The 72,089-nt window shown below is 43.3% G+C and overlaps 1 protein-coding gene across 2 annotated transcripts in view; it reads right to left on the reverse strand.

The window, feature by feature from the left end:
* The window catches only part of OTX2 (orthodenticle homeobox 2), a gene marked incomplete at both ends in the record, with an annotated part of 2,600 nt that extends 1,179 nt beyond the window's left edge, over nucleotides 1–1,421 (reverse strand). The window contains 2 exons of one of the 2 annotated variants that reach the window (XM_080619169.1): nucleotides 779–930; nucleotides 1,325–1,421. In XM_080619169.1, coding sequence (XP_080475295.1) covers nucleotides 779–930; nucleotides 1,325–1,421 — 249 coding nt within the window. Of the gene's footprint in view, nucleotides 1–778; nucleotides 952–1,324 lie in introns of both variants that reach the window. The other variant, XM_080619168.1, reaches the window with a different exon arrangement.
* Nucleotides 1,422–72,089: the final 70,668 nt, after the last annotated feature.

Consider the following 72,089-nt stretch of genomic DNA (forward strand, 5'->3'; position numbering starts at 1 on the left):
TGTGGCATGGCACGATGCAGCTTCGGGAAGCCTGACAGGGAGACAAGCAGGAGGGATGGCTTTGGAGCTGCTCTGAACCAGCTGCAGGGGTGTCCTGGATCTGTGTTGGGGGCAAGGTGCTCCTGCCCTGGCAGCAGCACCTCCAAAATGCTATGTAGATTGGGCCCCTGCAGGCTGCTTGGAGAGGAGACACAGCCCAGCCCCAGGAAAGGGATCCCCTCCACCAAGGCTTCCCATCAAAGTCCTTTCAAAGGCAGAGTAAGCCGCCAGTCTGTACTGATGTGAAAGGGGATCACAGTCTGGCCCTACTCCAAGGATGTGGTGATCCATGGGGAAGGAGGAGATCCTTTATGGCTTCTGCAAGGATCCCAAGCTCCTGCAGGGCAGGCTGGGATTTGGCACCCGGGTCAAGGAACAGTGTGGGGGACTGGAGATGCTGGGGAGTCCTCTGCAGCTCAGTGGGGCCACGGGGTTGGGAGGGATGTAGAGGGATGCCTCAGGATCCGGGATCCAGGAGCTGCATGACTTCCCCTCAACACACAGGAAAGAAGGGAGGGTCACACTTCAGCCCTGGAGAAGCAAACTGACACTCTGCCCCCCACACTCCCTGAACCCTCATCTATGAGCCTCCTTCACCCCACAGGGGCCTGGTGTTGCTGCAGGACTGACCCCATCTCCTACAACAGTCCACTCACCTCCCTGCCAGGCACAGGACAGCCCAAACCCTCCCCACCGGGATGGAGGTGGGGGACAGCTCTGGTGCCACCCGGTTTCCTACCTGCACTCTGGACTCGGGCAGGTTGATTTTCAGGGCCACCTCCTCCCGCATGAAGATGTCGGGGTAGCGGGTCTTGGCGAAAAGTGCCTCCAGCACATCCAGCTGTGCCCGGGTGAAGGTCGTGCGCTCCCGTCGCTGCTTTCGGGGGGTGGCTGAGAAAGAAGCCAGAAGCCCTGGCTGTCACTCAGCAGCCCCTCAGCCCTGTGTGATCCCTGCAGCTCCCCTCTCCCGGGGGTATCCCAATTCCCCCCTCTCCTGCCCCTGGGCGATCCTACCCAGTCCTCAGCCACCACTGTGCAGCAACCCCACCTCCGATGTCTCTTCCCCATCTCCCCAGGATGGGCCTGAAGCATCTGCCCCACCTTCAGCAGATAGAACAGGGTCCTCTCTTTGCAGACCTTTTTCTGGATAAGAAGTTGACGGTGAGGTAGAAGGGAAAAAGGGGAATCCCACGCAACCCACCTACCCAATCTGATCCCTGGGCACGTCGTACCTCCTCCGTGGGGCAAAAAAAAAGGGGGTGGGGAGAAGAAAAGCGTGGCTTACCAGGATAACCGACGGACGGATGCAACAAATCCATGCCCGAGGTTGTGAGACTCAGGCCATTGACTGCATAAGGTGGTTGCTTAAGATAAGACATCATGCTAAAGTTGTGGCGGGGAGGAGAGTTGGCCGAAATCCGGGCGAGGGGGAGCCGCCCGAGAGAGCGCCCTGCCTGCCCCGGGCGGTGCTGGGGGACCGGGGGGGCAGCTGGGTCCTGCGGAGACGAAAGAGGAGGAGGGAGGGAAGTGGGGGGTGTCAGGCCAGCTCGCTGCTCCCCAGCTTTTGTCCCCGCTGCCTTTCCCCGACAATCCTTCAGTTCGTCGAGCCGGACCCCAGCCGGATTTGGGAGCTGGGAGAGACTGACTAGATAAACGCCTCTTCCCCCCCAAAAAGGGCCAGGAGAGGAGGGAAGGAGGGGGGCACATCCCAGCCAGTAATTATTACCCGAACAAAACCCCCCATGCCTTCAACTGCCCGCATTGTACGGCAGCAGGGGGCATTTGCATAGGATTCCCGGCCGGGCATCGGCTAATTGTCTCAAGCAAAACTTGATTGGGGCCATTGGCAGACACAAAGAACCCCTCGGCTAAATAAATAATGCAGATAACAAAGCCCAAGGGTGAGAAACAAAGAAACAATTCAAGAAACCTATCTCTCCCCTAGTCTCTTGCAAGGACTTTAATTATCCCAGGTTTGGGCAGTAGTCAAACCGCCCCCCTTTTCCCCTTCCCCCCGACGTTGCTGCATTTCAGAGCTCAAATGCCCGCTCTGGAAGAGACAAACTTTTCTGCTCTACCGCCATCAGCCCAAGTCTGCAGTAATTTCCACCGGCCATTTGCACCTAATTAGTACTCCGGGTAATTAGATTTGGAGGCAAGTAACAGATTTATTAGGCTTTTAAGAAACTCTTGATGACTGAGCTGAAGCTAAACAAACACCTCGGTGGTGGGGAACTGCCCTGGGGCGGACGGCTTCCCGGGCCCGGCTCCCCCAGTCCCCCCTTGCTGCCCCGGGCTCCCTGCAGCGATAGCGAGGGACACCCAAACAATCACTCCCCAAAGAAACGGCCGTCAAGGGGGCAACCCTGGGTTCTTGAAAAGGTTAAGACTGTTCTCCCATGAAAAATACATATTTGTGGGTTTGTTTATTTTTCTTTTGGGGCAAAATCTCGCCCTTGCCTTCATTCTCGGCAGCCGTCGGAAAAACGAACTCCAGCACAACTTTCTCCCCAGACAATCCCAAAATTCCGTTTTTCAGTTAATAAGTGCACACGGGAGAGGAGCCGCTGCCCCGGGAGGGCTGCACCCTGCTGAGGGGCTCCTGCGGGACTCCCGGTGCCCGCCCGGCCCAGCTGGTGCTGGGTATCCGCGGAGCGGAGTTTCTACTTTTCCCCTCGGTCAAGCGCGTCGCCGCCTTTAAATGCGCTGAGCGGGCGCGCATCGACCACGGGGAGAGCAGGGTCGGGCCCTGCTTTAAACATCGCTCCCCGAGGGGAAGCTGAAGAGGGACGGTTTTGCAGGGGGGCGAGCTTCGCTCCGCATCAAGGTCGAGGCGGCTTCTACCGCCAATTTTTTGCTGGCGCAAGATGCGCAGGAGAGGAAAGCTGTGTTAGCTGCCAGTTTAAAAAGGAGCAAACAAACAAACAAAAAATTACCACTAACACCCCTTAAAAAACAAAACAAAACAAACAAAAAAAAAACCCAACCCCACAAACAAACGAAAAACCCAAAAACAACAGCAACAAAACCCCCCAACCCTAAACCTCCACTTCGTTTAAACCGGCGGCATAACGCCGAGGCGCCAGCCCGGCGCGGCCGCCCGCGGAGCTGCTTGCCCGCGGCCGCGCATCCCGTGGCAGCCCCGCAGCCCGCGGAGCAACGGCTCCGCTCCGCAATCTGTCACCTTTCCCCCTCCTCCTCCCCCCCTCCCCGCTCCGCTCCGCAAAGATCCCGGCTACCAGTTGCTTTGCCCTCGCTCAATAATAATTACCCCGTCCGAGAATTAATTATAATAAATGTTTTCTTGATAAACTAACGAGATAATCCGGGCGGCACACGCTCCCTAATTACGGGCCACCGGCCCCGGCTCCACTGATCGCCGGGGCTGATTAATGTAAGGCGGCGATCCGCGGCCGAGCGCGCAGGCTGCGCCTCTGCCCTTGGCTGAGGGCGGCACGGGGGGGCTGCGCCTAGTCGCGGAGCAGAGCGGAGAGGCTCCGCGGAGGAGGGAAGGTACCGAGAAAGAAAAGGATATTTGGTTTGATTTATTTTTCAAACGACAGCTCGGTTTCCTGCTCGTTCCGGGCTCTGCCGCCCTTCTTGCATCTTTTTAATTCTAATTCTTTTTCCCTCTTGGAAGGAGGGTTTGGGTTGATATTTCCCAACACGGAATTTTCCCCCGGTGCGAAAGCTGTGGGGATAGACCCGTTACCGGCTCTGCAGCGCAGCCCCCTGCGCTTCGCCCTCGGAACCTGCGCCCAGCTCCGCGGCCGCCGACCCCGCTTCGCCTCGGGCAAACGGAGGGGCCGGCCAGGAGCGGTGGAAAGGGGTCGACCTCGGCCGCGGAGCCGCCTGACCTGTCTCGGCCTCCTCCCAGCCACCCGCCCGCGGATTTAACCACTCTTAAATTTTTTTCCTTTTTTTTTTTTTTTTTTTTTTTTAAACTAGAGTTACATGTTTTCAAAACAAATAAATAATAAAGCTCAACTTCTCAGGGGAGCCGAAATCTAAATAAAACTCTGCATCGAGGGAGGTTTTTAGCTCACAAGAAACTTGTGCCGGTGCACAAGGACTTTCCCGACTTTCTCTTTGTGCAATTTAGAGAAGAGAGGCCAAGGTGCGGAGCAGTGCGCGTTATGTGCAGTCGGCGTCTTTCGGAAGCGCTTTCCCACGGCTTAAAACTAATAATAATAAGGTAAAGGAGGTGGAAAACAGCTCCAACCCCTAGCCGACCTGGATGCCAATTCTTGCCATCCATTTCACCCACAGCGAGCCGTGAATCTCTGACCTCAAATCCTCGGAGGTTTCTCTCCCTGCTATATCCAGCTCGGTTCTCCCGCAGCCCGCGGGTGCTCAAAAACACCTTCGCAAAATTACTTTGCTGAGTCTCCGCATCGTGAGAAGAAGGAGGAAGAGGTGTCTCAGGCAGAAGCCGAGAGAGAGGGGAAATTTATTCCCGGTTATAGCTAATTTTAAAAGTCCACCTTGGCGTCAAGGAATAACTAAAGGCCAAAAGATCAGGCCGAGGAAAAATAAAAATAAATCAGGTACCAAACGAAATCGCTGTGCGGAACAGCCCCGGGACGGCCGGGGAGGCGGAGGACGCGTCTCCCGCTCCTCTGCTTTGGCCCTTTGCTCTTCACCGAGCAGCTCCCGGTCCCCGCCGAGGCCTGAGCGGTCCCGCCGGCCCGGGCTGCCCCCGGCCCGGGGCCGCCTCCTGCCTCCTCTCAGCCTTGCCAGGCCTCCCCGGGCAGCCTCCCGCTCCCCTCCGTCTCACAGCTACCGACATAGTGACCCCCGCACACTGCCTGCTTTAAAGAATAATAAAATAATACTACTATTAATAATATCATTAATTTTAATTCCCCTTCCCCCGTGTTTCCGCCCAGCCAGCGCCCCCAGGAGAGATGGAGAGAGCGGGTCGGACTTACCTGCGAGCCTCTCCGGAGCCGCGGGCAGGGTTGGGGCGAGGGGTGGGAGAGCCCCGGCTCCTCGCCAAGATCAGAGCTCGGGCAGAGCTGGGAGAGAAAGCACAAAGCGGGAGGTTAGAAAGCTGCCGCATGCACAAGCTCACGACTTCGGGGGGGAGGGATGGGGGGAGGAAAAAATGTTTAAAAAAGAAGAATAAATGGGGAGAAAGGGGAGGAGACGGTGCAGGAGAGGGATGAAGGGATGCTCAGGGTTTGGTTTCGGTACATACAGAGCTGGCCGGTGCTGAATCTGGTCGAGTGATTTTATTTTTAATAATAGTGGCAGGGTGCGTTAGAGCTGAGGTCTCTACCTCTCTCGGGAAGCTTTGCTGAGAAAGAGCCTCTCTGGCAACTTTTTGACGCAAACTCTCCAACCAATGGCAGGGAGAGAGTGATTGACACATCTAAGCCAGGGGGGAAATAATAAAAACACACAACAGGGGGAGGAAAAAACAGGCCGCTGCTGTACCGAGGGGACAATCAAGCGAGAAATAACAGCCACCGAAATGACACTAGAATATACATTAAAAGAACCTGCTCGGTTTAAAAATATACATTGTGGAGCAGAGAGGATGAAGTCATTGCAGAAATTAATGTGATGAGCAGCAGCGAGGGCGTTAACAGATTGCCCTGGGAAAGGAGGCTCAGCAAAAAAGCATAAAAACACCACCAAAAGATATTAAAATATATAAGTAAATATTTGGGGAGGGGAGGGTGCGGGGCCGGCCAGGAGCCTTGGCGGAGCAACGCAAAGCTGGGAGAGCAGAAACCCGCGGAAGCAAAGTGGTGTCACCCCCCAGGACAGAGGGAAATGGGGTGTGAGGGTTCCCCCAGCACAGAGGACCCCCTACAGCACCCGCTGAGGGGTCTGCGCCCCTCGTTCCACCTCCCAGGGGCAAAGCGTCCCCGAAGCGAGGGGAAGGGGCTTACCTGGGGGGTATCAATGTATTTTAAATTATTTTTAAAGATATGTACGGATGATGGTGCAGAACAGGACTTAGGCAGCGGCGCTGCCTCTCATTTTCGAATAGGGACGTGCACATATTTTCATGAAAATAAATTCGATGAAGGAAAGAGGGGGTGGTGTGTGTGTGCTCCCGCCCCCGAGCAGAGCCCGGCCGGGCGCACCGGGGACGGGCACCGCGGCGCGCCATCCGCATCTCCCGTCCCCGCTCAACTTCTCCCGGGTCAAAAAACCCGAAAATGAAGCTCTGGCAAAAGGCAGGAGGACGGAGGCGGCTGAGGTCGGAGGGAGAGAGCGCTCACACACTTTCCTCACTTCTGACAATGAGGAAAATCCGCGGCGGCTCGATCATTTTAAAGGGGTGACCTATGTTAATGAAGTTATAGCAATTAATTCGCCTCTTTGTGGCTCTCCCTGAGCTGGGCTGGTGCAGTCCGATCAGCTTGTCCTTGGGCTTTGGGGCGATCCCAGCGCTGTGGGTGCAGCCCCGGCTGGCGGCTGGCAGGAGCAGGTTTGGGGTGCTCGGCTGGGGGGTGCTGGGGTGTCGGCGTTGGGATGGGTGTTTTTCTTTCCTCTCGGAGAGGAGGAAGGAGGGGGCAGAAGGGAGGGAAGGAGAGGAGGGGAAATTAAACAAATAAACAAACAAACAAACTACCTAACCCCTCTCACAGAAGCAGCGCAGCCCTGTCCGCCGGAGCCGCTCCCACTTTGGCCCCTTTTGGTTTTCTTTTTTCGGAGAGATGACTTCGCGGAAAGTTGGTACCCGGGTATCCCCCGACCCCTGGAGCCCCTTGGGCCCTCTGCTCCTTGGAGCTCTGTTTTCGGTTCTTGTATATATATGTGTGTGTGTATATGTATATATATATATTTATATCACTCTTACACCCACACAACCCCCCCCTTCCCCCAAGCCGTGATCCTCTCTGGGGGGACTTCTTGTGGTTTTGCTTGTTTAGTTGAGAGGGGTTTTTTTTGTTTTGGATTTTTGACTTTCTTTTTTTTTTGGGAGGGGGGGGGATTACCGAGGGGCGGCTGCAAACACCCCACCCCACGCCCACCCCCCCATCCCTTTGCAGTATCCCCCATCCTCCCTCTACCCTTGCACAGAGATTCGAGCCGGGCAAATCCTTCCCTCTCACCTCCCCACATATCGCCCAGCCACACCACCCCTCAGCCTCCCCTTTTGCAGAGCACCAGTAATAAATATCCCGATTGAACCCTTCCCCCCCACCTCCGCCTTTGCCATCGTCTCCCGCCCCCACATATTATTTAATAACCTTAATCCACCTTGGAAGAATGAGAGAGATAATTCGTTCTTGTGTATCCTGACCAGGAGGGTATTTTCGAAATCGATTAAAAATAAAAGGAAAGACAAAAAATAAATAAAAGGAAGGAAGAAAGGGGTGTTTGGGGGCTAGAGGAAGCTGTGGCAGAGAAATAAAAATCAGTGCCTGAAGAAAGTAACCGGGAGAGCGGGTTTGGAAGCGCAGTTCTTGCCGCCCAGCCGGGCTGGCAACCCTGCCTGCAGCTGCCCGTGCTGCCTGCCCTGCCTGCAGCCTGCCAGGGGCAGCGGGGCCAGCTCAGCCTCTGCCCCCCCCCGGCCTGAGTTGCTGGGAATAATTCGCCCTGCCAATAAAACAAGAGGCAGAGGTGGACAGTGTTTCTTAAATAAACAAGGGTCTCTTTAAAATTCCCATCCACTTCAGATGTCTAAAGTAAGATTGTGATGATTTTGTCACGGTTTGGTAAATTTACCCCTTTAAGAGGCTTTCATAAATCCCAGAACACACCTTCAGCCAGATTTGAATATAGATTTAGGTTTTAAAACCCAGAAGCTGGGAACACCGCTTTATCAAAGAGAATTTCCCTTTAGCTTAGCGATGTGTCGGAATGGCTCTTGCAAAGATTGGATCTGAGAGGGGGAAAAAGGGGGAACGTTCTCTCCTGGAGCAATCCTGCGCACACTTTGCAGATGCTTCTGCCTTCAGCCTTCTGCAGCTCGGGGAAAAGTTGCAAAAAAAAAAAAAAAAAAAAAAATTGTTGCAGCTGTAAGAAGTTAGTGGGTTTTATTTATTATAATTTTGAACGATTTTTTTTTTTTTTTTTTTTTTTTTTTTAACTTTCCAATCTCTTCTGGTCCGTCTGGAAAGCGTTTCAGAGCAGGTACAGTAGTCCCAGAGAGCCAGCCTAGCACGGGGAATGAGTGGAGATGTGGAATTTTCTGCTCTCTAGGAACTTTGTGCTCAGAAAACCAAAATCTGCTTCTGGGATGAAAAGAAACTGTAACTTCTGCTTCTCAGTAAGTTCTCTAAGTTTCCGATGCCAATCGGGTTACAGAGCCATTTTTTCTCTGCATAGCTGTGTTTCTGCTCTTCTCTTTCTCCCTCTTTACTCCTCTTTACTTCTCCTTCCTCTGGCTTAATTTACGACTCTTTACTAACTGGACCGTTTCGCGAGTGGTTTTACCGCCGTGTGTGTCGCTCTCCGGGCGGCTGGCTCTGAGCTCTGCCCCGGTGTATCATGATCAAGGGGGAGGCGAGGGAAGGGAATAAAATATTATTTATTCAGGTCTGGTGAAAGTTAAGGGAGGAAGAAAAAAACCTCCCAAAATGAACCGATTTATAATTTGTCATCTTTGTAGCCCTGATAGGCTCTGGAAAGAGATGCATGCTCCTCACTTTTAAGCTTTTCCCTCATCGGATTTGTGCCTACTTAAAATATTCCAGACTTTCATTGAAGTTTATCTGCAATTCAATTGAGGGTTGTTAATTTTTTTCTCCTTTTTTTTATTTATAAATATATATATATAATAAATATATATATTTAGTTTAACACCTTCCCTCACCCCAAAATCTCCCTTTTTGGGGTGCAAAGCCAGGGACACTGGCAAAACTGTGTCACTTCCACAAAAGAGTCGGATTCGTTTTAAAATTCCGGAATGTGAAAAAAAAAAAAAAAAAAATCCCTCCTTATCCAAGGGTCTGAGAGGGGAATGGCAGAGCCCTCCCCACCTCTGGGGGGGGAAAATGTATATATTTTTATATATATGTTGCATATATATATAAAAATGCAGCATTTTTGCCTAAGTAAAACCTTAAGAGCCGAGTTTCATAATTGGGCTAGGGGCGCGGGTGGTGGTGGAGGTATTTAGGGGCGATCTGCAATTTGCTCAGCTCTGAGAGCCAAACAGATGCTAAAAAATGCTTCTCCAAGAGCAGAGAAAGTGAGCCGAGGGCTTGCACCTGAGGGAAGGTCTTATGGGCACAGGGGAGGGGGGAACGGTAACCCCCCATCCCAAAAAAGAAAAAAACCACAACACCTTAAATAGAGAAATAAATCAACCTCATTAAACAATAATAACAACAAAAAGTCTCTGGGGGAGGCTGTGCGGGGGGTGCACTCGTGGGGGAGTCTGGGGAAGGGCTGTGTGTGTCCGTGAGTCTGCGTGTCCGTGGGTGCTGTGGAAAGGCGCTAATACTGCCAGTTTACATAATTTTTCTCTCCAGGCCATGAAGTTACCTTGATGAGCAGCTTTCTGCAGCAATCAGATTATAGCTCCCAACCCAGATATTAAAATAACGGTTACGGTCCCAGATCTCGTGTGTTGGCAAACTCGGGAGGAATGAAGGGGTCGGAGGAGGTGTTGGGGGGGGGGGGGGGAGGCCCAGAAAGAGCCAGAAAAGGGGTTTTGTAAGAAAGAAGAAAAGAAAACCGCAGAGAAGCTTTAAACTAGTTTTTCGTTTGTAACCTTTTACAACCTTTATTTCCCGTATATGAAAAGCTCCTTTTATCAACACCCAGAAAGAACTTTTATTTATTTCCCCCCCCCTTTGGATTTTTAATTAGAGCCCATCAATTGCAGCTATATATGCAGGAATCGATATAAAGTAATCTGTGGAGATGGGCTAAGGTTTTAATTGAAAATCTTCTTTGCCATTCTTTACAGATCTTCTTCAGCCACTGGCTGGTGGAGAAACAAATGTTCATTACAAAAATACTCCCCGAACTCTCCAAAGACCCCCCCCAAAAAAACACCCCAAAACAAAACCGAACCCCAAGCCACAATGCAGAAAAAGCGCAAAAGATCAGAAACCAACTGTTGTTACCATATGAATAAGGAATTACTCTTATTGCTTAACTTCATTCTCCCTTGCAGGCTGTTATTTTTCATATTGGGAACTTGAAACTAGCTCTGAAGATTACAGTTATTTTTTTCCTTTCTTAAATCGTGTTTGGGTGTTGGTATTTTCCGTGCGGGAAGGGTCTGGCTTGTGCCAGTGTCTGTGTGTCCGGTAACAAAGATCCCACCAGCCCAACACGGCGGTGAAACCCAAACCCCGTCCTCCTGCAGTTTCCCAGGCTCCCAAATATCGCACTTTCTCTCTCTCTCTTTTTTTTTTTTTTAATATAGTTTTTTTCTTACTTTTTCTTTTTCCCCCCCTTCTTTCCTTAAGTGTCAAATATTATGTAAAATTTGACTCTTCGCTTTCACGCGATGGAATACTCCTGTTTCAATGTAAAAAGAAAGGAAGAAAAATCCCCACTCCCCCAAAGTTCCCCCCAACCTTTCTCCTTTCTAAAGAACCAGGGCTGTTTTTCTCCAGAGGAAGGAGAGGAATGGAAGCTAAATATTAAACAATGCAGGCAGCTTCGGGTTTATTTGGTAAATTAATTGTGAGACTATTTTGGCTCCTGTGTGTTTCTGCATGATTAAACTGTGCTATTTGTTCCCCAAAGCTGCACATTAGCAGAAAATGCAAGTCTATTTTAAAGCATCATCCTCAGGTTTAATGTAAGCAAACTAGGCTGAGTGAAAAGTTTACCCGACTAATTGCCGCTAAGAGTCGACCGTAGTTGTTTTAATCATTATTTTCTATCTGATAAGTGCGTTTTAAAGAATGGACCCTGCATTTTTTTTTAATCTGAAGGAAGCGAATCTGGCCGTATTTGTACCCTAACCTCACATCTTATCTGTATGAAATTTCAATTTATTTAAAAGCCTGGTATTTAATACACTACACGGGCCACATTTAGTTTAGACAAACCCCCTCTCGTACTTTCTCCTTAATCATGCCTAATGAAAACGTGGGATTTTCCCATTATTAAAAAAAAAAAAAAAAAAAAAAAAAAAAGTGAAAATATAATGCATCTTCATTAGGAAAATTGACTGCTGTGCTCAAGACAGTTCTTAATTGAAAAGGCAACCTATTTTAATGGTGTGGTTGAGGAGAAGATTACATACTTTATCCAAACACAAAGACAATTAATAATGAGGACCAGGCTGCTGCCATTAACTCTAATGCAGTTACATCAATGTCAGTGGAATCGCTCGTACCTGAGAGGTGATGGGGATGCTCCCCGCATCCCCCTCCGCCCTTCCCGGCCACAGCTCAGCCCCGGCAGCACTGCAGGCACCGGCAGCACCGGCCATCGCCGCCGCCTCCCCCGCTTCACCGGTAAACCCCAGCAGCATCGTCCCAGCCGCTTTGCCCCACTCTTTTCATGTTATTTTTTATTATTACTATAGATACATATTTTAATGGCAGCACAACCCCAAGAAGTTGTGCCAGTCGGACTCGTCCCACCCGCCCGCTTTAAAGGGACTTTTGAAGATATGCCTAATTCAGGATATTTAAGAGCATGACAATGCGGAGTGGTGGTAGCTGTTAAGCTGCAGTTTGCAAACGAATCCTTGGCCCCATAGCCAAGGGAAAAGGTCCCCCTTCCCCCCCTCCCCGCTCATCTCCATCTCGTTCGTCTGAGCGACGCCTTCGCTTAAGGCATTTCTTTGGGCTTGAAAAAAAATAAATGAAAAATAATTAAACTTTCATTTGCTCGATTTGCTGATAAGGTGCATTTATGCCGAGCGTTGGCAGTCGAGGGCTCGCTCTGTGTTTTTCCTTTTTTCTTTCGCTTGAGGAGGCGCCCGGTAAAGCCTCAGGGCCGGGCGGTGTTTCCGCGGCTGCGGAGTGGGGCCGGGTACTGCGCGCCCTTCTCCGAGTTAAACAAAGTCCTGCTCACACCACCCCACACACACACACCCCCACCCGCCTTCTCCTCGGCAGCGAAGTTGATTTGATAATTACAAATAAAATAATTAAACCAGAGCAGCGCAATTTCTCCCTCCTCCTAAAAAATAAATATATGCGGTAACCGGCCGCCCCCCCCACCAGCGCCATCCCTGTGGGCAACTTCCCACAGATCTCTGTCCTACACAGAGCGGGACGCATCCCGGAGCCTGGCAAAGCTGAACCGGTACCGGAGGGGGGTCCCGGTTGGTTTTGCTGGGAGGGGGGGTGGGGAAGAGTTCCCAGTCGGCGTCCTGCATCTCCGCCCGACCCGGCGGGGCGGAGCCTGGCGGGGAGGAGCAGGGCTTGGGCGGGGGGGGGGGCTCTCAGCCGCCTCCTATGGGTGAAAACGGGCTTTTGGGGGTATTTTGTCGGGTTTGCCGGTGTTTTGTGCGTGCCCGGCCCGCGGTCCCGCCCTGGCACAGGAGGACAATGCGCCCGCGTTCCCCCGCCCGCGCCGGCCTAATCCCGGCTGCTCCCCCTCTCCAGCTGATTTTAATCTCTGTCGGGGGAGGAGAAGTGGGGGGTGGCCCCGGTGCCGGTGGAGAGAGCTGCTCGCCCCGGGCCCGCCCCCAGCCGCCGCAGCTGCCGCCCCCCGGGTAGGGGAGGGGGGTCAAGGCGGCCTCGCAGCGGGCGCGACAGGTCCCCGGGGGATGGGCGGACGGGTAGGGCTGCGCCGAACATCCCCTCACAGACATGGCAATGCCAGGCCTGTCGTTACAGACAGACAGATGGACAGGGCTGTGCTCAGCATCTCCTCGCAGGCAGACAGACAGACATGAAGTGTATGGCTCCCCTCCCAGACAGACACACATGATGGCAGGATGGGCAGAGGGGTGCCCATCCATCTCTCCCAGACAGATAGATGGAAAGAGAGCTGTGGCCCACCAACCCATGCAGAAGAGAGCTGTCCAGGCTGGGCCCACCCTGGTGAGAAGAGCTGGGGGCAGCCCTGGTGGGCCAGGCTAATCCTCAGACAGAGAACCAGACGGGGCCATGCCCCACTCACCCTGCCTGGCAAAGTGGTGTCCCATGAAATCCCAGGCAGACTATGGCTAATCCTTGGGCACAACTGGACAGGCTGGCTCCCACAGAGCCATGGTTCAGCCCAGAAACATCCATCCGTATTCAACTGGTTGTTGGACAAACACACCAAGCATCACCCAGATGAGTTTCTGATGGGAGACAGAAAGCCTAACTGGGTACCACAGGCAGAGAAGACTTAATGGGTCCATGGCCATTGCAGTGGGGGATTTTCTACCTGCAGAAAAAAAATGATGCCACAATTTCCTTCCCTGTAGAGGCAGGGAGAGCAGACTGATGGGGTCCAAACGGGTTGTGGCCTTTAGGAACTATCCTAACATCCGTAATTGGAGATAAAAAGAAAGTTCCTGCTGGTTCCCTTCCAGACAAATGAGCCTGGCCGGGTCTCTTTGCTCTTCAGCAGCATCTGCCCACCCTCTGCACTTGATTTCTTCCAGGAGCCTTTCATCTCCCCCCCTGCCTGGTCCCAGAGTCCTGGCTGATCTGCCCATGGGCTTAATGGTATGGGCGGATGCTCAGCCCCTGGGACAATACCATGCTTACCTCCTTCCTCTCATATTCACTCACCAGAGCACTGCTCTTCCTGCAGCTCCCCCTCTCCTGCTCCTACTCAGATGGCTGCTGGAAAAGGGATTTTTGAAGGCAGGAGAGGTGATTTTGGAGCTTTCATTTTCCTGTGCAGACACAGCTATGTTAGGGGCTATATATTTCTCCAAAGTCTGTTCCTGTAAGGGGAACGGTAATGGCAGACTGTTTTATGTGTCCAAAAAGCAGGAATCTGAACCAGATGCGGAAGGTTTTTCAGTGGAAGTGTGCCTGCCTTCTGCATTTATTTTCGTACCGATGATGTAGGTAAATCTGATATCAACAGGTTGTTGGGAATTAAAAAACCCTCCTTTCGTATGCACTCACTGATGAACACTGCAATAGGGTCTTTTGGTGGGAGGTTTTTGGGAAAATAAATGTCTTCTGGGTCGATTTCTTAGCCGTGTCCTGTCCCCAGACACTGCTGTGGCACAAGGTTCAAATCCATTGCCGGGGCATGGCTGTCAGGAGCATCTAAGATGCCCTTGAGTCCCTGAGATATCCAGGCAGCATGAGTGGGTCAGATAGAGGAGTTGCAGGAGATTTATGCTCCCCTGGCTCAGTTGCCAGGAGCCAGCTGGGACAGCTAGCAACATCTCAGGTGGCACTGGACACTTGTATTTAGGCACCAAAGGCATGTTTACACTCTGAGCACTCTATAGCTGTGATGGTCAGTTCTTCAACAAATTCCTGGTGTGAGGTGACACCTCTGTTAAAGATTTTTCCATCCACAGCTGAAATGCAGGAGTCCATAAATAACACAACCCTGCTCATTTATTTTTCCGTACTCGCTGTGACTGTCCCTTGGTGCCTCATTCAGGTAGGCCAGTGCTGTGGCTGCTTCAGTTTATATGGCATCTTTATTGACATGGCAACCAAGAGGTTGCTCTTAACAACTGGGTTGTTCAACAACCTAATGAGTGAGAGTAGAATCCTTCCAAGGTGTCTTGGCCAACCAAAGCATATTCTTGCTTCTTGGTGACTGCCTTGGGAATATTTTGTGCTGAGTCTATGGATGAGACCTGAATAACATCCTGCAAGCTCTGAAGTTCTTCTCTTCCTATGTGGAAACCTAGAGTCATCAGGATGAGGTACAGATAAAATAATAGATAAAATATGCTGGTAGTTTATTTGAAACTTGCTCTGGCAAGTATGAGTGAGAGTGGGGCTGGTTGCTGGTGTTCATGTGGGGAGGAGAGCCATGAGCAATGCCCTGGCTTGTCCTTCTGCTCCTGTTCTCTGGACAGTGCTGGGCTCAGGGTTGATGCAAAGGCAATAAATAGGCTGCTGGAGAGAAGGGCAGAAATGGGCTTTTCAGCCCTGCCTGCAGCTGGGAGGAGGATGGAGCCATGATGGTGATTGGCACACTGCTCACAAGTCCTGTGTGTGGGGAAAGTCCTTGGTGCATGTGTGTGTATGTGCAGGAAGATGGACTGGCTGGAGCATCCTTTTCCAATGAGAAATTGAGAACAAGTTTCAATATGTCTTTTAGGCTATGTAGTACAGACAGTCATAGGCTATGTCAGCAATTAAAATATTTTACTGAATTGAAACTTTTTTTTGACATAAACATTATCAGGAAATGTGAATTATAACGTAATAACATACTACTGTAATTGCCCAGCTCCTCTTAACTTACTGCAGTTCTTTATTAAAGAAACACTACAAAAGGAAGAAGGCCAATTGCTTTCCCGAAACTAAAGATTTTAAAATGAGAGTTCATTTTTTTTATAAAATATTTCATTTTCATGCTATCCTCTTGCATTGTAGATAGTTTCAGCCTCTGTACTTGGATTAATTGTTACAGGAGTTATTATATAAAGCCTATTAGGAAAAAAAAAAAAAAAAGAACTAATATAAACACCGCTGGCTTTATTTTACCCTGCACTTGTCATTCAAAAAAGCTTTCCAGTGTGAGATGTATAAATTATTATCAATGAAACACAGGACTTTTTACACTCCAGGTTTTTCGCATGTACTAAGATCGCAAATCCATGTCCATTTACTAAAGTAAACACATGTACAACCTGTTTCTCAGGCAGACAAACTAATTTTGCAGCCCAAGTGGGCATTTATTTTGAGGAAGAATATTTCGAGACAAATGGATCTCTTTATGCTTCCCACAGAGATGGTTTTCACATTGCAGCACTGAGCCTTGGAAGTTTGTGCATTTTTACTTCAAATGTGGCCATTTTGTCAAACTTGTGCATGGCTCAAAATCTTGAAGGAAAATCAAGTTGGAATGGGAATGGTAAATTTTGCAAAATACAGTTGGAGACCTTAGAAAACTGTGGACAAGGATGTTATGAGTTCTGGAAAAGCCAAAAGGCTGACCGATAATCAGGTATTTATGGGTGAGGTGATAAGAGAACTTCATGCTGAATGAAACTCTAGGTACTATTCTGTATATTATTAAATACTTTAATTATCATTAGTTATGAAATTAAACTAGCACTTGAATACTTTGCCAGTGCGAATGAATTAATTCACACCACACTGGTGATATAGGGATATATTATTTACATTCTGTGAGGGGGGAACTGCTCTATAAATTAAGGTCAAGCAAAGAGCTTGTGAGAGGACTGGTCTGGTGCTTCAACTGCTTTTCACATATACCACAGACATCTTCTTTGCAGGCTTCTTTATTCACTGTCTTCAGAATCCAAGGAAACAACACTCACAGCATCTTCCAGAGAAGAAATGGCAAATGACACATCTACAGTCCTCAATGAGGTACCACTGATGTGTTTTAGAGACCCATGGAGAAATGGGCAAATGGACAACTCCACTTGATGTCCCAGAGTGCTAAATTTCACTCAAGTTTAACTACAGGATGTGTAAAAACTCATGTGGCTACACATCTGAGGCAGATCAAGAATGCAAGGTGCTCATTCTAATACTGAGTCTTGCAAACATTTGCAAAGGGTTGTTTTTGTCCTCCGCTCACCTCTTGATCCTGGACTTTGAAGTGAGCCCTGTTGCAAGTACAGGATGGTGCAGCTTTGAGGGCTTAATTTACCTACTTCCCTTAATTAGAACCAGTTGTATTTTAAAAAGTCATTTCCCTAACCGGGAACCAAAGAATTGCAAAATTATATCCTGGAAAGTTCTCCACTTTTAAAAGATGGAAGAATATTGAGAGATCTGCCCAAGTTTGCTAGAGGTGGCAAGGTTATCATTCCTGTTCCTTGAGAAAGCTGTGGCATTCTAAGGGGGAGCTGGGAATCATGTGTTAGCACCCATGCCAGCATATAGGATACCTTAGGCTATATGAATTAATAGCCTTTGGAGTTTCCTTTTTTCCTTGAAATATTTTCTTCTTCCTTTTATGCACTAGCATCACTGGTGTCCTTATGGTGAAAACAACAAAGAACCAGGACGCCAGTTGCTCAGGAAATACGGCAGCAGTGACTGTGGAGTGGCACTGAATATTCCCTCCTCTTAGAATCATTTTTTGCCTGTGTGTGGCTTGGGAGACAGAAGGAGAGACTGGATTGCAAATTTCTTAAAACCAACAAAAATATTTCAGCTTGGATCGAATAATTCCAAGTCTTTGTCCTGAAGGACCATTTATAAATCCATCAAATGTCAGTTTGTACTTTAATTATTCTGTGTTTCCTTATTCTTACAGTAAAAGCAATTTTTATACTTGCCTTGGTTTTTTTATTATCTTTTTAAATCTTCTTCTCCCCCTTTTTTCCCTTTCAAGGCAGCAAACCCTCCATACTGAATCCTTATAAAGGCTTTAAACCACCTGGGAATGTCTCTCACTCCGAAAATCCTCCTCCCCTTGATTTCCCTAAGTGATCACCTGGCTAATAGCTGGGATTTCCTTTTTCTTTGCAGCATTGCAGAAAAGTCTTTACCTGAACTTCTTCCCAAACTACCTCTGTTAGGATATTTCTTCACAAAGTCACCCAGTACCAACCCATTCATCTGATCTAGGCTTGAGCTTACAACTTTTTCTTCTCTTGAGTTGACACAGAATGGAGTTGCCTGGCTGATGGAAAGGTCAATGCGTTAACCGTGACCTCTTTGGTAGGGTTTTTAGCTCCTTATGTACAGAGTTGGATGGATCATGCATTTTTCTTTTGGTGACTGAAGTAGAAAACAAGCAGGATAAAGTGGGCTATACAGAACTGAAAACAGGTTTTGTTTTTTTTTTTTTCAGGTTTTACAGATAATTTAAAAACCTTTTGATATGTGATTTTGAATCAATCACAGACACCGTGCTTACCTGACAATGTATTTTAGTTTTGGTGTATTTAATCAATTTTTAAACTTGAGTCTATTTCTGATAGGAAAATGATATTTTTAAAATAAAAAGACTTAATAGTTTAATTTAAAGAAGTAAAATCAAAACCCAAAAAAACCACTGCCATTTTCAAAATAAAGTCTTCCTTAAAAGAACAACCAAATGAATTAAGACTTTTTTATTTTCCAAATTTCACCCACACTCACTAAAAGTTTTGAATGGCATTATACTCAAATTTTCAGTGAACTTACTATCTATCAAGAAATAAAATAATAACTCAGCTCTCCTCACATGCTGAGACATCCCTTAATTCCTTAATTGCCTTAATATGAGTGGATTTGGGTTGTGCTTATAGCATAAAAAGTAAAGTCCACTATTGTGCAAGTCTGTCATAATTGTTTCACTAGTGGGAAGTGGTTGAAGAAGGGAGGGAGTAGGCATGTGAAAAACACCATATACCCTGCTCAGAGCATGTCTTCAATGGTGTGTTGATCTCAGCTCTCTGGAAATCGTAGCCCGCAGTTGCGTTGCTGACAGTGCAGGAAAGGAGACATTTACCTTCCCTCGTGTGCAGAGGCAAAGCTTTGCAGAAAGAAAAAGCATCAGAAAATGTTTTGATTAACCAGCTATTCATACAAACACAGATAAGTTAAAATGTCAGGCAGGTTTTTGCTACAGCATCCTGAGAGAGAGTCTTAAATTTGTAGGAATACCCTTTTTGGTCATTCTTCTGGGTTTAAGTGGTGTGGCTTTGGGGCACTTTGGGTGTGGGCATAGGGAAATACTCTTGTTTGACCATAACACAGGGTACGGAGGAGGAAGAGCAAGTGGAGACTACCAGCAATGTGGTTTGGTGTAGAGGTTATTGTACCCTCAAAGGTGTGTCTCTAAAGCAAACGTAATGTAATTGAGACAAGGACAGAGAACAGAGAAACCCAGACAGTCCTTCAGCAGCTCTGCCACATGACAAACCCAGGGGCATCTCCAGTGCGGTCGGTGCGGCCGCCTGTTCTGCTTGCCAGAGAGCCAGATGCTGCGGCTTGGAAGAACCTCATCCACAGCTTGCTGCCGGGCTCCTGTGATTGCTGTCCAAAGAGCAGCAGCGTGGCATGCTGGGATGACTGGGATCCCAGCATCCTACTACAATTTCTCCCCCTCCCAATAATGTTATTTTAAATTAAAGAGGTTAAAAAAAAGAAAAATAAAAAAATTAAACACAAATTTCATACCTCCCTTTTATGTAATTAAAAATGTAAAAAACACAATTAAAAAAATTCCAATGGATTGAAAAAAATACTACAAAATAGTGACAGTGGGAACCCCTCCTAACCCCCAAATCTCTGGATTATTTCTCTAGTGGCTGAATATCCAGATGAAACAAATCTCTTCCTTTTGATAACAGTAGTTAGAACATAACTAGCTGTATTGGTTAATTAACCAGTTAACATCATGAACTCATCCTCAGATTGTAATGGCTATAACGAATGAGTTTTTGAGTGCATGACACTCCCTTCAATGGAACTATACTAATTTTTCCCAAGAATATTTTCAGTGTTTCAACTTGTTGGAAAATGTTTTGAGAATAGTTTGACCTTGCATGTCTGTAACTAGAAAGCTCTGATTTCAGCTAATGTGAAGTGACTTTTTGTCACCATAGGGATTACAGATGAGGTCTGGTAATACAAAGTTGAGTTCAAGAGTAAATATAACAACCCTATATAATATATAACTGCAGATGTAGACCAAGGCTGCTCCTTTGAATGGACAGTCAAGACAGGTGGATGAGGCTTGAGGTGTCCACAGCTGCTCATCCGTGGCCTCCCACACAGTTTTTGCAGACTATGGAAAGCTCAGCTACTCCTGTGGCTAACACATTTTCCTTTGCTCTGTTCTGTTTTTATTTTTAAATTGAGCTGTATTTGTTGGGTACTTGGATAAAGGAAAGGAAAGACAAAAAAAAGCGAAGTCTGCTTGGGAGGGAGACAAGCTTAATTCCATTGAAAACTATTTGCAACACAGAATTGAAATGAAAGCACAACGTAAGGGGAAATTACAGCATTCATTAGATTTTACTGTTGTTGGGCTGCTACCTACACACTGAGTCCAGCAGCTTTCTAAGCAATCAAGTGGTGCCATGTTGCCTGATTTTAAATAAAACCCAAGATCCTCCTCCTTCATTATTTCCACTGGATTTTATCCCTGTCATTGTTCAGCTCTAGCAGTGCTTTTTGAAGTGCTGAACTCATTGTGCAAATGGCCAACACTGAGCTCTACCTGTTGCCTATCACCATGTTGCAGCCTAAGAGAAGAAAGGGAGTGAAAATACAGCTCAAGCTGGGTTAGGAGGATTTGGTCCAAAGATTCTTTCAATAAAAGAAAGTGATCAAACTTCCAATGTTTTCAACTGGAACAAGAGTTGAGGTAGCTGTACTAGAAAGTAATGCTAATTTTTCAACTCTCTTTTTTTGGCAGGCAATGAGTGCTACTTGTCAGGTTGACTACTTCTGTGCTTCAATGTCTGTTTCCTGGGATGTTATTTTTTTTGTGAGTCTCCTAAGTCACACTGGACTGAGCCAAGGGAGTAACTGCCTCGGGTTTCCTGGTAAATTACATCAGAAAGAGTACTGCACTTAACTACTGGGTGTTGCACGGTGTCTCCCCATCCCAGCTGCTCCAGGCACAACGAAAATGAAGAAGGCAGGACAAGGACTAGAGCGTGGCACAGTATTCATAGTGAATTTCATGGATGATCTGTACTATCTGAGTGGAGGACTCTGGATGAGTAAAAGATATTTCTGTCTACAAGATGCCTAGAAGAGTCTGTTAACACCATCTCTGCAACTACGCCTAGTGGTAGGAGAGGAAGTGCCTTGCAGGGCAGGGGCCTTACATCAAATGATAGATCTAGACCAAGTAGGAATTGTTTGACCCAAGAGTTTAGGATGTTTCTGTGCTGGCAAGCGTTTGCACTTGTGCAATAGCTCCTTGTGCTGCTTGTAGCAGTAAATGCTACTTCGTGCATGTGTAGCAAGTAGCTTCTTCTGCAATTGTCATATATGAGAAGCCAAGCTAACTGCAAGGAGCAGAAGCTATAGGGATATACTGATGGCATTTTATACTATGTTCACTAAGTCCATGGGTTGAGATCCTGGCTGTATCTTTTTTAACCAAAGTGTTCAATAAGGAGTTCATTCAACCTGGTAACAGTCTGTGTTTCTAGTGTAGCATACACCAACTGTACAGATTTCCTGGTGTTATGGTACTATATTGTATCCATACCCATTTAATTTCTATTTTTGTGGTACTATTTCAATAGCTCATATTCCTGTTTAGTTAGTGCAAAAATATGAAGAGTGGGAGCTATGACCTGAAGGAGAAAGGAGAGATGCAAAAAAAAAAATGTTGTGCAAGACACAGCTTATTCATATTTAGTTATGATTCAGTTGTGGAATACGAGCACTACATTTAAAAATAAATGGTTTGTGCTTTTAATAAGGCTCTTCACTTACAGCTGTTCTGATACAACTTTTGCATTATCCACTGCAGATTTCTTACAGTATCCTGCTGACTCACAGACATTTTCTTCATTCTTAAAAACATATTGTTTTATAGCAATTTTTCCATATATACAAAATGAACACTGTTTTCATTTGCTTTTATATTTTTATATCTAGCACAATAGCATTGCTGTTATTAGTTTAATATGGAGAGCCTCTTAAAGTGGTCCAAGCATCATCTGCTTTATTAGCGCCTGCTTCCACATTCTTCAGTTAGTTTGCTTCTGAGGATGCAAAGACTGTACAATATGCACTGAGATTTTGATAAAATCTCATCAAAGCCTGCTAAAAGATCTTTATCTATTTTGATTGGCTTGATTACATTGATTAATGAAACACTGGAGGATTTTATGTGATGGGATTAAATAATGGAATTAGTTTAAATAATTTTTTCTAAAAAATAGAATTAGGTAGGAACAAAAGGGAAAAAAGAGAGCAATGTTCTGCGTACAGTATAAATGATAAGTCATAATTCTTCACTTTACCCATTGGAATGGTGGCATTTTACAGCCTTCAGATGCAGGAATGCTCAGGAGGAAATTAGGAAGTTAATATTGGAGTGAATATTAACTCTATAGAATTCTACAGGCTGTCACTTCCGTCAATGCTAGGAAGGAGCCTGTTGGTACAGGTAGCAGGTAGACAGGTAATTGCTTTGCTGTTCTGGCCTTGTTCATCTCTGTTTACAGAAGAAGGGGGTTTCTGGGTGAGAAGAAAGCATATATAATTTTAGTGGGTTAAGTATATTTGGGAACTTGGAGCAAAAGCTTGTGGTTCTATGAGAGTATATGGTAGCTCCTTGGTCATGCCAAAGTTTGCATAGACACACTTTAGAGTCTGGATGCAAACTCATCCACTGAAAGGAAAGGAGTTGCAATCACTTCACTACCTAAGGGTTTTTCCCTGGTATAACCAATGTGTTTTGGGTCCAACAGGAGAGATTTATGGAAATCAGAAAATTAAAATGACTGTAGTCGTTGGCTCAATTATTGAAAGCTAATGGCAAGCAGGTTCCATGTAAGAGGAGCCAAAAGAGGCTAGAAAAGAGAAAATTTTATTTCTTCTGTTCTTCAGTTTGTAAGTTTACAAGCTGCTACCTCTCCTAGGACACCATGCAGGGACCCCCATGCTTCCTGTGAGGATTTCCATCCCACATGGGCTTTGAGAGACGTGCTGGAGTGTCCAACTCGCATATTTACATTCTACTTCAGAGTCAAGGCTGCTGGATTCTGTTCCTGGCTCTGTTCTGGACTCATTGGTCTGTCCTGAACAAATCCTTTAGACCTGGACTCAGGTACTCCCATGAGTACCCATACCTAAATGAATAGAGCTACACGTCTCCTGAGTTCAGCTGTAACAGTTATGTGCTTAAACCACAATAGCATGTTATTAAGATGATTAGGAACAGTTCATGTCCATGTTACCTATGACTGCCAGTCCTTAGTTCCCAGTGCAATGAATGGGGATAGGAAGTGACAATTTAAAAAGTATCCTTATAGTGGTCTAAGTACAGTCCTCAACCACTCTGCATTCATTGTGCTGGAAGTCAAGAGCTGATCTTGTACTTATGTGCTGTTGCAGGTGCTTAAGTCAACCCTAACCATTAGCATAGGAGGTCTAAATGCAGCTTCTCTTTTTTTCATTTTTCGTTTGTCTAGGCTGTACATTAGGTAGGCTAATGTTCAAGTGTCATTTGGGGGTTCAGTGATGTCTAATTGCCATTTGTAATTCACCCTGGAGATGTTGCAGGGAAGTGCCAATACAAATGCAGAGTGTCAGTGATGGAGGTTGAGGTCATACCAGCATTTGCTACACCTAGAATATAAATTCTAATTGCCATTTATTTTTCTTCTCATCTAGGTATATCTCTATATCTTGTTTACTGTCACTCTGCACTAAGCTGTTACTTCAAAGCATTTGCCTTGAATAATCACAACCAGTAAACTGCATAACAGCTTTGTTAAATACACTGCCTCTTCCCTTACAGTATCATTCCTGGGAAGAAAAGACAAGCAGAAGCTGTGCATTTTGAATCTGGATCTGATTGCAGAGATAGCAGGCAGCTGAAGTATGTACATTCAGGGTTTAGAGAGGTTTGGGCCTATGTTTTTATTTGGAATCACCATTGTTAGGAAGCAAGTCCTCAATGAATCAGTGCCTTTGGCCGATTTACTGACTCTGAAGTAAACTTGTCTTTGAAATATTGGGTGCTATGTGAGGTGCAGACCAGAGATGTATTCCTGCAGTAATTGCTTGGGGAAGACCTTAATCTTTGCCCTGGTTTCCTGGAACAAACCAGGATATCCCAGTTCAATCACTTACTCTGCTTTTTTCTGTCTTCATTCATCCTTGCAGCTCATCTTTGTGCCTCTCCACACAGTAGGTCATGGAGAAGCTACATCATTCATGTGCTCAGTGCTTGGATCTGTGGCTCAGACCGTGCAAGAATGAACATGCTGGTTGAACCTAAGTAGGATCCCATTTTATATCCTTTTTAACAGCTTTTCTTTTCTGGTTCATAGGCTGATTCTGATGTTTTCACAGGGAAGCCATGAAATGTTGGATATTCTTCTGGTTTTGCTGCATATGGCCCTGGCTATCTACCCGTTGTGTGTTTTGATCTGTCGCACTCTAAACTCCTTGTAGTACAGATTGTCTCCTACATTGTGTTTGCATCATAACCAGCTCAGTGGGGACCTGATCTGGTTGAAAATTTAATACAGCACACTATGCACCAATTCAGTTTACTCTTTTAGTAGCCCAAATGTGAGTCAAGGCCTAGAGGCAGTAATTGTCTAATTGTTTTATTAAAATAGGATTAATTGTCCCATTTAAACAGATATTTATATGGTCTGTTCTGAAGAAAATGTTGGGCCTTTTATATGAGGGTGTGGAGCTGAGAGTAAATGTAGGGTGTGCAGAGTAGCAAGAAGAGAGCATCTGTATGTAGTGTGCACTGGCCAGAAAAAAAGACTCGAGGTCTCTCTCTGCTTACTGCTACAGATCTGAGGAAAGTATAAATGCTTTGAAGAAGTTCCCTCCCCATACCTGAGTCATGGTCCCTGCCTGCACACCAGCCTTCTCCACAATATATATCCTACAGCATGCTTACACTTGGGCCAAATGCTCCTACCTGTGTACAAGCTTGTCTGGGTTTGCTATTGCATTGCCAACACTGATTATCCATGGAAAAGTGTCAATTCAGACACTAGGAGGCAGACACCAAAACCATAATACCTATGTATGAGGGTGAAAATTATGTGTTTCTTTTTTTCATGACCAAAAGTTCTTTTAGCATCTGAAAATTTGCATCTGTACTGCAAAAAAACACCACTTGCAGACTGATAGAACAGGCTGAGGTCAAACTCAGTATGAAGGAAGTGTAGTTCCTTTAGGGCTGTCACGGAAGTAAAATATTCATCCCCTGAGGCTGAAATGGAGGTTTAATCAAGGGAAATAAGGCTTTACATCAAGCCACAAGGTATTATTGCCTAGAAGTCTGCTAATATGCTTGCATAATTCCGATTACCAGCAAAACTGAGCCATCCAGAGAAGGTAGTTCCTACACTGATTTCGAGTGACATGATTTGAGGATACAAAGAAGTAGCCAAATTAGATCTAAAAAATTTTTATTTATGAAAGTTTTGCTAATGTCTCATCTTGAGGCCTGATATGGATATGTTTCTGCTCTGCTTATTTGTTTGTGCGGAAAAGCAGACATGATAATAAATGAGCAGATAATCAAAATAGAGAGAGGACTTAACCTGGCTGGGAGTTTTCCTGTTGATTCTTGTGTAGAAAAGCAATTTCCTTCCTTCCGTGTATCAGTGCTTTACATTTCCCTTGCCCCATAGAATTTCTTTTATCCAGACAGATTAACATGGACTCTCAGATTCATATTTGGTATGTGTAAATATGAACTCCCTCTGTCTTTCCCCCCCAAACTCAATCCTCATGTCTTCCCCCTGCCAAACTCTCCGTTGTTTTAACCTATTATTCAAACAGACTGTAAACCCTCCACCAAAGTTTTCATGAATAACACTGCAAACTTTGGAACAAATCCAGAGCCAGTTTGAAGATAATAGGAACACTGAGTACACTGACAGAAGACATGACACCATGCTGGCAGAAGACATGTGTGCATGACTTTTATAGTAACCAGGGCACTCATTGCTTGATAGTCAGAAGACAGCAGAGTAAAGTACTGAAAAAAGGCAATTTTTAATATCTCATGACTTGATCTGGAGAAGATCATATATGTTACAGCAGAGAGAGATTTAGTGTCCTTTGCAAATGGCCCTTTGTATAGGGAAGTTGGAGCTGGGTTTCCTGGGTATTTGATATTGAGGAGTCATGTAGGGATTCTTGGTGTACATACTGGGCAGGAATTTCTCCTAAAACCATCATCTCTAAAGACTGATATGTATGGCAACACTGGTAGTATGTAAAGGCAATTGATAGGTTTCAGAGTCATCACATCATGGAAAGAGAACAGGACTATCTCCATCTCTTAAAGTTATTTAATTAAGTTAATTAAAGTTATTTTTTCCCCTAATTGCTCATCTTTAATCTGTAGTCTATGTGCTTCTGCATTTCCCACTTTTCAGCCACTGAACAATATCTAAGCTATCTTCCAATGTGTTAGCCCAAATGAAATATCAAGTTAAATCAATCGCTTCAGAGGGAAAAAAAAAAAAGCTTATCCATAATGTTTTCTGCAATCTGTGTCTCAACTTGGATGCCCTTAAAAGGAGCACAAGACTTTGGAGCAAGCCCTTCACAAAGTTGATGTGTTTCAGGTATCTTCATCCTGCATTCAGACTAAGTAATTCAGCTGGAGGCAGTGGTGGGTCAAAGCTTGAGGTCACGTTCTTGAATTATATCCTGTTAAACAATTACTTAATGCTGTGTCTTCGTAGGTAGAAGTTGCACAGGGGAAAAGAAAGGAAGAAATCTGAAAGTGTTGAGCTCTCTGTCTCTCTATTCTCTATATAGGAAAGTCCTAACACTGTGGCCAGGATTGAAGCTGGACATTGCACAAATACTTGGCTGGGTCTGGGAGAGAGCTGTTGTCATCTTGCTAGACCCAGCCTAAACCAAGCAAAGGGACTTGTTTTTAAACATCCTCAACTTCAAAACTCTGTATCCTCCTTTAGAAGATGTGCTTTGTGGTGTCAACAAGCTCATGATGTCAATTTGATTGAGATGGAGTGAGCCACACAAAAGGATCATGCACCACTGGACATCCCTTTACTGAAGCTGTGGAAAGTGAGGAGGCTGACTAAGGAGCACACTTCACCATCTTGTGTAATAGCTTTATCTTTTATTGCTTGTACAGTATCGAGTACTTTCACTTCACCGATTACTTCTGTTCGAAGCCTTAACCATGCAGTGTAATGCTTAGGTATAAAAATGGCATGGGAGGCAACATGAATGAACCTAGCACAAGCCCCATGATAGCTGTGAGTATCTGTTCCATTTCATGAGAGTGCTTTCCTTTATTTATCACTGTTTTCTAGTGATATTAGTGGGGTTTGTGCATGCTATCTGGAAGAGGACTGAATGCTGCTGCCTTTTCTTAGGTAAAACCCCCAGTCAGGAACAAAGGCTCTGATGACAGTCAAGAAATATCTCTATTCACAAGCAGTCTTTACAGGTGATTGCTTATGTATTAGAGATGCAAATGACAGTTTTGTTTCAAATGAGGTAAATCTAAGATTAATCTCCCATTGAAGAGTAAATGTTCCCTTTACCTTTCATGTGTAGTAGCTTGAAAGAGGCTACACAACAATAAATTGCATTACAGAAGCTCCCACTGACACAACCATATGTTAGCAGTCTCTGTTTTGAAGGGTTAGAGCTCGGTTGTAAGAATTTGCTGTGGGCTGAAATTTGGCAGTCCCTGCTCAGTAGTTACATTTTAAACCGAAGCTACAAATGCATACCATTTCCGTGCAAGTCATCTTGAAAAGCGCAGAGGGGGGAAAAGCCAAAGCTTGTTAAATTGAAGTTTGGTTCCTATGAGACTACAGGCTGCCACCAACACAGGGAAATGAAAATATGTATGGTGATAACATCCACTCTGAGTGCCTCTTCCCTTTAGCAAAATGTTAAAAAATCAGCTGCAAACCACAACGAGGGAACGAGATGCCTTCTGGCACTGTGGCCTCAGCAGGTTGCAGCTCCTGAGGCTGTGGGAAGACAATGACCTATGGTATTCGGGAACATGATCAGCTTGCAATGAGAGCTCTGCGAGAAAGGGGGGGTGAAGAGTGAAAGCCTGAAAGTTGAGGAGCAGGCGGTGGGTGGTTTTTTTCGGTGGGCTGTTTTTTGGGTTTCTTTTTTTTTTTTGTAAGTCGCTGACACATGCTGCCTTCACATTACCTTCACATTCCCACTTCTTGACTGCAAGGAAAACGAAAAGCTTCCTACTGGGAGCATGTCCCTCTGTTGCCCAATAGTGCAGGGTGGCCACAGGGGAAGGAGGGACAGGGCAGAAGTTTGTAATGAGTTAAATGATATAAATCTGCTTAAAAAGAGAGAGAAGAGCATCCACATCTGTCTTTACTGCTTGTACACTCATTGTGGTTTTTAGTGCCTGTTTAGGTGACTGGGCTGCTGCTGGTTTGAAATGAGGGGAGTTCAGCCCCTTTCCCAGGGGGAATCGTGCTCCGCTGGAGGTGGTGAATGCTTACATCTACAAAGGGGGGATCTGCACCTTCCTTTAGTTGAGCTGGATGCTTTTGTGAAATAATAGAAGGTGGGGCTTGAAGCAAGGTCAGGGAGTGTCTGGTCCACCCTGCTGTTGGATCACTTTTGAACCTGATCATACTGTGGCAGGTATGGGTGAATGTTTAGCAGGAAGGCTTTTTCCTTGATAACCTTCTGAAGACATCTGTTATTGTCATTGAAGTATTCATTGTGGGAACCAACTGAGTCTAGTAATAACATCGTTCTAAGTTGTATATGAGGCCATTTTGTATGTGAGTCACAATTTTGGCACTGTTAGGAAAGGTGTGCTATATATTCATGTCTGGTTTGGTTTTTAGTGGACACTAGAATGAATGTCCCTTTTCTTCTCCCTCCCCTGGTCAGAAGTCCTGACAGTAGAGTACAAAGGACATTTCATTCCATTATGGGCTAGTAGCTACATAAGCTCATTTTGAAACAACTAATCTTCAAATGAACAATTCAATACTGCTTTTAATGTAAGAGAAATTTCTTCTTGGAGTTTTTGAGGGGTGGTGTGGGGTGGGTATGCAAGGGGGGGCTGTAAGCATGGTGTGGATAGAAGTGTGCACTCTGGGTGGGAGCTGTGAGGACTGAAGGAGACTCACAATGCCACAATCTGATCCATCCTCCTCACTTTCACCAGGGCTGTCACCGTGCTGCTACCAGACCATTTGCACATAGATGTGTCCACGTAGTTTTGATGTTCAGATCTTTTGACCATCTCCTAGAACAATGAGCAACGTACCAGCTATGCAGCCATGCCCTTTAAAAGGAATTCCTTTAGCTCAAGGAACAAAGCTCTGATTTGGGATGCAGCAGGCTATGGTGTGGTCCTTCTGAAGGCAGGATGGGAGATCGTTCATCTAGCCTTGTGGCTGCTGATGTTGTGTGGATCTTCTACAAAAATCCAATTCATCACTTCAACTCTAATAGTGCTCAACAAGATTTGATGACTGCATGCAAAGAAATATAAATCACAACTTCGTGGTGGGTTAGCAAATGTAGGAATGTGCTGTTTGAAGAGGCTCAGCCAACTTGACAGATTTCTTCCTTAGTTTGTGTGAGTGACTTTTAAAGTTGGATGGACCTCAGTGGGTTCCAAACACAGTGTGGAGTTAGAGGGGGGATTGTAATTAGGGCTGTTAGCCCAGGTTTGTCTTGCCTGCCCAGACCAACTGAGATCACATATCTGTGTGAACTGCCTCTCATCTGAGAACATGGAACTCTCTTTCTTGGTCTCATTCCTGCTTTTGGCCTTCAGAATATGAATGCTTGGTGCCATTTGGATCTTCCTGGCTGTAAGAAGAAAATAAAAAACCCCTCCATGAATCTTCAGGCATGTAACCAAGGCAACAAATTTCTTCATGTAGGGGCCCAGTAGTCCAGTTCAAATAAGGAACTGGAGAAACAGATGTCTCTAAAATGTGCTTCAGGCTCTGGATAGGCTGACTCACCCTGCAGACATGCTCCTTCCTTCCTGCTGACTTCCCAGAAGATGCAGAGACACTTGCATGTCCCCGTTGGACAACTAAAACTGGGTTGAATGGGTCAAAGCGTACGCAAATTGTTTGAATACAGCTGGGAAGGCTGTACGCAGACATGAGCAGAATCTTTTGTGGTTGCCTTTACTGCAAAACCAGCTTTTCTCTGCTGAGCAGTCTCCTGAGTTACTTTACAGGGAGGATCTAACGTGCTCCATGAAAAGTAAAGAAATTAAATAGCAAGCGTTCCACTTGACCAAAAGGTCAAAGTCTCTGCGATTAAAATGCTTTGTTATTTTAAGATCAGGGAATGTCACATAACCATTATATATAAATGGCAAAGTTTCTGTGTGTGCTGGCTGCTGCAGAGCTTTACTAACTCTGCCCTTGGGGCTGCCAGATGAATCTGCCTTCCTGAAGCATTTCCCACTTCCTACAAACACTGCTGCATGACCGGCAGTCAAGGAAATCTTTGCAGCTGGAGAGATTAAATACACTTCAGTTCTGTGCATGCAATGTTGTACTTCTTGTGCTGCTCTTCTTTGAGGGTATTTGTGCTGTTTTCTTTTCTTATTCTCTTTACAAAGGCAACCCCCAAACTCATGTAAAAAATATTGACTTTATGACTCAATTTATTTTTTTCTGGAAATGCCCAACTCCTTGGCAAGTGGGTGACTAGTGGATGGGGCAATACAGCAAGCCCAAAAAGGTTGACTTTGCCTTGAGTTTGATTGAACTTTAAAGATCTGCAGAGCAGAGACCCAAATGGCTCTGACTCACATGGTGCTGGGCATGACTGTGAGACATAAATAAATGTCCACAGAGAGCTGGGATGATATACTTGAGTTTTACTTCTGTTTATCCACATCAGGAAAATAATAGGATGGGGTGCCAGTGGATTAATTAAATGTTTAATTTATTTGACAATTTGCAAATAATGTTGTTACAAGTGGATCGTGCTGATTTGAACTTTAAGCAATGTTAGATTTGGCTTTAAATGATGAAGTGCAGCACAGTGATAGAGTGAGAATGAGAAAGTCAGGAAGGTCATTCACAGTTAAAATAAATACCTTGAAGTTCAGATAATTTATAATCCCAGTCTCCAAATCCTGACTGCTATAGAAATGTATTGTAATAATAATACTGACCTGAAATAAACTCTTTGAAATAACTGCTTTTTTCAAGTGTGCCAGACAGACAGAGATGGAAATTCAGGCAGGATAAGGTCTGAGGTCCCAACAAAACAGCCTCTCTCTGCTGGCATTCCCTAACAGGCCCTGGGGTGTCTTCTTTTAATGATAAAATGCTTCTTTTCAAATTCTACATGCATTTCTTCTCCAATGGATTCTTGAAATTGAACTTAATCTTCTGCTGTGAAGAAGATATCAGAAGGGTCAAAGGAAATGAGAAAAATTATATTTTCACATGCTTTTTTTTTTTTAATATGAATAAACACGTACAAAGCTCTAAAGACTGGACAGAATAGAGCTGTGGGGTAGACGCTGAACTCTCCTCCTTTCTCTCTGCATTTCCTTCCCATGTCTTATTTTCCCTTCTGCTTAGTGGGAAGAGATGCAAAAAGAGCAATTTGTCCTGTACATGCTGTTTTGAGAGTTGAGGGAGTGTCTTGACTCGCTCATGAAACGATGAATTATAGATTCATTGAGCAATAGGGCTGGAAGATACCTCAGAGACCTCCAGTGCTGGAAATTGCACCATCTCACTGGATAATCTGTTCCAGCATGTCACCATCCATCTGTTAAGCAGAGGATCACAGCATCAGCTTTTGCCTTGGGCCTTCAGTTTCAGGCAGGCCAGGACTGCTGTCCACTGAACGGGAGATTGGTGAGCCTGCTTTGCTCCTTGCACACAAATTATTTGTATTTTGGCACTTGTGCATTGCAGAGACACCTGGTATTCATAACCTACAGACAAAAATGTGCAGAAAGGGTATTAAAGAGCTCTCCTCCCTGGAATGGTGCTCAGGAGATGTGGATGGGCTGCTTCAGTTGTCTTTGTCATTGATGTCTGTGACAGTGCTGGATTTGGAAAAAGGGCAAGGAATGCTAAGAAATATGTCCTATGTGCTGTATCATCTGGTGGGGCAGAAGTTGAATTGGGTTGGATTGAGCTGGGTGACATGAAAGGCTGTAGTTGTGGTCTGTCCTTCTTATTCTCTGGTCATCAGGTCCAAAGGGTGCACAAATTGGGTCATGGACATCCACTTCCTTTTTGAAGTGAGAGAATGTATTTGCACCAACCTGACCATCTTGGTAGTTCCACAGTGTAAATTGTTTAAAGCTCCCCCAAAAAGACCTCTCCAGAAAACAGAATTTATTTTCCCTTGTTCCTTCCTATGCCAATACAAAATACTATTTCAACACACAGTCCACAGAACATGTGAGACATCACCGATGCCTACTCACTTGTATGCTGTTTACACACACATGCTATTTAACATACTTCTTATTTTTTTAAATGCAGCCAAAGAATCTTTTACTAACACAGATCTTATTTTCACATGTGGCTCTGTATAATGAATTTTTCAAAGACTTCCACACCTACTTGAAGAGAAATTGTATCTTGAGGAAAGTGTCATTTTTTCGTTAATTCTTAACCATGTTGAAGCTCCTGCCTTTTCTGTTTTAATCTAAATTGCTTTTTTTGTATGTATTTTATATTAGAACTTGGAAACAGATGCAGTTCCTTTTATTTTTATTTAGGTTTTTTAAATTTTTTTTTCACACAGGGTTGAATGCACATACATTATTATGGCTCTCTTTTTGTCATTTACAAAGGAAATGTACACTCTGACAACATCGTGTGCACCAAATCAATGAAATATCCTGTGTTTTCTATTCATTAAGCCCCTAAAGCACTTTGAGAAAATTCCCTCACTTTAATTACACACCTCAGGGATGTGCAGGCCAAAAAGGAGGCAGTCAGACAAAAAAGCCTGGTCTTTGCCAAAAGGAAAAAAAATGCTGGTAAACATTTATTTTCAGCGGGGAAATCTGCTATTAATTCATATAGTGACTTTCCCCAGCTGAAATAATGAGGAAAGCCAAGTGAACCAAATGTTCACAGTGAGCAAACATGAACAGTAGGAAGTCAGCCCATCTTGTATGTACATGTTTATTCCATCAGCCTTTGAAGAACGTCTGCACACGCCTGGGTTTTTTTGTGTATGTGTGTTGAGTGTCAACGTTTACTCACACTCCTCCAGGGGGGTGACTTGTTTGCGATGAAAGGCTTCGGCTCTGATACAGACACCCAGATTCAGCGCATCACGTTTGAAAGGGGGGGGTTTAAGATGCTGAAATATGTAAGGTGACTCGAACTAACTGGAAAGTCTGAGCATGCCCATTTGAGCCACAGGAATATTTGGTCATGCACCTGGCTGGTGGCTTATGAAGGTGCTAGGGGTGCAGGACTTTTCTCCTTACCTGTTGAAAATACTTGTGCTTTCAGATATATTCTCTGTAGCTGTTATAAGGACAGTCCAACAATGATTATTAGGGTCTTAGGGAAAAGATTAGGCCCAGACTCCACTAACACAACAAAATGGGCCATATTTCAGGGAGTCATAGGACAGTTTGGGTTGGAGAGAACCTTGAAGATCATCTAGTTACAATGTATGAACTATGGATACAAAGTGCTGAACCCTATGAGTGAATCAGTTCATGTATACTGAGCAGCGAATCCTACAATAGATGTGTGTGATTGTTACAGCCTACTATAAAAAAAGGGGAAGAAAATCCATCATTACTTGGACTATCGCCTTCTTAAGTCAGGGAAGGTCTTTTCTGCATTTGGGTATGCTAACAAAATGGCTTCCTGACTTTAGTCCTTCCTGGAAGCACTTAAATACACTAAGATATTTTCAGTAGCATTTTGTAATACTGTATTCAGTTGATGCAGAAATCCCTTGATCAGAAAGGAAGCCAGCTGTGTCTTCATTTTAAATTGGACTGATCCTGGCATTTTTTTGTTTCACTGTGCTCTGCACTCCGGCTGGAGCTCTGGGTGCTCAGCACCATGGGCAGAAACACTGGAGGGTTTGCAGGCTGATGTGGCTGTTTACCCAAGCAGGAAGAACGTGTTGGCACCCATGAGTTTTGTATGAAAAGGGAGAGTCTTCAGAAATTTTTAGGACTTGTAATTAGTCATGTGAAAGGTAGCAAAGCAATTTAGGCAAATTTCATCTTCTTCTTTTTCTGGTTGTTTTTTCTTTTTTTTTTTTTTTTCCTTTTTTTTTTTTTTTTTTTTTTTACTGGGTGAGTAGGCTTGTCTGATGGAACTGCTGCTCAGAAAAGGTCCATGCAAGTTCTGCCTAAACACTCCGGTGTCAGGTACCCATAGTTAAAACAACCCAGTCAAAAATGTTGCAAACACTAAAGCAGAGTAAGTTTAACTATGGTTGATGGTAAACAAATCTGTTTATGAATTACTGCCTGTGAAGAACCTTAGTATCAATGTCATTCCAGTGAAGCAGCACATTTTAAATGAAATTATTGAATTTAAATGAAAATCATCAGAAAAGGAAATTCTGCATCTGGGCAGAGGTATAGATTGGGAACAGTGTCTCTGGACTGAAACTTCCCATACTGAGGTTTGAGGTGATTGTGTGCTTTTTCTGATATTATTGGGAGGTTTTATCCATTAACCCCAGGAAGTATAAGCTAGCATCACTCCTTGAATATTGCTTTTTCAGAATTAACATTAGCATCTACCAAAGCCCTCCCTAAATAAATTTTTAGCAGATACATAATTTTTGTTAGAGATGAATAAATGAATAAAATATATGCGCAATCTCTCTTTTTCCTGTTCTATAAGAAGAAGCAATGCCCTATTAATTTTGACAGACAACTTGGCATTAGCCACTTTAAAATCCAACATGGGATGAAGTTATGCATTACTAGTCTTTCTACATTTTTGTCAAGAGATGAACATTTTGCCAGATTTTTTAATAATACGCCAAGAGCTTTGTCAGTCAGTTTGTTTAGCTCTGCGTGGTTATGCCAGTATTTTTCAGCTATCCTGCTGTGTGTGCCACTGCCCTTCACTGCTTTTCTAGCTCCTCCCCTGCAATTAGACAAAGTCAACATAGCAGTCAGGCTGAGCAGCCCCAAGGTACCTGCAGCTATCAACCATCCAGATTCACAGTCCTGATGAACAAGCTTTGCTTATTCACTGCATCACTACCTCAATTAGGACTTTTTATTATATCTCAGCTATTTATCACAAACACAACAGATGGAATGGATAATGCTAAACATGCTTTAAATCCTCACCTAAGAAGAAAGAGGAGGAAAAATATCCGGACAGAAATAGGAGCAAATGCATAAGGCAGCTTGCAACCAGGAACCAGTTACCATGCCTACTGAAGCCTATTCTAAAGAATGTGTTGGCTGACACACAGAACTCAATGAAAAGATGAAAAAAATGTGCAGGCAATACTAGTTTGGCAGGAATGGTGGGGAATCTGAGACAGAGCTGCTGGTATGGAAGGATCTCACTGCATGCAATTTGCAAACATGCCAATTCAATGGCATGTGATAGACACTAGATGGAATTTAAAGGTCTTAGGGTCTTAGAGAGCTGGAATCACACAAGAAAACTGTGGGTATTAAAAATAGCAATCCTTTTCACCAAACCTTGTGTCTCAGTTCTGAATTCAATCCTGTTGAGAGAAATCCCTGCCATCTCTTCCAGGCACATTTGAAAAATTGCCTGGGTGTACCTTAATTCTGCTGTATCTTTACATCCCAGTAAACACGCTGCACCAGCACCTCTGAATTTCCAAAGAAATCCCCATAGCTTCCTTTGTGTGTGTGTGTGTATGTGTTGAAAGGGAACTGGCTGCCTAACAGGACTTAAACTGCAACTTCAGGCAGTTAACTTTTATAGGATTTCCGAATTTTTCTTGGTGGGTGTGAGGAATGGCGAAGCAGGCTAAGGGAAGTGAGGAGAATTACATGAAGGCTGAATTTTTGAGAGCTGGTGCAGGTGCTTGGGTCTAAGTGCTTCACTGCAAATCCGCTGTTTCTTCCAAATAAAAATCTCTACAAATTCTTGTTTACCACCTATAAAAGTCCTTTATATTTTTATAACACTGCTCTTCCATTCCTTTTTTTTTTTTTTTAATGTGTGTATATATATATATAATTATTTTATACCAGGTGATAAAGGACTGAAAAGTTGGGGCACTTGGTTGAGACCTTGGAAAAGATTTCTGTAGAAAGGGAGCAGACTACTCATTTCTCTGTGTCTGCTGGTGGCTTTTTTTTAGTCAAGCCAAGATGTTGGCTTGGTCTAGAGCCAAGTCCCAATTTCACAGTTTGGCTTTAGCAGCAATATTTTTGAGAGTCGTGGTGATTGCAGGGGTTTGGGTCAGTCTGTTCCTGAGTAAGAGCCATACCACAATTCTGGTTTGTGGTGGATCTGAACTGCAAATTTATGGTTGCTTGTCTCTGACTTGGTCCGTGCTTATCTGTAGTAAAATATAAGGGCAGATCTTTGTCTGGTGTGGACTCTTGTTCCTGCTTGACACAAAAACCCCCACCATCTCACATCAGCTCACCTATCAGCCCTACTTGCACCACATGGTGTGGGAAATCTGTGTGTCTCCTAGCAGGAAGCCACTGCATCTTCACTCAGACCCTTACCATCATCATCAGTGTCCACCACCATCAGGTACTGCTACGTTCAAAATTGGCAGGGTCCAAAATAAAAAGAAGTGGCATGGCATTTTATGGGTGATGAGAAGATATATAGGCTTGAGAGCACTGAAAAGGACAAGCACTGGGTTTTAGAGCTTTCTTCTCAAACATCTGTGCTCAAATGTGATCAGAGACAGTGTCTTTCCCTCTTACTGGAAGTTTTCTGCTGTCTCCTCTACACAGTGACCCACTTTCCATAGAAAGCTGGTGAGTGTTCCCAGCACAGCCTCACTGTAGATTGTAACTAGGACACTGAGGATGCAAGAGATGTTCAGGATGATGATTCAAGAGATGTACAGCCAGGTCTTCATGCTTCATAAACACCAAGATGTCCTGTTTGTTAAAGCATTGTGCTGCCATCTTTTGAATCTTAATTTATGAACCTCTATCTGATTTTCCTCAGCTAGAAAAAGGGTGTGTGGTTCTCTGAGTCAGAGTGAGAGCTATGGTGTCTCCTGGAGCTCAGAGGAGGGTCTTGAGCCTCTCCTAGCTGTCAGATATCCCCTCCTGGCCAGCACTGACAACTCTTCGTGGCTATTTTGGATCCTATTTCACTCTTCTTTTGCTATAGGCAGCCAAAATGCAAAATCTGGGCTGCAGATGCTATCAGATGACTGTGTTTTGAGATAGTAGGCACAGCTGCATGCATTTTTGGAAGGACTGTGTCTTAGGATCTAGGCCTAAGGGGATCAAATTGTTGTACAAGTCTCCTAGATGGGGAGAAGTGATGTTGTCTATGTGCTGACAATTACTGCAAACCTGGTATGTTGAGAGGTCCTGTAGAAGAGAATTATGTCTGTGTTAGAATGGTGTTACTTGGTGGAAGAGTAAGGCTCTGTGGTATGCAGATAGACGAGGAGTCACAGATTTAAAGGCCAGAGGGGTAGCTGGGTGGTCAAGGGTCTGGTCAAACATGTTATCCCACTGTGCTGAGGGATGTGTGGGATTGCTATATTCAGCTGGACAGCAGTGACCTGGCACAGCGCTTTACAGTGTTTGACTGTTTATTGGAGTGTCTCATCTTCTTTCACTTATTAATTCTTCCCTCATAGCCCACTGCTAGGTAGAAATTGCCTTGGCTTTTACAGATGGAGAATTTCCACCAGGGATATTGCAGGCCACATGCACATGGTCTAATTTGGACAGCTAACTTAAGTTCCCGGTATAGTTATTGGGTAGAAGCAGACACTTTCAGAGAACCTGAAGGAAGGAGTGCTTTCCTCAGTTGCCAAGTGGCCTCATATGTCTTAGAGATCCAGTGTAAAGAACAAATCTTCCACAGAAATAGCTGATTTTTCCTAGACTACATAGGACAGTACTAGCACTGTCTAGACTGAAACGCGTGCCATTCATTAGTAGCCTAATACCGATAGACCAATCTTCCTCTGGATTTATTTTCTACTCATCCCAGGAGTTTCTTCTGTGACTGGGATCAGGCATCTTTTTTTTAGTAGGGATGTCTTTTCTAAAGTGCCAAAGTCACAGGATAGAGCTGCTGATAATACAGAATACAAATAAAATGCAGTATAGCTCTTGAAATCAATGACGGTCAATGCAGATTTGCCAAGAATAGACAATTTCAAAACAGTGAATAATCTGTAAAGGAAAATGTTATGATTTGTCCAGATAACTTCAGCAGAAACAAGTTATCTATGACCACTGTCAAGAAGGAAGATTGTCCTCTGTGTAAACCTTCAGGGGTTTGCCCCATTCTGCTCAGTGAAACAGAGTGGTTACAGGTGACACCAGTCTGGGAAGGCACCATGGCTACACCAAAGCAGAGGATCAGAATGAAAAAAGTCTTAGTGAGTTTAACTTGGAGCTAGGAGTCCCGAAGGGAGAGATGACAGCAGCTGTCAAACTTCCATAAAGCTCTTGTGAGGGGTGTGATTCTGTTGTTCCTGTCCAAGGGGTTAGGGCAGGAAAGGAAAGGGCAGGTTAGGGCAACAAGGAAAGGCCATCAGGCGTCCTGAAAGGGCATCCTGATGTTCAGCTTAGACTTTGAGAAACACTTCTATGAGTAGAGACAGTGCAGTACTGGGAAAGACTGCCTGGAGGGATCATAAAGGCTTTTAACTGCATGTTAGACAAACATCAGTCTGAAAAATTAAAGAGACCCTGCCCTGGGGCTGGTGAATGGACTAGGTGGCTTCTTGATGTCCTTTCCAGCTTTGTTTTTCTATAGTTTCATTGTGTATTGCAAAATTATCTGTTTTTTGGGTGCATTGGCAGAGAAACCTACTTTGTCCATCCCTTACAGCATATTCACCAATATTATTGAGGGAAAGTAAACAACTCTTCAAATTTAGCCTATGGCACTTAAATACTACAAAAATTCATGCCATGTGCTATCAGGAATTAACTGTCAGCATCTGGGTGCAGGGAGTGGAGGGTGTTGCATGCCATGTGTCTCTGCCTAGTTACAGTAGTCGGAGTTTGCAGGGCTCTATTTCCTTTCTAGTCCACTTCTTGGCTAGCCATTAAGCTTCAGACCCAGTCAGGTGAAGTCTGGCTCTATTTTAATCAAAAAATTGTGGCACAAAAAGAAAGATTTTTCAGGTGTATTGCCTTTACAGCAAAACATGAATACTGAAGGCAAAATCGTAGCAATTCCCCTTTTCTTTCATGTAAGCCCTGATCCTACACCTGGGGATGCTGATGTAGGGAACCAACCAAGGTGAAAGGTGTGATGGCAGCAAACACACTACCAATGCCAGCACCAGATTAGCTCTGGATGGAGGCAGGCCACCATGGGGTAGGTATCTCTGAGAAGTTTTTAGCCCTATAGATGTTTTGGTGCCAGGGAAGTGTATACAGCCTTCCTTGTCCCCCGGCTTTGAGGTGCAGCACAATGACTGTTCCTGCCCAGAGGAACCAGATGCAGCATTATGAGGTACAAGGGACCATCAGCAGGAGGACGGCTGCATTTCTGTGTTAAGTAACTGCATGAATTGTGGTCATCATGGCACAAGATTGGGAAGGGGAATCCATCCACAGGAGTTTGGGGACATAGTGGAAGAGATAGGGTTTTTGTGGCCACCTTCTTGCACTCACTATGCCTCACATAGGAGTATGCTGTGCAGGCACAGCTGTTTGCAGGGTAGTGATGTGAACTGAGTTAGGGAGCTGATTTGGGAATAAATATTGCAGGAATATTCAGGGTTTTGAACCCACATCCTTAAATAAACCCCAAATCTATAGGTACAAGTGAATGGGGTAGCACACAAGGAAAGTCATGAGACTTCTTACATTAGTGTCGCCAGACAACCATAAATATGTGTTTGTGCTCATGGTTTGTGGCTGGGCTGGCTTGACTGGTGGGTGTAGAACCTGCCTGCTCTGTGCTATCTGCCACCAGCTACCACTATCAGTGTGTCGTGGCAGAAAATGTCCCTGCAAATAGAAATCTCTTTTTCTCTGACCACTTGGAAGATGTGCAGCCACAAACACCAGCTGATGTAGGGAGCATCTTCAAAGTGCTGTACTCACGGAAGTGAATGTGAATGTTGCCATTAACTTCAATAAGAGCAGGACTGGACCCAAAACAACTGGCATTTGAAGCAGTGGGAAAAAAACCCAAACATACATGTTTTGGGAGGGGGTGGTGTCAAGAGGGCATCTTCAGTTAATTTCAGATTTGTTTTGAAGACTGCAGCTGCTTAGAAACACTCCTTTGTTGGGAAACTGTACTTAAATTAACCTGCGATCATACCAGCAGATTTAAAATGGAAGGAAATGTATTATACATCACTGTCTTGGACATCAGTTCTGAAACTGCCAGTGATCACACTCCACTTCAAAGAGACCCTCTATCAGGGACTTGGCTGGGAAGATAAAGCTCTGGCTATTTACCTTCTGACCTTGGTTCAAGACTAAATTGAGAATCTAAATGAAAGTAGTTTGGTGGTCTCAGCTCAATCCCTGGTAGACAGTTGTCCGTATCACAAAAGAACCATCCCTAGTTTAACACAATTTGGCACGGCTGGTCTTCTCTGTTCAGGAGGGGTCCTGGGCTAAATTAACACAGAGACTAAATTACATCTCATATGCCATCGTAGAGATGGCAGTCTTCAAAATGGTGCCTTAGAATAGCAGCCTGTGTGGATCGTCTCCAAACTGGCTTCTGGATAAAGAAATCTGTTTTCAGAGCTGCCACTTTCAAGCCTATTGCTTAAGCCAAAAATGAAAATAAAAGCAAATCACAACGCTTGTACTTAGAACAAGGATGATGGTCTTGGAGAGATTAAAATACATGTTCTAAGCATTTATTGAAATACCTGAAATTCTACAGATTATTTTCTTTTACTAAAACATCTCATGAACCATGACCATAAATTATAGCAATTAAATATATTTTGAAATTATTATTCCTTATTAGAAAATCCCGAAGAAAAGATACAGCCATACAAATGTTCAAGAAGGCATTTGTTAAACATACATATTCATAATTTACTCATATCTATCTAATTGATCAAATAGATATAATGCCTGATACTGTAAACATCTATAGTCATGTTTAAATTGGAGTTATTGGAGAGTTTACGTTCAAACATACCTGTAAATATTGTCAGGACATGATTATCCAGTGTATGATAATATATGATGGATATTGTGATATAGATAGCATGACATAAATTTAAAATTTATAACCTCTATGTAGGCTATGTGTTATGAAAAACATGGAAGATCTGAGTGGAAGCCTCACAAATCAATAACGAGGTCATTACAACAAGCGAGAATGAAGCCTGAATACAACGCAGGAAAACAATGTCATGTACTCAGTTATACTCTAATTGTGAAATGTCTTTCGAACAAGCTGAGAGGACAGATGGTGTAGCGGTTTCCATGCTAGCCTCTGACTCCTGCTCACTTTCTGGCTCTTCCTTACTCTTTATGCCTGACTTTGGTCATGTTGCTTAGGCTGGGTCTTGGCATTTTTCAGTGCCTTGGGGCAGTAAAAATTAGTAATAGGAAGTGTTGCTATTAGAGAGTCCAGCTGCATATTGGAAGAAGTCTGACAAACATCATTATGAAGGCCCTTTATGCCTGTCAGCCTCAAAGAGCTTAATAAATGTTTCACATACTCCTTATGGCACTGCTGGAAAGCCAGAGGTGTCACCACACACATGATAATTCTGGGGAAACTGAGGCACAAGGCCGTATTAGTAACGGAGGTTTTGGCACAGCCTTCTGTGCTAGCAATTAGTAAATCCTTTTCTTCTTCCCAGAAATACTATGGAAATAGGAGGAAAAAAATCTTCCATGTTACAAGGATTGAGGCAGCTGGTACTTAATTGGACCAGGTCAGGATCACGATGTGATAGGGAATATTGGTAAACTGCTGCAAATAAAAAGATGGTACAAATTCATCAGTCAGCAGTAGAAAAATGTATTTTCTTAGATCAGGCCCTGTACACAACATAAACCTTGTCTGCTTAGGTACTACAAATCCTTACACTGGTGAGCAGCTTTTTGCACCAGGACTATTCAAAAGCTTTCTGCCTTGCAAAAGCATAAATGCTTGCAAGACAGGGATCCCAGATTGCAACAGAAATACTCCTCATGCCACTGGAAGAAAGACCTTACTCCAAATTCCACTGAAGGGCTTCTGTTCCAAGGCTTTGGAGCAGCCCCTGCGTGGTAAAGAAGCATGATGTATTACAGAGCTAATTTTCCAAACTGAGTTGCTCAAATATGTCTGAGGGCCAGTCTGTGTGATGGCAGAGGTATCTCACGTTGCATGCCCAAGAAGAACTGAAATGCTCACAAAATGCAATTTCCGTACATGGTGTTAACTTTGCATAGGACGGTAATGTGCATGATCAGAAGCAGGTTTTGTGTGGTTTATTTTGCTAGAAAATTGTTCCAGTGCACCCCGCACTGGTCCCCATATGCCATTCTAGACTGATCTGTCATAAAAATCCCCCCTTGTGCTCACAGAAACAGTGACCCCATATAAACATATGCTCCCCAGACAGCCCCAGACTTTACAGCATAATAAATGCGTTTGGGGAGATGCTGAGCCCTGCCACTTCCAAATGCCTTGGCTGGCTGGGGGGATGCTCAGCGCTGGGCAGGATGGGGCCTTTTTGTACACATGGTGCTTTCGCCGACATCAGTGAGGGTTCTGAGCTTGAATCCAAAGACATACATGGGGCTGGCAGGAGGCCGGGGCAGGGGTCTAATCTCCCCTGACTGTGCATGTGAAACCACTATTAATCTTAATGGGAGTGCCACACACTCATCAAGGGAAGAATAGATGAAAGGGAGAATCACAATAGATCATTAGATTAAGCAAATAAATATAAATGAATATTCGTTTGGCCTTTAAAAATATTTTCGTTGATGATAATGCAAATATTAGGGATGTTCTTTCAAATATAAAGCCCCCTCAGATCATCACCTTCCTTTGGTGAATACGTGAAGAGTAATAGAGAAATAGCACTTGCACACGCACCTCTCTTAGGGCGTTCAAGAAAACCCAGCTTGTGCTAAGTGCTTCGAACACACCATGGAAATAGATTTTTATTTCTTCTTGGATTCTGTATTTTTAAAAATATGGTATTTTTTTTATGCCCTACATATTTTTCCCTGCTCCATGGAAAATGGATGATAGGATCCTTCCTCCAGTTTGTGTTATAGGAACAAGCTAAGCTCTGCAGAAGGAGCAGTGCCGGAGGAGGAGGAGGAGTTGTGGGGAGATCTGGATGTACGGCAGCCGAGCTGTGCTCCTCTGAGGGGTTTTCCTCTCTGCTCCTCCCTGCAAAACCAGCTGAAAAAGCAAGGGGGGCCTCCTCTGAGTGACCCCCATCATGGGGCAAACTGGGAATTTCCTTCCAGTTATCATCAGTCTTCTGGAATACAAAATGGGAGGGGGGAATTTTGCCTTTGCTTCGGCCTCTCTGAAACAACATTAAGCACATAAATCAATACAAGAGGGTTCGCAGCACCAAAGTGTGGCCTGATCCTGCATCTGGCTCTCTGGGATGGAGGCAGAAAGGAGCTGACTGGTGGCCTGGAGGGAATTGGAAACATTGTCCTGCAGGGATGTTGAATCTTTTTGCTTCTAAATCCAACAAAGAAGAGCAGGTCTCGTTTCTAATGCTGATATCCAGAAAGAAGCGTGCAGTTTTTATTAAATTTCCATGTCCTTAAAACTTAGCAGAAGGGCAGTAGCAAGAAGTCCATTTCTAACCTTTCACAAATGCACTGATATTAAGAATTTAGCCGCTATGAGCTGTATCATGCTATCATTTTTTTTTAAGCAAAAATCAATGAAGAACCCTGCCTAAAATCAATGGGATAATTTGCCACATTAGGATTGCTTTTGAGCTAATTCACAGCAGTCTAACTGCTTATTTTTGTTAAAGACAACAATGTTTTTGCCCAAGTGATACTTGTAAGTCCTCTCTCTTCTCATGTCATGGCACAGGGCAAGTGTGATCTTTACTGGCCTGGAGGAAAGAAAACTCATGCAAAAATTTTAATGAATGAAAATTCCAGCTTTCCTGTGAGAAATGCTTTCCCATTAGGATCCTGTACGATGAAGTGCAATGACTCTCTGCTGTGAATAATTTTCACCTGGTCTGTCGTCTCTTTCAAATTATTTACTACATTCAAAGTCAGCCAGAATTCAGAAGAAATTGGCCTCGTCGTGACGTAACAGGAGATGTGTGGGAACAAAAGGGCATTCCTTTATCCTTGCCTGCAACCCAAGCTCCACAGCTTTGAAAGCTTCTCAAGTCTTCCACAAACTCCTACCCCCTCTTTTTTTTTTTTTTTTTTTTCTTTTTTTTTTTTCCTTCTTCTGAAAAGTAATTAATATAATCTCATCAGCGGCCCTTACGCAACTGCTCACCTCAGCTTCTCTCTTAGGGTGAAAGCGGTAGTCCTGGGAAGTCAGCGGAGCCACCCTGAAACACCACTGCTCCCCCTGCCCTGGGTACGGCTTTGGAGGATGTTTTTAAAGGCGGATCAAGTTGTAAATGGCAGGGATTTCTTCCAACGGCCCTTGTCAGGCTGGCAAACCCTGGATTTATGCCCTTCCTTACCGTCCTGCGTGGGGCTGGATCTTGGCGGCTGCCCTGAATAGGGCTTTTGCAGGAGATGGGATTACTCACACGAGTAACAGCTTGCAGGGATTTGGCCTCTGGTTCCTGCTTGAAGCACACAATTTTTTTAAGCATAATTAAAGCGGTGCTATAAGCAATGGCTATCTGGATGCGGCCTCTGGCGCTTTTCACACTGCACGGGTAAAATAATACATCCCTGTTAATTTGAGGGGAGGGTTTGAGGCTGCTTTTGAGTGTCCCTAATGAGGGCTAAGCACAAGAGAAAAAAAAAGGAGAGGTTGTGCAAGAAGAAATTCAGGTTTCCTGTAGACTCCTTCAGCCAGGGAGGATGACATGAGGAATTCCCTTGCCTTTTAGTACAGCGTTAAGGGACATGATAGGAAGCTAGTGTAATCCTTGTCAATAAATGCAACAGTCACAGAGTAAAATTGCCACAGTGCACGCTGAAATTCAGCCTTCACTCACCATATGGAACAGCTTGGAAGAGTTTTAAAACTTTTCCTCCTCCCTTCCCTTCTCCTTAATGCATTTTTTTTTTTATGTGAAGAAAACAAAAGAAAAGCACAACCTGACAACTTCGGGCATTGTCTTGTGACTTAAAAAAAAAAAAAAAAAAAAGGCAAAAAAAAAAAAAGCCTGTGAAGTATCACTGCTATGTTTTAGTCTAATGCTACTTCTATCTTTTATCCTTTTTAATTAGAAGGCAAATTCTCAGACCGCCAGGCCTAATCCCTACACAGTGGAACAAAGCCCAGCAAAGTCTTTGAACACTGCCCAGCCAGGCAGCACAAACCCTAGTAACTGTTGGCAGTAGGGCTAGGACTCTGACCCTCATCTTAGCCATTCTCTTCCAGCCCCTGATGCTCCCTGCCCTTCGAAACCTTGTCTGTTGTTCTTCTGTTTGGACTGAAAAGACAAAAGGGGAAACAATGTGGGAAACCTAGAGGATTGGCTAGGTGGGATGCGGGGGAGCTGGTAACGGATAGGAGAAAGTAAATGGAGTTTCACAGGAATGGACACAGTGGGGAGAATTGGATCCCCAGATTATGTCTTTAGGTTCAAGAAATTTCTTCATCCCTCACTAAATCTTTTCATGGACAATGCCACTTTTAAACAATTGTTGCATTTCCAATTACTACAGGAGTGTTCAAACAAATGGCAAAACCCTTAATGAAAAGTTTGCTCATATTTTAAACTTTGAAGATCAAAATCCATAAAACAAATAGCTTTTACATGAGTTTTGCTCAGACACTTATGTCTCCAAATTATTTACACTTGTGATATTTCCAGTTGAGAGCATAATTTGTGACTAGTCAAGCAAAACAAGCAAATACATATAGATACATGAATTTCCAGAGCTAGTGGGAGCACCACAGAATAAACATTTTGACTAAGGGAGGCTCATGTCAAGCAAGCCAGTATTAAAAAGCTCTGCCTGTGTTCTATTATTTTGGCTAACTACAAATCATTAAGAGAGAAAACAACAGATGTGGCTACCAGCACTCAAATATCTTCCAAACTGTGTTTGTGCGTGTCAACATAAAAGCCTGAATTACTGTAGTGTGCAGGGTTCCTGCAAACAGTGATGTGGTTATTTTAATATATGTGTATCATATGTAACTACTATACCTAAGGAGGTAAAGAAAAAAAAACTCAACCCCAAAACTAGCAGAAAAAAATAGTGCAAGCATGCTGAAACCTGGGGTTTCAGACAATTTTGCTTTCCCTTTAAAAGTCTGGGGCATGGCTTGGCTTTCCTCCAGCTGATGTAAAATGGGATATCTCCCTAATTTACTCCATGGAGGATCCGACCCTTTTCGTTTTATTTTTTTGGCACTTTGGAGTAGCATTTACAAAGAACAGTTTCTGATTTTGAAATGACTTAAGTCCGTTTAGGGAAAAGGGGCATAAGCTCCTTGGATATTTAGGCACTTTTAAAGACATTTACCCTAAATCCTTACACTCATAGCCACTCACTTTTGAGGGCTAAAGTGGCGGTGTGTTTTTAAAGCAATTTAGTTAAACCAGTGCAAAACTCTTTGTGGACATCATAAATCAATTTAAACCTGGCTTATGCTGATTTAGCTTAGTTTAGCTACTAAGTGTCTTAAGCTAAATTGATAAGCCATTTTTAAACCCATTTAAGAATGTCTACACAGGGCTTTGTGCCAGTGAACTTTAATCAATTGAAAACCAATTTTAGCAGGTACCATTTTGAGTGCAGACAAGATTAGGCATTTTGAATGGGAATGTGTGATGATACTGAGTTTTCCTTTTAACACCTCTGATTCCTAGCACACCTGTCTGGGACCCCAAGTGGCACAATAAATTTTGTGCTATGAGTGTTGTCAAGGTTGGAGCATTTTTTTGGCCACGCCATGATGGTGTTGTGAGTTGCTTTAACTGATGTTTGCCTGGTGGCAACAGATAAAGGCTTTGGTTGAGTTGGCCTGTGTTGTGCTTGGGAAAATGCTCCCTACAGCTTTTCAGTTGTAAGGTTTTAGTTCTAAGGAGGACACACAAGATTCAGAGGGGTCAATACTGTGTTGTAAAGTCACCCCAAGGGCCTCCTACCAAATGGGTTTACAGCTTACATGAACCAGGAGCTGCAGCATGGGCTTTGTAGTGCTCCCCAGGGGCAGAAGTGCCTACACAAGCAGTTTGGTGGGCAGATGAGGGCATGTATTTCCCTTGGAGTGACAGAAGTTAGGGCTTTGCCTTGCAAACACCACTTTGGTCTAAAGGATGAAGGTAGGAGACACCCCTGGGTGCAGGCCAGTGGAGAGACAGAAACAAGAGGGTGCTGGGGTCACTCTGGACTGGCTTCTCTGGGTCTCCTCTGGTTTGGAACATCCAAAATGGCCATGGAGATGAATAGGGGCCTTTTTGTTCTCCTGTGGGCAGAACTGCTGAGGAGTACTTTCCCTAAGATGGTACCAAAAGGCCACCAATATGGGTGGTGGACGCAACAGCTGTCTCTCAGCTTGGTCCTGTTCATATTTCACATGTATGAGGGACCCAGATGACTGCAGGCACCCATGGGAGAGGTGTGTCAGAAGATAGACACTGTCTTATCCATCAGTTTATCCTGTATGGATCAGGTATGGTGCACCATATACAGGGCTAGACCCAAGTTCGCACAGGTATGAAAGGATGGGCAGATTTTAAGCTTGTGTGTGAGCTGAAACACAGTGCTGTGACTAATATTTGAATCTAAGCATGCACTTAAATACACTCCTGAACTGAATCCAGCTGGGCTTCTACTCTTAAAATGGAGTCCTCTATATAGAACACAGTTGCTATTGTGCATGTGCTCGAAAACCTGAGGTTTAGCTCCTCTGATGATGGGATTATGGTACAACTGCCTGAGGATGCATGGGGTGAGGTGGTTTTGGGTAGTGTGGTTTGTGGCCATAAGAACATTGGGTGAAAGGGCTGTGCTGCATCAGTGCAGTGTGAGCAACATTGTCCGTGTTGTGCATCGCTGACTCCATGTTACTGTCATGTGGTAAGAAGGATTGGTTATTAAAACCTAATCGAAAGCTGGGAGGACGGGGTGTTTGTGCCTGTCTCCAAAAATTTGTGGTTGGTTGTTTGATTTTTTTTTTTAAATGAACTGACCAATTTAAGAAATATCCTGCAAATTCTGACCAAATTCCAACCAGATTTTAACTCATGAAAAGAATTACCATTTGTCTTACACTGGCATGTTTTGTTCACTGCAGGTGGTGTTTTCTTGTTGTAAACAGGGTCTGTCACGTTGTCACCATGTGTTCAGTTTCTGCATAGGTATAAATGAGCTGTTTAGACAAATGAAGGAGCACATGAATAGAGATATTTCCAGTTTCTTTCATTAAAAGAAATCCTACGTGATGGATAAAATTGATGTGATATCCCACAATGTATAACTTTTTGGTTTTCATTACCGTTTCAGAGACAATTATATTCTTTCCTTCCTCATTTCCTCAGCATGAAACTATGCCTGTGCCACTGTCCATGTATGCGTGGCAGAGAGGAACTGCAATTCTTTCTTGTAATCTAACCGTGCACAAATTTCCAAGTGTTTTTCCATGCCATTAATCTTAATATTGAGTGCTCTAATCTGTTTATAGAGCACAATGAATGCTACCCCCGATAAAAATCTTCTATACATGTCTGGGCAAACAGTGTGAATAAATAATGGTCCATTTCCATATTGCAAAACAAACAGCTACTGTAAATTTATTTTTATTTCCAGCCCCCCTGCATCCCTCATCGGGTGGAGCCTTCTTGCCCTGGAGTGAAAGGGATCAAAGATAACATTCTTCTCTGTCTGGGTATACTTTGTGGACCTGCCTCCCAACAGCGGGATGAAAGGAACTTACTAAACTGTTGCCATTTTGCAACATCTGCTATAATTCCCCTAAATCCAGATTTGTCTGACACAGAGAGCTCCTGTTCTTACATCATTGCCATGTGACAGTATAACACCAGTCACATCAAGCTTGAGGATTCCAGCTCCGGGCAATGATAATATGAAGGAAACCTTTTTTGCCTAGGGCAAAACACTTGTAGCAAAGTATTATTCATCTGGCCAATTTAAATCTTCTCTCAAAAAGGTACCCAGAAACATATGCAGCGTGCCTTTGTAAAAGGCTTGAGCTGCTCATAGGCAAATGACCTGAACCAAGAGTACAAAACCCAATGTCCTAATTAATTACTGCTAAGCAGCTCTGATACACAGAAAAGAAATGCTGGTACTAATCCTTAACCCTGTCCTACATTCTTAAAATAGCCAAAATATTGCTGACAGCTAGGAAAACAAAATTGCCTCTGATTTAAAGGTTTTGGACCCCAACTTAAAAAGAAGATCAGAATAAAATATCTGAAAAGAGTGATTTTGGAAAAGTTGCATTGGAGCACATACTTTGGCTCTGCAGTCGTGTGGTCCCAGTTTTAGAGGTGGAAATAGAGCCAGGAAAGCAAAGCCTAGCTAAAGCCTCTCTGGATCTGTGCGTCCCCTTTTGCTCTGCAGACTTGCAAGATTCAGCACAACAATGCTGGGTTGTTTCTCAGTGTTGTCTGAGAATATATAACAGGGCAAAATAACATCAAAATCTGTAAAAGCAATGCCATTAGCACCCCGCTTTCTGAAGCAGACACTTGGAGAATTTATTGGGACATAATCCTTTAGTTTGCAGGCAATGATGTTGAAAACTAGATTCAGTGTCGACTAATGACAGCCGCATTTTCTTACCAGTTTTCTGGGTGTAGCAGCTTGGTCTGGCAGCAAGAAAATTCAGATTTTACGTGTCTCATGATGGAACTGGTCAGTGCTGGGTGGAAAACTGGTCTTTTTGTGGCTTGGGAGGACAGTGAAGAATCCATTTTAGGAACGAAACAGAACATCAGCTAGAGGGAGAGGATTGTCTGCATTTTCATATAGATATGTCACTGTTTTCAGACGTGAAGATAATCATATCAAATTCAGGCATTCTTTTGGTAATTCCAGGTTAAATATCTCAGATATGCATTTAGTTCCTATTTCTGTGACCACCTCACTCTTTCCATATTTATTTTCACAGCTCAGCTAGGCAGGAAAGCTCTATTACCTTTATTTTCAAGTCAGGAAGGGATGCTAAGATATCCACTTGTGGTCATGCACGAGGCCTGCACCACCACGGGAAGTAGGACCCATGTCCCCACATCCTTAGGCATCTCTCTTACCATAACCACAGCTTACACCTGGCAATAACTGTATCACCTAACCGTGCCTCTGTTCAGCAAAGAACTTTCCATAAGGCTCAGTTCCTTCGTAAGGGTAACACAAAGCTAGTGTAGATTTTATATTGAGTCAAAGAAAAGCTTCTATTTGGCAATATTACTATCTTTTCATTTCTCCACCTCTGTGATGATTTGGGGTGAGGGTTTTTTTAGCCAAGTAACACCAGCATCAGACACTCAGGGGTCCTTGATGCTGTCCTGAACTGGCTCATAGCAAGCTGTTGAATATGATCATTGTGTTGTTGGTACCCAGGGATGGAAATCCATAAAGGATGCATCTTCCATTGCACCCAGATACAAATTTCTCATGAAGACCAAGGAAAACTTTTTCCTTCGGTGCAACCCCACTCCCTGCATGTGATCTAATCCTGCAAACTAGTCTGTGATACCATGGGTTGGCATTTGTGAAGTGACCTGGTGACTTCATATGAAGGAGCTGGTTAGCAGAAACTGGGCTTTGAAACTTCTTTCTGACAACCAAACCAGACCAGGACTCCCAGTAGGTTTATCAGCTAGGGAAGTGCCAAATCCATGAGTGTTTTCCTTCTGCCACCTTTGGGCAGGCTGTGGCTCTCTTAAAAGCCCAGGCTAAAGCTTTGCATTTCTTGTCAGTAAGGATATGTCAGCAGTCCTTTGCCACTTGGCTACTCTGTACTTAATGCCTAAGTGATGTCCTCAGTGATGACACAGCTTACTGATGACATTGAGTGCATAAGCGTTGACTTGGAGAGATGCAACACTCCCACTTTGGGGTTAATTCCCCTGTCTGGTTTTGCTTTTCATATTGTGTAGAGCACTGACTTCTGTTTCTGCATGTACATTTTAGGGTTCAAGTGCTGGCAGATGCTATAAAATCCAGTGTGTCCTGGTTTTAATTTGCCCAGTCAGAAACTTAAATAAGGGATGAAATTGGGGCAGTTTTCTTTGGCCCGGGGAACCCAGAACTGTTGGGGCATCATCACCCCTTGTCCTTACCTAGGGTTCCCACTTACTCTAATCATCTGCTTCATTGAAAATACCAATGCCTGGTCCTCAGAGGGGTTTTTGCATCAAACCCCTCCACACAGGAATTAAATATGTAGCTTTTTTGGATAACCTGGTTTCACAGGGTTGGTACAGATCTGTGGGTCCCTTCCCATGGCTTTGCAGGTCACTGGTACTTCCAGCTACTGGCTGTAGCTAGAGCCCCCATTCAATAGCTCATTAAAGAGCATATTTTTATTTTCAAAAGGGTTACATATTATCAAGGAAAGTGCTTTTTTCTATAACCCAGAAAATTGCATAAACCCAGGATTTTTCTACTCATTATTAGTATTATTTTAAAATGTAGGGAAATTAAAGTGGTGTCTGAATTCCTGCTTATTTCCTATACAAACATTCTTGTTAAATCCACATACTTAAAACTTAATAAGTTTTAACTTTTTTTTTCTTTCCTTTTCGTAAAGCGCTCTTGCGATCTTCCTAAATTTGGCTGTGCCAGTATTTCATTTTGCTAATACTCCTTGAAACTGTTAACACTTTTTCCTGAATACTTTCCTAGTGGATGTGAAGCAAAAAGGAAGAAAGGCGACTGTCAAATTGATTAAGTGAAAGCTCATTAGAGAAAGTAACAAGAGGTAAAATCTGCATATGCATTGCTGAAATGTGTCTGATCTTGCTAAGTTGTGAAAAGACAAAATAAGCTCAAACCTCCTTGTGCTGTAAGTAGTTAAGGGGAAATGGGGGCTGGGAATGGGAAGGGCTCCCAAACTGTGTTACATTAACTATTCCTCTTTAGAAACACGCTGTGGAGTAGCCCCTGCTAACACCACTTCAGTGAAGGGTTTGCCGGTGTTTTAATGCAGAACCCTGATTTATAGGGGTTTGTGCCTGTGTGGTAGAAATTTGCGCTTCCTTGAACCCTGACAAACAAGACCACACCACAAAAACTCTAAACAAAAATCCAACAAAACAGTTTAAATGGTGGTTCATTAAAAAAAAAAAAAATCATAACATAAAGTCAGTGGTAATTCTTGTGTGTATTCACAGAGCTGAAAAACACCTTTCTATTTCCCTTTTTTCCAAGTGAAGTTAGGTAATATATTGGCTTGAGGTAAGGAAGATCTCACTTTGGTTTTAACAAGCTAATCGGTCCAGTTCTGGATGTCTGAAAATGAGCCCAGTTAGCTCATCCTGGGGAGATGTAGAGGTATGGGCATGATCTGGACGCATCCTGCACTGGGAGCACCGTGGGTCATATCATAGGTTGCGAGCAGGTTTCTGGGTATTTCACCAATGACCTTTCATCATACCTACTCCAAGGTCAGGGTGCTGCTAGATTTGCAGATAAATTTTATCTTTTCCCCACTGTCTGCTCCCCTATGACTGAGAATGTCTGGCTGCCCATGGGGATGCTTCAGTGAATCACTTCAGGGTGTTTTCTCTAGCTCAGCTGAGCCCGCATCCCTTGTCAAAGACTCAAACTGATCACCCTGCAATGGCTTCATCTTAAATTGACTGTAATTTCTGAAAACACAGGTAGAAATTTGAATGTGACTTGGAACGTGGGCTGTACATCTCCTTCCACAGTTTTGTTTTTGTAAGAGGTGGGCCAGCAACTAACCCCTGCTGGCTATGGTAAAGGCGTTACTAATACCTTAAATATCTTTGCTTTTAAACATACTCCTCTAGAAGACTTTTTTTCTCCTACCTTTTTAAATATATATATATCTCCCAATTAAAAAAGGAAAAGAAGAGGAATACCAGAATACTAAGCTAAACTAATGTAATAATTTTGACCTTAATCCACAAAATACAGATATTTTATGGTTTAGGCTAAAACTCAAGGCTGACATCTAACCTGACACAAACATGCTGTTGCGTGTAAGAGTCCCTGTTAAAAAAAAAAAAAAAGTGCCTTGAATCTGCAAGCATAAGCCTGACAGCACTAATTTAAATATGAAAATATATCTGTTTGGGAGGTAGACTACATGTCTGAAAGTTATGAAAGGAAACACCAATAATAACCATCTATGGCAAAGCACGTTCCTTGGAATGTGGAAATTACTGTATTACAACAAAGCTGTTGTTTCCACCAGGGTGTTTTGTAGCCTGGCTCATAATATTATGTATTTTGGCAGATCCTTGTAATTACAAATTTAAGTCTTAAATCCTTTGCTTTTCTTTATGTTCTTAAAGTACCCCTATAGGTATCCTCACTCCAAGCTTAAATCAGACCCAAAATACAAGGTGAAATGGGGCTGGTTGAATTCCTGCACTTTATAATATTTATTAAGCTAGTTTTGAAGAAAAATGTTGAGCTGAGCATTTCATTTAAATCCAATGGTACCTTCAAAGCGCTATGGAATTGTTTAATTAAAACCAAGGTGCACATTAATAAGAAAGGATATCATTTTGTCATTTATATATAATTTCTTTATTTTGTTAGGGGAATAAAAAATGAAGAAATACCAAAAAAATATAAAGAGAAGGAAGGACCAGTAAGCCTGATAATAGCCCTCCATGGAGAAGAAATAAGTATACAACAGAAGAAAAGCACAGTGAGGAACATAATGTTAGTAAAACACTCTTAATGCTACACAAGCTGTAGAAAATGCTATTTTGCATTTGGGCTGCAGCATCGTTAACTGTGAGCAATTGAGTAAAGAGTGCACCTTTTAAACTAATTCCTTGTGCTGGAGACATAACCACATCCAGAAGCCTACCTCATTAATATGCTATAGTGGTCAAATAGGAGATAAATAGCAAAGTCACCTGCTAAATCTACAAGGAACCTGTTGATTAACAATAAGCTCCAAAAATAAGATACCAGCCTGCAAAGCAAAATCGAGTCCAAGGGCAACAAGTGCTTCTGTAATTTATTCCTTCTTTACACAAGTGCATAAAGCTCCCTTTATAACCGTGTTTTCAAGGCCCTGCTGTGAGCTGTAGGTGTGAGCTTTTCAGCTGATTTATTAATTTTAGTTTCAATCAAAGTGTCACCTGCAGACACAAAAATGTAGGCCTCACGGCAGAAAATACAGTAAAAAAAAGGTCGGGGGGGGAGAAGAGAGAGTGAGGAGAAAAAGAGGAATATGCAAAGGTTTTATTCTGATGAGAAACTGCCAGAAAATTTAGTTTATATTTTTTATTTCTTCACACGAACACCAGAAGGCCCGTTCTCCACGAAGGCCAAATAATTCCCAGCTACATAATTAAGAAAATAAATTTCCAAAATTAAACATTTTTGTCATACTTCTAAAGTCAGCCTTAGACCCAGGCAATGGCGCTAACCCGGCGGCTGCCAAAACAATCAGCCCCTGTTGTCAGTAGGGGGACATTCTCCCCAACCAACCGCCTGAACAACAATTCCACTGAGCAAAATGTGCAAAAAATTCTCAATTAGTTGTCTTTATTTAGTGAACACTATGGGGTCCTCAACAGTGCTATAGAATTATGGCAGGAAAGCTGAGCTCTTCAGTGGCTTATTAGCATTCTCTGAGGGTTAGAGTGCTGCTGGTAGCAGACTGGTGCCTCCAAGAGCTGGTGGTGGGACTCCAGCACTCCTTTGGTTTTGTCCTTTTGTCCTTCCCAGCCAGCAGGAAGTATGGCCCCATGTCCAGGGTATTCTGGGATACCTTCATCTCATTTCACTGCTCTCAGGGCTAGCAGTGCCCATGTCTTTGTCAGTGGCCATGAGCATCCTTCTTGTCTGGAAAGCAAAATCTCTGGTTTGCCATTTAAAAGCCCCCCACCTTTAGAAAGTGGGTTTCCTTCCTCCTCCCTCCTCTCCCCACTAGCTTTTCCAAATGAACATCACTGTCAATGGGCCAGGGTTGAAGAAGCTAAATGTTATGCTGCCGTCCTATTAAATTACATCAGATGCTATCGACACCCTTCTTCGATGTTAGAGCAAAAGAAGGCAAATGAGGTAAATAGAAGTATCTCCCCATCCAATTCTTATCTTAATTTAAATGTAAAGTGATTTTTTTTTTTTTTTTAATAAAAGAGGGGGGAAAAAAGATGTCGGGTAGCAAGTGTTAGAAATGTCTTTTCTGAGAAAGAGGGTATTTGCTGCTTTAGGGAAAACACTATCATTGACTAAATTAACAAGTTGTCTTATCAACTGCCATAAGCCTTCAAGTCTAATTAATTTAGTACTGATCAATAGCCTTGAATGAAGCATTGATTTTTGCAGCTTACCAGGGTTGCAGCAGAAACATGTTCTGGGCTCCTTGCACACTTCTCTCATTGTAACCATTCATTTGTGCTATTAACATTTATTTCTCCCTCTTCAACATCCAGCACACATTTTAGGAATTGATTTCCATGGGACAGTTGATTTGAAAAATTATTTTGAAGAAAGAAAGCGCCATGACAGTGGATCTCAGGAAATGTACTTCTCTCTTCTTTGAGTTATATTCTGCTAAAAAAATCTGTCTAAAAGGAAAAGGATTAAGTAGTAGGTCATGAAATGATGTAAAGCTTGGCAGAACTTTAGAGAAATCAGTGGGGCTTGCCTCATTCGTACCAACCAAAGGATTTTCTTCTCGAACACCTATGATGGGTTGAGCAGTAGGATCCCTGCTCTGCTTTCAAGACACCTGTGGCTCTTTGAATAGCATGTTAGAAAAGTTATGGCCTCAACCCAAACCAAGGAGCCCTCCACAATCATTAGAATAAGAGCAAAGTCTCTAAAACCCAATGGATTACCCTGAAATTGAAATTACCCAATTATTGTGGGCGTACTCAACAGACATGCCATGGCAGCCCATGGAAAACATAGTCCTCAACACTTCCATGGGGGCAGGTAAGACTTAGAGGACGATGGGTTATACTTCTTGAGAAGGAAGAGAAGACATGTAAAGAGTTGATGAAGCATTGATGAAGAGGCTCCCAGGAGCCCCATCGTGGTGGCAATGGCTTCAGAAACCAAGTGGCGTGTCCACACTATGCCAAGATGCTCAAACCCACCAACTCAAGCCCCCACAGGTGGAGGAGGCATCATCAGCTGTGACTCTTTTGTGCCATCCTTGCCCCAGAGGGATAAGGGCTGGCCTGCCCCAGAGAAATGAGCTCATTATTTGTGTCCGCAAGCTGAGGGAAGAGCAACCCATCTGGCAAAATGAAGCCTTTGGGTTAAATTCTGCCCTGGGCTATGTCCCAGCAACTCTGGCTGCTGACAGTGCTCCACCTTTGGCACTACGACCAGGAGCCAGAGTGTGGGCCTTCCTTGGTTCATCAAAATCATTCACTCCCAAATCCACCAGGACAAAATGAAGGAAAAAGCTGAACTCAGAAGGCAAAGTTGCCGCTTTTGCATCTGCCGGAAAGCACTCTGACAGCCCCAGCAGAGTTGCTAGAGTGTAAGAGAGATCAGAATCAGGCCCTAAGTGCTTACAAATTAGCTTAAATTTCAAACCTGTCTTAGCAGGAGGAGTCAAGAATCATTGTGACAGGTCTCCTCCAAACTCTTCACCTCCACCACACTGCCTGTGCTGAGGCACATCATTTGCTTTATTTTTTTACTCCATGCATTCTCCTAGGGAACAAGCCATACAAAACTGATTCCCATGGAAAAAAAAAAGGGTGGAGGGAGAAAAGTCACAATAGTAAAAATTCAAAACCACATAAGATTTACATTCTACCTTTACAAAATTTGGTCCTTTTAACTTTAGGAAAAAAACAAACCTCAACCTGCAACCAAAAAAATCCTCCACAAAAGTCCCTCTCCTAGTCTGTTTGGGGGCCTCCATGAGTTTCCATAGCACTTTACAAAAGATCTTTATTGAAGAAAAGATTGGACAAACTTTCCTTATATGTGTGGCCCTAGTCATTAATTGCCCCTGTCTTCTTTACCAAGGCCTTATTCCTATGTAAATACCCTTGCATAATGTTACAGGCTATTGTCAGGCCAGCGCCAGTCAGTCGCCACTTATATGCATTTTTATTTCAATCCGCTGCTCGGAGAATGAAAAGATGTCTGGACTTAAGCTGTTTACCAACTGGGCCAAAGCTGCAGTGTGGAAGAACTGAAGAAAGCACCAGGCAACTGCAGGAACAGACTTTGACAATGCAAGCAGCCATTTTCAGTTGAGTTATTAACCTACCCTGAAACTCTTCTAATCTATGCCTTTTTTAAAGAACAAATGTACTGAACCAAACATGAATGAGCCAGGACTATTAAGAGAGAAATCCTCTAAAGGACTATTGAGTGCTACATAGGTTTGTAATCATTTTGTCTCAGTTGCCTGCTACCAACTTTATCAATGATGAAAATGCTTGCTCAGTTGTGGGGGATTGTCTCGTAATTAAATGACAGCCCTGTACTGTAAAAGAACATGCAGAAACACAGGAGATACCAAGGGCTTTCAAACGAGCCGCTCAGAGAAAGGAGCAGGAATGGGGATGGATTACAAACCAACTTGAAAAACTGAATTAAGGACATTGGGATCTTGCTTTTAAAACAGGAACTCATTTTTTAGGCTCATTGGGGAAGGAAAAGTTGCTAAAATGGGCTCTCATGTGCAGAATCCTTCAGATAAAAAGGAGCAAAGGTATGTAAAGGGAATTCTTCCTCCTTTAGGATGAAAAAAAAAGCACAAAAATGGAAAATCAAACCTTCACACACACTCACAGGAGAAAGAAAAAAATCCCAAACTTATAGAAGTTTGCTGCAGGCTATGTCTTTGTAGTGACTTAATGGCACTATAATCTACATAGTGTAGTATTAGCCTTAAGAAACTCTTGACTATTTGCATGCATATTAGAATCGAATGAGAGCTTAATAAGTGCATATATATGACAGAGGAAACATCTCATTGCATAGTTAAAGCTACAAAAAAACACTGAGGGAGGCAAAGTCTCAAGTTAATTACCATTACAATGCAATCAAGTACAGCAGTCATAGCTGAAATCTTTTTCTATTAAGACCGCTAGGCTCAACCTTGTCTCTGCAGGTCAGCTCCGGCACAGATAACCTTTCCAGCAGACAAATACATGTAAAATTGGCTCATCTAATTAAAAGCTCAGGGATGTGTAGAAAAATACCAGCACATAGAGGCTGAGCAAATCACAGAGTACCCCCTCCAGCTGGATGAAGCTACAATATGTGGCTGCTGTTTGTTCTGGAAGGAAACTGAGTCACTTACCATTTCAATAGGTTAATCAATTGACAATTAAATGGAGAAATTGGTTAACTCTGCAACAATTAACATGACACTCTATTAAGTACGCTTTCTAATTGCCACAGCTGCAAGTGAAAATTAATGTCTGTGTCAAAGTAGCTGCACAAGGTTGTGCTGTTTCTGGTGGTGGTAAGGTAATAAAAGGAGTTTGAAAAGCATGGTCTTCATTTTAAACCCTTAAGCATAGCAGGGAAAGGGAACAGTGCTGAGCTCTGTGGTTAGATATGGAGGGTCTTACATGTTTATTATGTGTATATGTATACCCATAGGTGTACTAATATACATTTGTGTAGGTCGGTATGTATGTAGTAAACATAGCCCTAGTATAATGCATATCCCTTTAAAAAAGCATTTAAAAATCAATCAGTGTGCAAATAGTGTGTATGTGATTAAAGGTATACATGGAGATACACGTAATTACCCTCCTCTGCCCTTCAATGGTTAAGGAAATAAAAGAAACCAAATGGTCTGATGTCTCTAGAATTGATACTTTGATGGCAATTCAGAAAGTTTCTGGTTTTGAAGAAGTATCATAGAACAGTTAGGGTTGGAAAGGACCTTAAGATCATCTAGTTCCAACCCCCCTGCCGTGGGCTGGGATACCTCACACTAAACCATGTCACCTAAGGCTTTGTCCAACCCTGTCTTGAACACTGCCAGGAGTGGAGCATTCACAACTTCCTTGGGCAACCCATTCCAGTGCCTCACCACGCTAACAGTAAAGAACTTCCTCCTTATATTCAATCCAAACTTCCCCTGTGTAAGTTTGAACCCGTTACCCCTTGTCCTATCACTAGAGTCCCTAATGAAGAGTCCCCCCCTGGCATCCTTGTAGGCCCCCTTCACATACTGGGAGGCTGCTATGAGGTCTTCACACAGCCTTCTTTTCTGCAGGCTGGACAACCCCAACTTTCTCAGCCTGTCTTCATATGGGAATGCCTGGCCAGGAATCAGAGCAGGCATCAGCTGAGCCTGGACACTCCTGAAGTTGATGGAATCATCTTTGCTTTTCTTTATTGCTTTGCGCTTTGCTTTTTGGTTTATTGCAAAATGTGCTGAGATGTTGTCCTGCAGGTTCAGTCCCCGCCTCTGTGCAGGTCCTGGATGCTTTGCTAGAATTACAAGTAGCTCTGCAGGGACAGTGCTCCTTGTATCAGAAATGCTGGTGGTGGATACCTTCTTCTCCCACATGATCCTATGGACTAGGTGTTCAGAGCATCAGTGAATGTCAGGCAGGGCAGGGGTGTCTTGTGTACCACAGTGGCCTTTGTACAGGGTTGTCAGGTTGGCCTGCAATACAATCACTGGATTATTCATCTGGTTACCTTTAATCTCTGCTCATTCACACTGGAAAGCCAGTAGTCCCAAGGTCTACCAGAACAGCTCTTCTGGTCAAAACACAAAGATCCAGGATCAGGAAGAGGTGCTGTTCTGGAGAAAGAGCACAGAAACAGGCCAACAAGCCTCATCCTCATTTATGTGACTTTTCTGGTGCGCAGCAATTTGCAGGAATGAGGTTGCATCTTCTGCGGTGTTTAGGGAAATCTACTCCCTTGTGGATCTAGCACTTTGATGGACCACCTGTATCAGATGTGGGTGGTGGAGAACAGGAGTGTGGCACATTCTTGTATTCTACTGCTGCTTTCTTTCTGCTTTCTGCAGGTGTGGTGAGATGAGAGTTGTCACTCAAACATAGGTGACCATAGTCAGGCAGCTTATACTGGCAATAACCTGTTTACTACAAAGAGCTACATGGGGCATCTCTATGGGACCCCAGTACAAGGAATGCTACAGAGACTTGCAAGGACATGGTCAGGTTTTCCCAAAGTAAATTCTATGACTTCTGAGCTCTGCTGTGAAAGAACAAAAGCTGTAAATCCCCAAAGCTAATAGTGCTATAACAGTAATTATTTGGGGTTTTTTTGTTTGTGTTTTTTTTGTTTGGTTGGGTTTTTTTTGTTGTTGGGTTTGTTGGGTTTTTTTATTACCAAAACCACAGGGAATGACAAAAGGGTACATCAGTAGCTATAGTTCAGAAAGCAAACCATGAGAATTACAGATTTCTGCAATAGGATGAATTAAGCTAAAAGCCATATTAAGCACATCTGCTGCATTTTTTAATTCTGTATGTCCTTGCTGTATGAAAGAGTTTATTGTTAAACTTGTTGTTAGGCTAACTGATAAAATCAAGCACTAATATTTCAACTCAGCCTGAATTCTTGACAGGTTGAAGAATTCCTTCCAGTTTGGCTTTCCAGAAACCCGTATCTAATGACATGCTTGAATTTTGCTAGGACAGCCTATTAGCTGCTTCATTTCCTGTTGATGGAGAATTTAGATTTGTAACAGACAGAAAAGTCAGAGGCACAGTGTCTGTTTTTTATCTGTGAACAAAGTCTGTTGCAGCAGCAGGGAGGAGAGCTAGGTCTGCTGAGCTTTGCTGTCCAGCTCTGGAGTACCTGGAGCTGCAGGACAGAACTCCATGAGAAATAGTGTGGATGTCAGGTGTGTACCAAGACGTGTCATTTGAAGGGCCTGCTCAGCTGGCAGCTAACCAGACAGCCCAGCAGCGCTGGTGGCAGTGGTTCAGGCTAAATAGCGAGGAGTGAGAGATGAGGATGAAATCCTTGCTCAGAGGAGTCTGCTGTTGGCTTTGCCAGAGCAACGTTCCTCTGCTGCAAAAAACCTTCCTCCTTGGAGAAATATGCTGAGCATGATGGTGCAGATCTTTGATGCAACACCTGGAAAAGCTAGAAAACCAAGAGCTTTCCCCTTTTTGCAGAGGCAGAGTTCCTGCTGCCAACCCTGCCCAAATCAAGGGTAGGTTTGTCCCGAAGTCCTGTGGGTGTCGTTGAACATATACCTCTAATTGCAGCTGCTTTCACTCTAATTATAGCTCCGTTTGGTTAGGATTTTCCTCCAATCCCTCATTTCCCCTAAAGCAAACACCAGAGCACCAGAGTTGTAACCCCAGTGGGGACATTTATTAATAACCCCCTCGGCAAATAGGGAAAAAAATCATTATGCTGTATTAGGCACTAAAATATTTTCCCACTGCAAAGGCTAATTGATAAAACCAAGCAGAATTATGGGGCAACTAATGTTAAGATGAAAATAAACACCAGAGCAAAACAAAAACAGACTGATGGAGAGTATTGTTTTCTGGCTTCAAGGAGTGTCTTGTGAGTTGGAAACAAGATGCTGGTAAATAATCTGAGATTACCTGTCTTCATTAGAAGAGGAGAGAGTAAATAGGGAATTGAAAGAAAGGATTCTTGTACACCTCTATCCCATGAGACTGATGTTTTAAGGGGTTTTGAATGTCTTTAAAAAAAGCCTTCTATTTTGAAATTTTCTATCAGCGTTTACTCTCCTGTGGCTGCAATTGGCTTTTTTCCCCTCCCCAGAACAGCTCTGGATTCTGCACTTCACTGTAAAAGTTGACCAACATAATCTAAGTGAGTTTGCAGCCCTAGAGAAAAATCCATAATGGTGTCATTTTACATAATTACTAAAGAAAAAGAGAAAATGAATGATTTATCACCTGAAATATTCTCAACTTCAAATTTAAAATTTGCATGAAAGCTCTAGCAAGGAAAGATGTTCAGGGGAAAACAAAATCTGGCAAAACTTTGAACTTATTCTGGAGACATTACCTTTTTATTTCTTATTTGTACAACATCTAACACCTTTGATCTTAACCTACATCCAGGGCTCCCAGCTGGTAGCTGCTAGTACAAACCAAACAGTGAATGACCAGCAACAAACACCCTGGTCCAGATGCACGATCCATGCACTAACTCAGCAGGATGGGGAAGCAGATAATGAAGACACATACAAACAAGAGACTTCCTACCTGATATTTTATTCATTCATCAAACAATATTACCTATTCCCATCCATGCAGGCAGGGGGAATTTTGTGGGGCTGATTAAAAGCAAGCAGAAATGAAAAAGCAAAACAAACTCTTTGCTAACCAGCAGTTTTAATTTTAATTAGATTTGTAACTTTTTATTTCTTTTAGGTAAGTAAGGCTCTGTAGCAGTTGAGAGTGTAGTACAAGTCCTGTCTAAAGAGGTGGTGGATGCAAGAAATCCTTCACTTTATTCTTACCTATCTGGGATTTAAGAAAGGTCACAATACCATGGTTTTAAAATAATAATAAAAAACATTGGAAGCTGTCCTGGGTTCAGCAGTAGCAGTCATTTTTTCTCCTTCTTAGTAGCTGTTGCAGCACTGTGTTTTTGACTTTCGGCCTGGGAACAGAGCTGATAACACCGATGTTTAGACTGACCAAGGACTTTGTGAGTCTCATGCTCTGCCAAGGAGGAGGAGAAGCTGGGAGGAAGCAGGGACAGGACACCTCACCCAAACTAGCCAAAGAGGTATTCCATACCACAGCACGTCATGCCCAGGATGTAGAACTGAGAGTTCCCGGAAGGGCTGGATCACTGCGGGGTGGGGGTGAGGTACCGGTTGGTGAGCGGTTGTATTCTTTTCCTTGTTATTTCCTTTATCATTATTATTATTGGTGGTAGCAGTAGTGATTTGTGTTATACCTTAGTTACTAAACTGTTCTTATCTCAACCCATGGGAGTTGCATTCTTTCGATTCTCCTCCCCGTCCCTCCAGGAGTGGGGGGAAGAAAGGTGGAGGGGGAAGTAGACTGCGTGGTTCTAATTTACGGCCTGGGCTTAAACCACGACAGAAGCATACTATCCCTATTTGAGGATCGCACATAGGCTGACAGAGAGGACTTGTCTCTTGTATATTGCAGCAAAGGATTTTGGGTGTTTTTTGGGAAAATTCCTCCCATATCTGCTAGGGCAAGCCATGCCACTTCCTAACATTAAGAGGACTCCAGTGGTTATTGTGGATCAGCTCTGTATGTTGTTGTGCTGCCAAACAACTCCTGAGGGACTTGTCCATGTTACAGTAAAGGTGGGGCAGGACCTTTTAACCAGGCGCTTCTTGACCCTCATTAAGAGCAGCTGGACATTCATAGAGTTAGAAGCCTGAAGGTAAACAGCTATTTAACAGAAGGTCCCTCTTTAACAGACTCTGTTTAGGTGGGGATGGTGTGGCTTCAGGCTCCCTGAGGGCAAACACATCTGCCCATTTACCTGTAACCTAGCTGAGATCACATTTTGCTTTCTATCACGTCAAGGGGCATGGTGGGTTGCAGCCTGAAGATTTTAAGATATGTAGTTGCTCTCCATCCTTTCATTTACTTTTTACATAGGAGCTGTGGATGTCTTGTCCCTCCTTGAGCATCTAGACTTGTGGGCGCAGCTGCATTCTCTGGGAAGTTTATGTGGAGAACCAGGGGAAAAGCTGAAGATGGGATTAAAATCTTCACTTCTTGTGTGCTGGTCCAGCATTGGAAAAGTGTCATGGTGGCAGCTTATCCCAACTCTTCTTGCTTTGGAAGGGAGTTTGAGGGTCTCCCAGGTCCTCATTAATTTTGTGGACCCACATCATCACTTACAGACATGTCAGGTTGTGGGTGAGTATTAAAAGAGACTCCTGGTTGCACTCGTGGCATCAGCTGACTGTTCTGTGGCCTTAGAGTTTTCAAGGGATGGGGAACGACAAGAGTCAGGACAAGTTTGGAGAGAAGGAACAAGCTGGGCATGGATGTTCCTCCTACAAATTGGTTGCAAATTGGCCATCCCAATGTGTCATCCTAGATATGGACTGTAAAGAACTAAGGATCAAGTGTTAGAGGTTTTGCTTGTTTTAGACACCTGCAACTTAGCTGAGTTCTCAGCTCACACAGTTGAGAGAAAAAAAATTGAAACTGTAAGGTCAGAACTTCAGAAAATGAATAGTCAAAAGCTCATTTCTGGTCAAAAAAAAAAAAAAAAAAAAGAAAAAAAAAGACCTAAAAGGGACTATTTTGTGTCTAAGAGTAGAGCAGGGACCCACTGTGTGTTTTGCAGGTGTTGCGGAGGAGCAATGTCCATGCCCCAGGGTGACCCATCAGTCTTTGGCAGGCAGGGAGCTCCACTCCTTGCTGGGTATGCTAGTCCCACTGGCCTCTTACCCTCCCAAAAAGCAGGGTAAGAGCAAGATACTGTGAAAGTCACCTAATACTAGCTAAGCATGGAGCCACACCAATGTAGCTTTGCTCCTTCTGGACTCCAAATTAGTGCCAGCACACATCTCCGTGCACCTTACCAACAGCCTGAAGCCTTGATGTGGCCCATGGTGCCAGGTACCTGCCACCTCAAACTGACCCACAACCCCTTGCAAGAGCCCCGAAGTAAGAATTGCACAGTTTAGAGTGTTCTTAATTTCCCCCTCCATGTTCAGAAATCCATTTAGATACAGCCTTTTGATGACCAGACTCCTACATTAGTCTCCTTTCCTTTCTTAATTCCAAAAGCTCCTATCAATGCTTATTACATACCCATTTTCTTTCTTTTTTTTTTTTTTATCCTGTACAACTGCAATGCCGTGGCTTTCATGCTTCCTTTCACTGTTGCTCAGTCCTCTTCATTTACATCAGGGCACTTCTTCCCCTCTTCTGCCTGGGATCTTCAAGACCTGGAAGGAGTAATTGCACAGAAACACCCATGCTCTTCTGCTGCTTTTGCTGTATAAGAGTACAGCTTTGAATGTAAGGACCCTTTCAACTCTGCTTGGAATAAAGGCAGAGTTTGAGAGAAAAAAAATTCCCAAGTAAGAAGTTATCACAGCTCCATCACATAAGCTTCAAACAGGAACATGTGTAGTTAAGGGACAGCCATACATTTCTTAGACAGTCTCTCCTGTAGCTCTGCTACCAATGCTCGTCTGAGATCCACACCATCTCTTAGCATTTGTTGCTCTCTTCTGAGAATTTCCCACATTTTTTTATCCTTCCTGGTTTGCTTCCTATCTATCTATCTATCTATCTATCTATCTATCTATCTATCTATCCTTTCTTTTCCCACTTAGAACATTTCTCCAGACTGCACCTTCAGGAGACAGGTGTTTCCATCCCAGTCCTCTCTCACCATTCCTGAGCAGCTTCAGGCTTTGCTCCCACTATAATAATGAACCTGCATTGTGTTCGCTTGTGGGGAACATTCCTTAGTCCCCACAGTGAGCTTTTAGGTCAATAATAAGACAAGCTCAAGGCTGTGACCTTGTCCCGTGCGTGAGCACAGAAAACTCAATCTGACCACAAGACTACACATTTTTGCCATGAGGGAGGCTGCCCAGAGAAGCCGTGAATTCTGCAGCCACAGAGATATTCAAAACCAGGCTGGATATGGTCTTGGGCTGCCTACTGTAGCTGGCCTGCCTGAGCATCTCTTGCATGACCCTGCTAACCTCAACATTTCCGTGATCCCATGAAACCTAATTCTCTGGATTTTTTTCTTTTTGTTTTTTTTTTTTTTTTTTTTTCAGCCTCTGAAGTCTATCTCCTTGCTCCTTCTCATCACTTTCTGCCATCCCTGGCTTTTCTGTTTCATCTGGCTTCTGCTGAAAGCTCTGCCTCTCCTCTATTTCTTCCACTACTTACCTCCTGCCACTTTCTGGCCTCTTGGACATCAGTTTGTCTTTGCTTGTGCTGCCTATTTTTTCCTGTGATCTTCCCAGCACTGGCGTACTTCAGAAAAAAATACAGAGAATCTAAGTAATACTAAGAAAGCATATGTATTATCACAAATGTAATTTATTATGTAGAAATGGTGCTTGAAAGTTGACACATAGCAGTCACACTTGTACTGGCTAAAGGTGCTCGCTTTCAGAATTGGTGGCCATTATATACTCTAATGTGATGAATATGTGACATTATATCTGTATGTGAGAGCCAGCTTCAGAAATAGCCAGAGGTCTGGAGCAGAGTTTTGGGGCAGTAACTGGTGTTCCCTTGTCTGACCTCACCTTCATCAGTTCTGGACAAGGAGGAAGCTTTGTGGTGGTGCAAAGTCACCCTGGCCATGAATGAGTGTGCCCTGCTAAAGGCTGCGGACAGGACAAGGGCATCCACATTTTGTCTGACTGTCTCTGTATATAAGGAGCAGGGACATTTGTGTTTCTCAATTGTGCCTGGGACCTGAACCAGGTACCACTTAAGGATGCTAACAGAAGTGGATGAGTTCATTTAGCCAAGCTATTAGTATTTCAGGATATTTCTGTGCTGCCTTATCACCTCAGAAAGAGGCAGACTGCTTAAAATGCTCAATATTTAGAAAAGCTTGTCTTGTCTCTCCTGCTTTGTTATTGGTGTGGAATATTCTCTTCTTAAGCATACTGCAATAATATTAGATAATTATTGAGCTCATTTTTCTATACAGGTTTTGGTAATTCGTAATTGTCTCAGAGCTGAGAAAATGTTTCCTTTAAGAAGGTTAAACAAAGAATTTATTGTCATTAGTGAAGATTGGTTAAAGGAAACATTATTAAATAAAAGGAGCTTTATTTAAACACTAAATTAATCATTTAAAGGCAAATTAGAGGTCGTAACTCCTCCTAAATAAATAATGTTAAACAATAATTAGATATCCATTTTAGATTACAGGCAAGCACTTGGGTTCAGTAGGCTAAAAACCAAGTTTCTTCTCATCTCTTCAAATTTGCTCAATATACATAATTAAAGCGAATCACTGCCCCGCTTAAATTTTCCATTCTGAGATTAAAAAAAGATTCCATTTGTAACTATGTGTCATATTCACCATTAGATGATAAAACATCTTTAAAGATTCACTTTCATGTAACAGAAGAAAAGATGAGAGCATCCTGAGAGATCCCTGGCAGTGGAAATCGATTCTCCTAAGCTACTGGTTACAGTTATCAATCTTATCAAACAGGCCGATGCATGAGTGCCCTCAGCCACTTTGATTTGTATGATCTCTCTTTGCCAGAGTTAACCTTTCTGGCGTTACGGCATGTGCAATGCGCACTATCTGGGCTATAATTACACTCCCTTTCATTAGCACTCTCAGTCATCTCTCAAGTGTGAGATAAAATTAAATAAACCATCCTCCTTTCTCTGTTAGTTACTTTTTTAATTTCTTCTTTCTATTTTTTTTTTAGGCTCTAAGTAGTTTCGTTTGCCGTTTCCTACAAATACGAACCAGCTTTCCCCTTATACACTTTCAAAGAGGGATTCAGGACAAGGAGTCACAAACCCAGCATTCCACTCCTGCTACCACCGGGTTTGCATTAGGCCTCCTCAAAATGACGATGGCTGTTGAGTATTGACAGCAGAACATACCACTGTCCTCCAGGACCTTCTGCAGGTTTCACTAGTCCCAGTAGCCATAATAAAAAGCACTGGGAATTTTTGTCCACTGTGATACAAATGTTAAGGAGTTAGATTAATGAAATCTGATGTAAGTGCTGATAAATAATGACACCACCGAAAACAACCTCGGCAGTGGATGGCAACATCAAAAAGCACAGCAGATTTCACTCTATTAAGGGATTGCCCTGTAAGGAAGCAGAGACGGTGGTGAGGGGAAAGCTGGATGGTCTGGCAATATTCTACTACACAAATCTTCCATCAATGAGCAAGGCTTTTTTGCCCTGAATTGCTGCTCTGGTCCTGCGTTTGTCATGTTTGATTTTAGGCTGATAAGCAACAGAGAGTGCTGTCAAAAGACGCCGTGTCATAGACGTTGTGCTTGGTGTGACAGAATATTGCATGGCTAACTGTCATCCCTAATTGCATGCTCTGCATTAGCTTTGGCTGCAGTTGTTTGCCATACCTCTGCCTGGCACACAGGCTCCTGTTCATTCCTTTTTTTACTACTGGGACTAAGGTGAATATAACTTTGCATTATGCTAGAATATATATTCCACCTATTTTGCTGTTGCTTCATTTTCTTTTATTTTAAAATGAAAGTGGCTGATGTGAGAGATATTTTTAACCTCTGCATACCTTATCTCACACCTCACACGGATCTTCAGGGTCCGCAATAGTGGTAGGGATTGCAGATTTCATTTAAATTCATGTTCTAGGAAGAATAACGTCGCAAGGAAAAATTGTTTTGTACAACCCTGATATCCCTCATTAGCTAGTGAACACAAAGGAACAGAACAGGACTTTTCTGATTATTTCAGTGTTTTTTCTCCCACTTAACTACTGATTTTACACACAAAAATAAAGGCACTTTGTATTTAAGGTTAATCAAGTTTCAGTACAATTTTTTACAAACTAGAATCACACTAATCTTTTTTTTCTTGCTCTAATGTGTGGCTGTTGAAATCCTTAGCTGTGATAAATTAAGCTACTTATTAATCTAATTATCGTACATTCATCCTAGAAACTTTCATGTGACTTGAAAAGGCTATTCAACCTTTTCCCTCCCCTCCTAGAAAGGGCTCAACCTTGCACCAATTAAGATCATTCTGAAGTAATGCTTTAAAAAAGCTTTCTTTAATCACCCAGTGGAACACGGGCTGGCTGATGGTAAGCAAACTTAAAGCTGTGAGAAAAGTTTACCTTACCTTTAAGTCTGGACATTTTGAGTTGGAAGAGGAAGGTGTAATTGTGGTATTCCTCTCTTTCTCCTCTTCTCTGCTCTCCTAAATAAGCCTATGAAACTTTTTAACAAGAGAAGTTGTTAATGAAATAGCTGTTTTTAATCTGAGCATAGCAAAGGACAAGATCAGAAGATGGACTCAAACAAAACCTGTGAATTATAATTCATTATTGGGATAATGGGAATTTTTGACTCCCAGAATATATATTAACTATTTGAATTTTAGGTATCATTTTGTTTTAAAGCCTTATCTAGCGATATGAAAACATCCTGATTCCAAAGTAGCCAAGGTATTAAAAAAAGAAAAAAAAACCCAAGAATGGAAAAAAAAATAGGCTGCAAGTGTATCCTATCTTAAGCATCCATTCATTGCCAAATGGTTTTGTTACTTTTTATTAATAACCACATAAATGGAGCTATTTTATATTCAAATTAAACTAGGTATTAATTTGAATGCAAAGCAGCTCAGTCTGTGCTGTTTCAATGACAGGTTTACCCCTAGACAGAAATTATGAACAGCCCGATGTGGGGGAAGCCCACTTCTGCTCCTCACCCCCTCTTCGTGCCTAGCAAACTTGCTAACTGTGAATAGTTTTTGAAGTGAAGATTAAAAGAGTGGAATTATAAAGTATAATTACATTTTATTGAAACTCTAGAAATCAGAAAAAAATTCAGCAGGAAACTTTTAGTGAAACATGATGTGTTGTCATTATCATTAAAAGATAAAAGTTCCATACTGTTTTTATCTGTTTATTTGGAAGAAATCCAGCCTTTGCAGTTACGCAGGAAACAAAAAACTGGAATGCAGGAGTAATTATTAAAACTGTGTGATTTGTTATCTCAGCTACTGTCTTTCCAAATGGTAATGCGATATCAGCAGCTGCAGACGGTCGCTGATTTCCTCTATTAGTAAACAAGTGCTTTGGAGACCTGTGTGAGGCACTTTAAGCCCACTACTCCCCGAAGTGCTGTCAGGCTTAACTACTAATCCATGGTATTTCAGAGCACTGGAAATTCATCTTTATAAAACCTGAACAAAAAAGGGAAAAAGCCTGGAGGGCAGGAGCTCCCTCTGGTGAGACAAATGACATGTTCATTTATTAATGAAACAATAACCCTGGAAAGAGGATCAAAGCACATTCCATCCTCACTTTACAATCCCCAATTTTCTCAGGCCATACCATTTAATTGAGCCATGACAATGGAATACTTAATTGTTGCATTAAAGTTTGAAGAAGCGACTTCTTCAGAATCAATGTTCATTTCTGGATTATGACAGCATAATGTTGCCAGCTTGTAGCTGCTGGAATTTTATTTACTCTCTTTGATGCAGAGAGAGAGAAAGAGATCATTTTATTCTTTTACCAAAGGCCTCTTATCCCTATCCATAAGTAGGAATATATATATACCTGCACTGTAGGTAAAGCCCAGCTGCTGTTCCATTGCCTTGCTGAGGTTGTACCCAGGAAGACGCAGCTGGTGGTGACTTCTGCAGCAAAAGGAGAAATGCGGGGGGATAGCACCTTGGAAAGGTAAAAGAAACAAGCTTCTGATCCAAGATATAAGAAAAAGCTGAAATACAGAGCTGGCATCTGGAAGCACATGCCTCTGTAAGCACCAGCAAGGTCCTAGAGCTCTCCATGGGAGCTCCAGAATGTGAATTTGGGTTTGTAAATCACTGCCTTCCTGAATCAGGGCCACAGGCAAATCTTAGTCCATTCTACTTCAGTGTCATCTGTTATTGAATAGGTCCAGAAGCAGCTATGATTACCTTGCAAGCCTGGCCACACTGCTTTGCATATACTTTACTTTCTTCCAGCACTTAAAACATGGATGCTCCTAGGTTTGGGAATGCTTAAAGGGCTTTTGATCCTCACCTGGATTTCAGATAAAGTCACAGAGGACCTCCTGGTTCTTTCCTGGGGGCTCACACTGTTTGCCATCAAATTTTTGAGGCAAAAGGGCCATCCCTCTGGTTTTGTCTCCAGCTGCTGCTGGGGTCCCCAGTTTTTTGAAAGGACATGAAAGAAGTAGAGGTGCCCAAAATAAGAGGCAGATTTTTCAAAAAAAGTTGTATAATTTCTGAAATTAATGCATTTGTCACATCTGTCCCTCCAAATGTCATTTCTCTAATGTGAATTTATCAAAGTTCTTATCAGTAATGTATTTTATATGTTTGTTACTTACTGACTCAGTATCTAGTAGTGACTGACTGTATTCTTTTCCTTTAATCTGATTTTAACTTAAATGTAATTTTCCAGGTGCCTGTAAGGAAGCAGCTAGAAAGGCTATCGCACACACGTGCCTGCTACCTTTAAATTAATACATTATGGTTTGTTAATTCTTCTTATGACATGTATTATAATACACTTGCATGTACATAGTGCCTATCATATAAGAACCCTGAGGCACTTACAAACATTAACTAAGCCTTACAATCTTCTTACTTTGGGTAAACAGGGACAGAGGGAGGTTAAGTCTGTCATCCTGACAGCTCTGTGTAGAGCCAGGCACAGAACGGCTATATCCTGGCACCTTGTAGGCTCTAGGGAGCTGACGGTCCCTGCAGGATGACTAATACTCCCCACAAGGGTGGCTAATGCTCCCTATAGGGTGGCGAATGCATGGGATGGCTAATGCTCCCTGTTCCTCCATATGTGTCGGAAATGTCATGCCGGACAGGGAAAATGGGTCAGGATCTCAAAGGGATCACAGCTGAATTGCTTATGCTTATGCATATTTCCCCTCCATAATTATCTCACTCAAGCAATGGGCTAGCTATTGGCTATGCAAGAAGTAAGTAAACCCTGGTTGCTCAGCAGAAGCACAAATTATTTTTAAGGTCAGTTTGAAGGGGGTAATAGAGAAAGACAGAGCTGTTGAGAAATACATCTAAGCAACAGGTCAGCCTTATGCAGTGTAAGTGTGGCCTAAAGACATGGAAATCTCTGCAGCAGCAAAGACCTGCTCTGTAGAATTTAATAGAAAATATGACCCCTCCCCTTTTTATGTTCTATACACTGAGTGCTAAATCAGAAATGGGGTAGGATGGGGACCATCTGGGAGTCAACCTTCCCAGGATGTATTCTCTTAAAGGAAATATATTACACTGCAGGGGTGTAGACCTGAGTGTTCCTTCATGTGGGTCAGATAAAGTCCTCTGCACTCCTGACACAGAAATGAGCAGATGA

This window comes from Psittacula echo, assembly GCF_963264785.1.
Source record: "Psittacula echo genome assembly, chromosome: 5".
In the NCBI taxonomy this organism is placed as follows: domain Eukaryota; kingdom Metazoa; phylum Chordata; class Aves; order Psittaciformes; family Psittacidae; genus Psittacula; species Psittacula echo.